The 72,089-nt window shown below is 38.7% G+C and overlaps 2 protein-coding genes, 1 long non-coding RNA gene and 4 pseudogenes across 3 annotated transcripts; 3 read left to right on the forward strand and 4 right to left on the reverse strand.

The window, feature by feature from the left end:
• Window positions 1-1,657: 1,657 nt before the first annotated feature.
• Window positions 1,658-8,817, forward strand: LOC145770205 (proteasome subunit alpha type-6-like). Its single transcript, XM_082581794.1, has 3 exons — window positions 1,658-2,080; window positions 7,137-7,242; window positions 7,875-8,817. The coding sequence occupies exons 1-3, from the start codon at window positions 1,712-1,714 to the stop codon at window positions 8,147-8,149; spliced, it is 750 nt and encodes a 249-aa protein (XP_082437920.1). The 5' UTR covers window positions 1,658-1,711; the 3' UTR covers window positions 8,150-8,817.
• Window positions 8,818-15,448: 6,631 nt separating this feature from the next.
• Window positions 15,449-17,509, reverse strand: LOC145770160 (N-acetylated-alpha-linked acidic dipeptidase 2 pseudogene; annotated as a pseudogene).
• Window positions 17,510-25,841: 8,332 nt separating this feature from the next.
• On the reverse strand, window positions 25,842-28,160 carry LOC145770161 (N-acetylated-alpha-linked acidic dipeptidase 2 pseudogene; annotated as a pseudogene).
• Window positions 28,161-39,879: 11,719 nt separating this feature from the next.
• On the forward strand, window positions 39,880-45,927 carry LOC145770162 (uncharacterized). The gene is made up of 4 exons (XM_082581748.1): window positions 39,880-39,993; window positions 40,420-40,606; window positions 40,805-44,239; window positions 45,806-45,927. Exons 1-4 carry the CDS (start codon window positions 39,880-39,882, stop codon window positions 45,925-45,927), a joined length of 3,858 nt encoding a protein of 1,285 aa, XP_082437874.1.
• A 5,636-nt stretch (window positions 45,928-51,563) lies between these two features.
• Window positions 51,564-56,441, forward strand: LOC145770806 (uncharacterized). Its single transcript, XR_014289176.1, has 4 exons — window positions 51,564-51,783; window positions 54,518-54,702; window positions 55,625-55,751; window positions 56,262-56,441. It is a non-coding gene; the product is annotated as an uncharacterized LOC145770806 (long non-coding RNA).
• A 6,444-nt stretch (window positions 56,442-62,885) lies between these two features.
• LOC145770163 (general transcription factor II-I repeat domain-containing protein 2 pseudogene) lies at window positions 62,886-64,676 on the reverse strand (annotated as a pseudogene).
• A 3,629-nt stretch (window positions 64,677-68,305) lies between these two features.
• LOC145770165 (putative N-acetylated-alpha-linked acidic dipeptidase pseudogene) lies at window positions 68,306-71,054 on the reverse strand (annotated as a pseudogene).
• Between the last annotated feature and the right edge of the window lie 1,035 nt (window positions 71,055-72,089).

Below are 72,089 nucleotides of genomic sequence, written 5' to 3' on the forward strand. Positions count from 1 at the left end.
ATATTACTGCATGAAGTAGATAACAAAGTAGAAATTAAAGCATGAAGTAGATGAGAGTACACTCCAATTGAAATCGGAAAATAATTTAAAATGCAAAATGTTGAGTAATTGAAAAAGGTTGCTTTTATTATTGGGAATTGGCAGGGGGTGTAGCTTTCCTCGAATAGAATCATGTAAACGTGTAAATTTGCAGAACGTTAAAACTGGTACTTTACTAAGTGCACTTTTTAAATAAAACTCAAAAAGTTTCGAAAATTGCATTTTTTTAATGAAATTTGAAAATTGATATTTATTTAGGGGGTGGAGCTATCAATCATCGAGATAATTTTATTTCCAAGTATTTTACAGCTGGCATAATTTATAGCGATATTATGAGCAGTTTAAAATTTTCAAAAAAGATTTTTGAGGGAGGCAAGGGAAAGATCGTATTTTATTGATTAATAAATCCCATTGTAAACCTAACAAGTGTAACAATGACTTATGACAAGTAACAAATAAAACGATCGCAACAACAAGGAAAAAACTCGTAGCCACGTGTTGCGTAACCTTCACGTAGCCTGCTTGATGTTACGCGAGTATCATGCTTGCGACAAAACAATCATTTTCTTCGCAATACTGTATTGGTTCACCTCTTCTTTACGTTGATTTGAAGCGAAAACCAATGATCAAAAAAAGATTTAAACGTCCGTTCAAATTACATTTATTAGCAGTAAGTAATGTAACCTAAACGGGGCGGCTGCCACCCCGCCACAGCGGTTACGGGGTGGCGTGGCCACCCCGTAACCCTGTAAGTCGGCGCCAGTGTTGTTTTGTATGAGAAGCTTTGATTTGATACAACAGTTTGCATTTCATCAAGCAATGTGTATGCACAATTCGTTTAGTTCAAACAATTAAAAGAATTCTCTATAGATTCAATAGTTTTTTTTGGCAGGTATTATATCACTTTATCAACTATTAATTAAAATTCAAGCTAAAATTCAGATTGCAAAATGAATTCAGATTGCAAAATGAAGAAAGAAGTACTTTAAAACACTGATACACTTGAAACATTTTAGGCAAATGTAGAACCCAAGTACACTTTTATTTGCAACCTACTCCAGCCTTCACTTCTAAAACCTTGTGCATGGTGTCTAGACCATCTATTTTCTTGGGCCATGGAATCAGTGCAAGAGGCTAAAAAATTAAAAGTGTTTAATTTTAAACATGTCTAATCTGTGGCACATTTATGTGCCCCTGGTCCTTTAAAGGCTATTATGTAATGACTGCAGTGAAAATAAAAACAGATTTAATACAGGAAAACAGACTTTATTTTTGGATCAGGATTAGGACCTCAAAATTCCTGTTACATTTGTTGCACCAAAAATTATGTTGACCGGTATTGTTGATTCCAGGCCGGCCTGGCATACATTGAATCGGTGTAAAAGAAGCTGTTTTACATTCTGAAGTTGTTTCACATGAGTTTACAGGCACATGACAAAGCCTTACAGTAAGCATTTATTATTTATTTTTTTATACGTCATGATAGCATAGCTCTAATTCAGTAAGGAAGTGGCTTGGCTTGCGATGTTTACTTGATTACTCAGACTGAACCTTCAGATAAAGGTTCAAGCTAACTTCCATATCGATTATAATCTTAATGGCTTAACATCTTTATCATTATTTGAATGGATTCATTCAGTTTAAGGATAGGTTGTTATATCTAATTGTCATCATGTCAAGAGGAAGCAGTGCAGGCTTTGACCATCACATCACCATCTTTTCACCTGAAGGTAGGCTTTACCAGGTTGAATATGCCTTCAAAGCTATCAACCAAGCTGGTTTAACGTCGGTTGGAGTTCGAGGTGATGATTGTGCTGTCGTTGTTACTCAGAAGAAAGTGCCAGATAAACTTCTAGACACAAGCACCATCACGCATATGTTCTATCTGACCCCAAACGTAGGATGTGTAATGACTGGCATGACTGCAGATGGTCGCTCTCAGGTTCAACGAGCAAGACATGAAGCAATTAACTGGAAATATCAAAATGGATATGAAATGCCTGTTGATGCTTTATGCAAAAGAATGGCTGACATATCACAGGTTGTGTATGAATTTGCAATATTATGTACATATTATATACTGCCTTTTTCCGTTATTTGCTTAAGAATGCCCTGTGATAAGTTTGCTGGCATATTATATGGGGGTCTGCTACTATTCGGTGAGTCCGATTCGGTGAGTCTGATTCGGTGAGTTCCTAACCTCTAACCCTAACTCCAAACCCCTAACCCTAAAACGGCAATAATAATTAAGCTACGGTACCCGATAATTTAAAAAAAAATTGAAAAAATCCCCCGTTAAGGGATCGGACTCACCGAATCGGACTCACCGAAACGGGCCATTCCGATTATATGGAGGGCAGATTTTAAATAATTTGGTTATATTATACTGTATATATGGGTCATTCCATGTCAACTGATCCAGGACCTGTCACCCACCCTCTCAGATTTTGTTCATACTTACCATATTTGTAGAACTTTCTTTCCTGATCACAAAAAAATAAATATTTTGAAAATCGGTCAACCAGAACATAAGTTGCAGCCATTTGAACATGGCCACTTTTGTGATCATTCAAGCGGAACAATCAGCTTCTGATTCAAATGTGAAACTTTGAGTTAACGTATCTTTGCTTGTATGCATCTGCAACCAATGTTGTTTTCAGACATTGTTGTTCATACAACAACTAAATCATAGCAACAATCACCAACCACATCAATTGTGACCTTTGACCTTTAACCCTCAGTTGATTAGGAGTAATCTTTGTGTTCAGTGATGCGGAACACAATTTTTGATCTTGCATAGCTCGATGCGGGTACCACCGACATAGACAAGTGATATATCATTGGCAAGGTCTTTTCAAGGAGATTTAGAATCAGAAATAAAATTAATGGCTTATTGAGTATTCAACTTCTAAAACTGGTAGAAAGTTTTACTCTTCTTAACTTAAAAATAACAACATTATGCATGAAGACCTACCAATTTTTTCCTTGCATTTCAAACCATTTTGGACAAAAAGATTCCTTGTAACAGAAGAACTACAATAATAATAATGCTCGTGTTTTTATTTGTGCCTATTGCGATATCATACAGTACACTGCGATCACAGATGCGATACAACAGATGACAGGAAGCAGCGAAGGGACATATAGTCTTCGAGTCAGCTGTTCCCATTATTTTGGCTGTATATTGTTAGTATATGATATAAATATACAAAAAATATACAGTTCTTCTGTTACAATGAATCTTTTTATTCAAAATGGTTTGACAGATAAACAAGCTTAGACAGACCCAACGCATACTATATATTATGTAGTATGCGTTGGGTCTGTCAAAGCTTGTTTATTTGTCAAGGATTGGATGTAGTTTTATTACATATAATGTATGCAAATAACTCTAAAGTCTGCGTTATTGTTTTGTAGGCATTATATTATATAATGGATCAATGTAGCATAGGCTTATTGTTGAACAGTTTATGTACTAAAAAGCAACACTAAAAAGGTACCGTTCATCTCAAAAGCACGGTCTGCTTTGCATAAGGAGTAGGGTGTCTCTTATTTGGCAAAAAAAAGAAATTTTATTGAATTTTGCTTAGGACACCTTTTTAAATGGTGAGGTTGTCAGAAAAAATAACTCTTGAAAAATTTTTGGAATTTGAAATTGATTTAGGAGTGGCCCTCCCCCCTAAAGTTTTGCGCCCTCATCCAAAATACTAAATCTGCATATCATAAAAACTGCTTGAGCTAGAGATGTGTCAAAAGATGCAAAAAAGATGATTTCCTATCTGCTTTCTGAACAATGATTGTGCCTATCTTGAGTAGAAAAGCAGCAATTTAGAAAACCCTGTTTTGGGTATTCTAGCACAAAAGAGCGCTGAACAAGTATTGTGGCCCAAGCTATTCAATAAACAAAGTTCATAAACTAACCTGTAAAACTGGTAAAGCAATAAACAAAAGAAGTGTTCCTAAAATTTTTTGCATTCATACGTAGCTAAAATGCCCCTGTTTTTGTCATATTCCTTGGAGAAACTCCTGAGCGTGGAATCCGCTTTCAAGCTCCAGGTACCATGCATCGCGCTCGCTGGATGGCGAAGGCGATTAATGCCAACAAAATTTGGATGTTTTGTCATCAGTTTAATATGTTAAAGAAAGAAGCACAAGGCATTTGAGAATTAGCCACCTTTTCTGTGCGATTCATCTGAAAGCATGGATATTGGATAACATCACCCAATGTTATATAGAAGAACCACTAAATGATTTCGGACTCATGGATCAACTTCTTAATTATCCGCATACAACTATTTCTGCTGCAACTAGTAAAAAACTTGGTCTGCATTTATGGTATCTGTCTGAAGAGATGGTTGGACTAGCCTTGTTTAACTCTATATTGTCTGTGGAAAGTAAAAAGCTAATAACCATGTTAGATGAAACAGCAGAACGTCCACCAAGGTGACTAAGCGTCAAAGTAGATTTCTTGACAATAAGGGTGTAGACTCTAGAACAGTTTTGCGCCTCCAATTCAAAACGGCTTCTTCAGCTGCAGGGTGTAGATTAAGCCATACTTTCAAAGGATCCTGCTCATTGGACTGAAGATGGTGCATTTATACAAGCTTTACACATAGTGAAGGGACTTTCAGCAGATAGAGGAGTTGCTGTAATCCAGGATTTTAACAAACTCTTAATTAAAGATGAGGACCAACTTCAGTTTCTTTTGCAAGTTGTTACTGAACACAAGAAGCTGTTTCCATATTGCAACAAGAACAATATTGTCGATTCTTCTTCTTCGTTAGAACCTTCTTCGCTACTCCAGGGGCTCTGCCTTTACCACTGTTGGGCAGTGGCGGCGACACGGTCTAGATGCTTGGGCAGGTGTCAAGCAGCCATTGAATTGATTCGTCATTCAGTTCACGCAGACCACGCACACCATTTGGCGCGTGGTAGATTGCGCAGTTTCAGATGGTGTAGTCTGCAGATTGTTCCAATGTTCCTCCTTACCACACTCACAGATCACGGATGGAGCCATCCCCCATTTGCGCATGTTGGAGCGGAATAGTCCGACGCCAGTACGCAGGCGGTTGAGCCTCACCCAGGCCTTCCTTGGCAAATGCATTTGGGTTGGGTGGGGAGTGGTGTCAGAGATGAAACTTTGGATTCTTGAGGAGTTCTTCTTCCACTCCGAGCTCCATTGGTGGTCTTCCCAGGTAGCCGCACTGATGGATTGGTCTTCAGCGGTTTTCATCAGGAGTTGTGCAGCACAAACAAATAGGTGTCTCAATTTCAGTCGCCGAGGTTGCTCGCTCACAGACTCGTAGAGACTTGAGTGGAGCAAGTGGTTGGGGTTCATAGCTCGGCGAGAAAGAGACAGGATGGCTTCTTTGTGACGAAGCTCAGCTGGTTGGATGCCTGCAAGGACAGGAAGATTGTCTGATGGTGTAGGTCGCAGGCATCCTGTCACGATACGCAAGACAATATGTAAAATATTGTCGATAATATCGCTTTTCGCAGTACCGACCAGAATTACATTTTAGTTTGAATATCACCAGTGTTCCCTCAAAGGTGCAAAAACAGAGAGAAAAAAAGCATTTCTGTAGACTGATTCGTCGTCACAAAAAAAATTGTGAAACCAAGATTTGGACAGATATCACGAGTGCTGATTTCTTGGAGGGAACAGTGATCGTCACATATTTTTTATAGAGCTACCGTACCATACATTTTGTGTTGAGATGTGTTTTTTCTAAATATAATAACTGCTTTTCTACATAAGATAGATGCATTCAATGTTCAGAAAGCAGATAGGAAATCATATTTTCTGCATATTTTGACACAAAAACCGTATCTCTAGCTCAAGTGGTTTTTGAGATACGTACATTTAGTATTTCGAGGGAAGGCACAGAACTTTAGGGGGGAGGGCCACCCCTAAATCAACTTCAAATTAAAAAAATTTTGCAGGAGCTATTTTTTCTGACAACATGTTTGCACACCTGCAAATTTGTGATTATTGCAAAATGAGAATATATCAAAATTTTCATGAATAGGAAAAATATGTGGAAAATTTGGTATTTAGAAAAAATGTTTAGATAGTTTCAGATGTCAAATTCATATCTAAAATTTTAGTAGCAATAGTCAATAAGCCATTAATTTTATTTCTGATTCTAAATCTCCTTGAAAAGACCTTTCCAATGATATATCACTTGTCTATGTCGGTGGTACCCGCATCGAGCTATGCAAGATCAAAAATTGTGTTCCGCATCACTGAACACAAAGACTACTCCTAATCAACTGAGGGTTAAAGGTCAAAGGTCACAATTGATGTGGTTGGTGATTGTTGCTATGATTTAGTTATTGTACGAACAACAATGTCTGAAAACAACATTGGTTGCAGATGCATACAAGCAAAGATACGTTAACTCAAAGTTTCACATTTGAACCAGAAGCTGATTGTTCCGCTTGAATGATCACAAAAGTGGCCATGTTCAAATGGCTGTAACTTATGTTCTGGTTGACCGATTTTCAAAATATTTAGTTTTTTGTGATCAGGAAAGAAAGTTCTACAAATATGGTAAGTATGAACAAAATCTGAGAGGGTGGGTGACGAAATCACTTTTTTTTGGATCAGTTGACATGGAATGACCCATATGCAAACAAAGCTTAAAAAGTTGATTGTGCAATTAACTGGAGTCGTCTCTTCTACCACTTGCAGCATAAATTCTAGCCTGAATAGGTTGAACACTAACTCCATCAAGACGCTTATAACTGGGTGATGTTTTTTGATATTAAACAATATTACTTGTATTTTGTCAGCATCACTGTAGAGAGTGTAGATACTATTTTGAAATAGCTTTTCACTGCGATTGTCAAACAAACATTTGCGATTGTCAGTTAATTTGTGTAGTTATATGATTTGGATATTATTAACTTAGTAATTTATTTCGCACCACTTGGGTGCAAAATAGCGGCAATTAAAAGTCTCCATAACTGGCGATTTTCAGCCAACTGTCCCAGTTTGTCGGGCTGTGCTTTGAAAGAGATTGAATTCTTCGCATAAATGTTTCTGCTGGATTAATTTAATGCAATCACTAACCTGCTCTCATTTATTGGCGAAGGTTTACACCCAAAACGCTGAGATGCGTCCATTGGGTTGCTCCATGATTGTCGCCGGTTGGGATCACGAGTTTGACAAGCCTATGCTGTACAAGACTGATCCAGCTGGTATGTGCCGTGTGTTTTCGTAACCAAACGCTTAAGTTGCAACTAAAACGAGCTTACTCGAACCTACCGGCTTTTGTGAGGCTACGCCACTCGGTGTGTGTTTGGGCAACCAACGTCACGAACAGCGCCCCACTCAATCGAATAATCCTCATCCAACAAGAGGCAAAACGTACCCACTATCAACCTTGGTGGCCGAAACAGCCTCAGTGGTTCGAATGAATTACATGTGAAATTTACAAGATTAAACTTTTCTCTATCAAGTATTTCTGATGTTTTTTGCAAACTAATTTGTAAGACTGTGCAAATGACATTGCAACTGTTACGTTTCATCCAACTTTGAATAAATTTGAGACATGCGCTTATGTTAAAAATAGAAAAATATGATTCGGGACATTCTTAAATGCTTAAAATTTAAATTAAAGTTTAAATCTTCAGTGGATATACATAAAATGGGATATAATAATGGATATAAAAAGTAGATATACTGAAGCATTGATACGAGAAAAAGTAACCAGAGCACCAAGTTGTTAAGTGATGCCGTGCTGCTTAACATGTGCGGTTGTTGGGGGGGGGGGGGGGTTATTGAATGCAATGTTTTATGGCTGAGATTTAATTTGAGCTTTATTGTTCAGGTTACTACTGTGGCTTCCGGGCAACCAGTGCTGGGGTAAAGCAAACTGAAGCAAACACGTTTTTGGAAAAGAAACTCAAGAAAAAGAAGGAAGGTGTCTGGGATCTTGAACGAGTCATCGATGTAGCGTTATCTTGTCTTACTCATGTTCTTTCCGCTGACTTTAAGCCGTCCGAGCTGGAGATCGCTGTGGTGACAAGAGACAACCCCAAGTTTAAGATCCTATCGGAAAACGAGATAGATGAATATCTTACGGTCCTCGCCGAGAAAGATTAATGGATGCTGCATTCGAACTGTCTTGGGATATTCCTTGGTTAGTTTGACGTCATCCAAACGTTGATTGATATTAGAATTATTTGAGACTGTTCTCCCTGCACGTGATTTCAAAACAAGCCCGCCCTCTTGCGGGTCGGCGTGGAAGTTGTGCAACATCTTCCTCAGAGCTCGTGCTTACCGATCAGTTAAGGGGGAAGCAGTTGATTCGCATTTGAAACCACCCTAGCCATCTCTACAATAGCAAATACTTCCTGGTAGCGTTTTCCTATCTAACCAAGAATTCTCGTGTAAATTTATTGGCAATTTTTGACATCTCCCTGATTGGCATATAATAATCCATGTCGTTGGTAGCAATATCTTACTTCTTGGACGCCATATGATCCGGTTGTATGCGCCTAAACATTTCAATCAGCGCCCGAGCAAACTGAATGTTTCAAATTTGTTTACGAGTTATCTCGTTTCCTAATTAATAATCATCATCGACATGTCAAATGAGTTAAACATCCGGGATAGTTTCAGCTGCTGAATGACATAACCGATACGTTATTTTCCTCTGCTGTGGAAATCGAGTCGTGTTTGCTAGTAGCGTCTTTTAAGACTCCTCGCGGTGTTTTGAATGAGTTTTATGTTTGGTTTCACCAAATAATATCAAAGCTTGGTCTATTATGTTTTATGAAGTCGTTTGATAGTTTGTATCGCACCCACCGCGCATATTGTGAGTTATGTCGGTCCAGCGGCCACCCCAGATGCATGCTGCGTAGTCGTTATCAATTCATCTACATTGAGGCAATATTGCCTTCCAGTTCGTGTGATTTTTTACATCTGTATCGTCGAGAAACCGTTTGTTCGTTTTGTCAGGTTCGACTCAAGTGGCCGTGGCGCGTGCACTATCACAAACAAGTGTGATTCATCAAACACTTCTCCCACAAGCAACCCTGGTGTTCTGCATACTTCTCGTGCCTCATCTTGATTGTAATTTGGTAATCTTTATCCGCAGGTTGTAAAAGCTACTTTGGAACTTTCATCTTGGCAGATTCGCATCTTGTTGTATGTCAATTATTCCATCCACTAGTTGCCGCTAAATCCATAAAGGGCTCACGCGCACACCCCTAGAATCAAACCTTTTTTTAGCTTGGTCGAGCCGTTTTTCATTTGGAAAGGAAATCTTCATTGTTTGGTTGCGGCTGGTGGCAGTAGAGTTGTGATAGGCGTAGTGAGTGAGTAGATAGTGTGATAGGATATAGCGTAGAGTTGTGATTCATCAAATATTTGGCCCCCCCCAAAAAAATTTCTGGCTACGCCACTGACGTCATCGCCATGACGCTATAAACCTGGCGCGGGATGGTAGGCTGCCCTCAGTCAGTCCTTATTTCTAGTGCAGACTCGCTCTGTTTCTCCGAAATCCTTTCTCAGCTGCGCAAGATTCTCTCGTAAGTGCGACAATGTCTGTTGCGTCTCGAAGTGGGAAAACAAGCGACGGCCCTATCAGGGGCGGGTGTCCGCAAGCAGCTTTAAGGAGGGGTTGCAGTGATTTCAACAAAGCACAATGATTAGTCGGTCTACGTTAATCCGAAGATACACAGTAAATGAAGTTGTTGCATTCCAATAAAAATTCCCTCTTGCATATAATTACAACATACTTGAACAATTATATTACTTTGTGCATGAAAACGATACAAAGGTAACAATCAACAGTATGATAGAGGGAAAAAAAACTTGACCTGGTTGGAAAAAATGATTGCATTTGTGAATTCAGAGCAAAAAATTGATTCGGAATCAATTAAAACATCTTTAATTTCTTTATACTTTTCAAAAAATTTCAAACGCATCTTAATTAAAGCTGTACCGTCCACCAATTTAAGAACAATAAGATATGCTTGCCTTGGGCGGTAAGACTAAAGAAGCTGTTCTACAGCGATGTTGATTATAGTTATGGGTAGAGACTTGATCCTAGGCTGGGGTTAGAAAGCTTTACTTTACACAGGCTTGCCTCTGAGTCTATCACACAGTGGAAACAAAATACATAGCGATGCAACATTTCTCAAATGCCCGTCCTGTTTTATACAAGAACGTTTTGTTTGACACTTCGCATGCTAGATCACGCCGACGTCATACATGTGCTTAAAAGGGGTTGGGTAATCCCCTTTGAAACAACTAAGGAAAATATTTACAAACTATAAGCCAATAACTAACATCTCACAATTAGCTTCTAGCTATAGCCTATCCTATAACCTTCTACTGAGTAGGAATGCAATGTGTTTCAAAATAATCATGCCAATCACATAAAATTCTAAATGGAATTGAAAGGAAAGTCAGCGTTGCCAAATCCGCAACTCGATTGGGAAACAATGAAAGTCTCATAGGCTATAATCTTTGTGCATAATACAATTTTTATATGGTAGGGGAGAGTGGGGTTGGTTGAATCACGGTCGACTGCGCCGAGACTAAAATCATTGAACCGAATCAGATGACTTGTTTCGCAAGGCATGGCCAAATTGGCCATCATTTCAGTATACTGCAACGCAGGGTTACCAGATTGGCCTTTTTAAGGCCAAATTTCTCGAATTTGGCTTTTTTTAGAGCCTTTTGGCCTTAGAATTATACGTTTGGCCTTTTTCTAGATTTGGCCTTAAATTTGGATTTTTTTAAAATTTAATCTTCAAAATGCATAATAATCAATATTTCTCATATATCGTAACTTTACCAGATGAAAACCGTATTCTCCATTGTTCAATACATGTTCTATACTTGTTAAATAAAATGTGACGCCGAGTCAGACTGCGCTCCCCTCTAAGCCAGCCAGTGGTGCCAGATGTCATTACTGTAGCGGATTAAAACTCATCTGCTACAGTCCTTTTATTATATATATACTTGCTACTTTCAGAATTATTTTTGCTATAATTTATTAAGATCCAAAATATCGATAAATATGAATGTTATAGAAATTATTTTGGAATTATAATGTCAACACTCAAAAGTATAGGTAGCTTATACAGAAACGTAACGTGTTCACTTTTCGAACGATCGGTATAGTCCAACACAACCGCTAGCTTGCCAGCAAAGCATGCTTTCAGAAATTCAGTTGTTGAGCAATAGGCCTACAAGTGATTCGTGGTTGTGCAATTGAGTGCTTTTCAAATTACCGTTAAATTGTAATGCTTTGTGATGAGTAAATAAATTATTGATCATAGACTTGTTACAAAAGAATCTCTTTTTAATAATTATATACTGTAGTAATGTTCACTTAAATGATAGGTTGCATCATTTATTTATTTATTTTTCGTCATTAACGCATCCCGGACAAAAAAGATACTACTAAGTACCAGTGGCGGCTCGTGGTATTTATAGCAGGGGGTGCTGCAACCGGAGGTAGCCTATACGTGAAAGAGCGAGCGCCAAAGGCGCGATGCCAAGGGGTCTAGGGACATGACCCCCATAGATTTTACCTTATTTTAGTGGTATTTCATGAATTCTGAGGCTATTTGAGCAATTAATTTCCTGATGTTCATCAAGTTTAAATAGGCTGTTTTAGCATGTGACCTTTGGCCTTAACTTATTATCGTAAGTTAACAATGAACCTAGGTTACATTTAATTTATAAAAAATCAACCAGGTTTGGTGACCACAAAAATTTATTGGTAGAGCTTTTCTTAAATTTAATTTAACAACACTAATGAAAACCTAGTCTAAGCTTTATCTTTTTGTGGAGAAAGCAAAGCACATTAGTCTAACCATGTAACAGCATCAGTCGCAGCCACCTAATATCGTGCTTGAAAACAACAGTATTTGCAACAGTAGCTAGCCTGACCACGTGACCAGCAACTGCAAAATTTGCAGTTCGAAATTGTGGGATTTGAAGCAACCTGAGCCAAAATATGACGTCACAATTTCTCTTTGTTCTTCTTTTATAAGATCGCAACTGCAGGGCTTGCAGTTCAGAGCTGCCAAATACAAAACTTAAAAAATCATCATATTTTTTAAGAACCAGAAATTATGAAACTTCTAGTCGGTAGGATCTATAGAGAACACGAGAAAAAACGTGAAATTAATAAAAAAAATAAAATACTGAAATGTGCAGGGGGTGCTGCAGTTTTGCAGTTTCTATGGACGAGCCGCCACTGCTAAGTACAGTAACTACAATAGTCGATATAGGCCTACCAGCACGTTAATGAACGGGAAAAGGTGGCAACACCTTCAAAGGTTTAAAACGTGCCTGAATAGTAAATCATGTAGTAGCCTGTATGTCTGTAGCCTAATTGACACGCCACAAAACCCAAAAAACAAACAGAAGCACACATGTAGCAATAAATGATAGAGAAAGAAAACTGGACATAAAAGAAACCCATCCTCAGACAAAAGCCCGTTTCGATGTGGCCCAGGAGAGCAAAGTGTTGAGTTCTTTCTATGGTCAGACCGCACATCACGCAGTAGCATACGACGATTGAGGAAGTTAGACGACATGAATTTGACGATATGAACATGGATTATTTAATTATGACGACATGAATTTAGCTTTATTTGCTGACGACGTTTTAATATTGATTGCTTTCATATTTGACGTTCTTATGAAAAGTGTTCAGCTCTATTCGACACTAAGACTCTTTCCTGTTGGACCATTCCTTTCAGACCTTGCATTGCCTCCTAAGAAAATTTTCCACCAGATTTTTCTTGTATTATTTTGGCATTAAGACCTTTTCACAGTCTGACAACCCTGATTACAATGCTTATTTTATCTTGTTTGAGTTTGGCTTATTTTTGGCCTTTTTTCTACCTATTTGGCTTCAATTTGGCCTTTTTTCTTGTTGAGTTTGGCCTTTTTTGCAAATTTCAGTCTGGCAACCTTGCTGCAACGTACGAGTTTCGAAGTTGGCGTTTTTGAGTTGCCTATCCCCATATTTTAAAGCTGTTTGTAACATTTCAGTGTTGTTTGTATTTTTCGTTTAGCGTTAGTTAGATAGTGTGCAGATGAGAAGGTGGAAGTTATTTTTGTAGCCAGTTAGCTAAGTGTTAAAATCAGTAATGGCGGCCAAGTTCAAACTCAGTTTAAGATAGCTTTGACTCTTGTTTTCTGTGATACCTTGGTGGGGTTGGTTGAATCAGGTGATTCAATCAACCCCGTTATATTTTCACTTGTGGTGTTCACTATTAGCTTCAACATATAGCTTTTTTTTTATTCAGTAGGCTATAAGCAAGCCTAGCCTAGCAATTGATAACTTCGGTTTTTATTTCATTTCAATTTGCAGTGTAGCCTACCATAGATTATTTTATTGTGTTTTTACACAAGTAGGTGTTGTAAAACTTATATAGGCCTAAGTCAGTAGGCTACAGCAATTGATTGACTACTTAGTTCAAAATGATGAGAAGTTTCAAAGCTAAAACAAGCAGAAACAAAGATTCAAGTCTTGTAAGACGAGCTGCACGCATTGTGTTGGAAGATAATACCATCTAGGCCAGAGAATGACCATTTATGATACACCCGGAATTGTCAACTATAGCATTGACAAAAGCAAACACACCAACAAAAATCATAAATGGCTTCAAAAAGTGTGGTATTTCACCTTACAAAGGACATTTTTGAGAACCATAAATTTGCTCCAGCTCAACCGACTAATCAGCCCGATGAAATCATTAATCAGCAGGATGAGTCAAATAATTTGCCAAATGAATCCACTAACCAAATTTGTGATCATGTTCAAACGTCTGTGATGTCACAGGGCATTGGCGTTGCTGATGAGCCACCAGCCTCGAAGGAAAGCTCAATTTCTGAGGTGCAAGGTCTGTTGGCCGCCACAAGCGATGAGGAATCGGTCAATAGGCTACACCTTCAAGCTCTCGTTCATCTAGGAAAAGACTCGCATTGACAAGTCCCGGAGTTAATTCAATGCCATTCAGCCCTGAAATGGTGCGTGCATTCCCCCAAGGCCCCTGTCAAAACAGGTAAAAGAAATGAACGAAGAAAACGCCTCAAGAGTGCGATACTGCCGGACACGCCAGAAAACAATTAATTGAGCATAGGACTGCTAACAAGCCTCAAAAGTAGAGCAAGATTCAACCACAAGAAAAAAGAAAAAAAAAAGTTCAACAGATGGAAGAGCATATGGCTATGCAACCAATGTGGAGAAAATAACAATAACAGTGTTGACAGAGAAGCTTGGGTTTGGGTGGAATTATAGGCTATCGTAATTGATTGCAGTGAACGGGCTCATGAGCTCCGTACCAGGGCCCGATTAACCATGAGGCATACGAGGCACAGGCCTCAGGCCCCCTGGTTTTAAGGGCCCCCTTTTTTTTTACATTAGTAGTCTACCGTAGGCGTAAGTTAAGTAGTGAAAGTTGTTGTGTCAGTGTGTGCACAGTTGTTATTTTTAGGAAACGATTTCAAATTGTGTAACGATTGCTAAATAGAATAACGATTCCGAATCATCACGCTTTGGCGAAGTTACTGGCTTTGCTAGGCAAAAGTTGAGCACTGCTGCTCTGCATCGAAAGCGATTGCCAATAGGGGCCCCTACACTTAGCTGTGCCTCGGGCCCCCGTGAGCCTTAATCAGGTCCTGCTCCGTACAGATTGTATATTTGCACAAAATGTTGTTAAACTATTTTGCTTGTTTTTGTAGAATGCTATAGGTTTGTAGTTTTTCAAAATAATGTGTTATGTTATACAACACAACAAGGAATTCTTTAAAATGATTTTATGAATGATTCAACTAACTCTACCATGTGATTCAACCAACCCCGTTGTCTAAAAAAAAATACCTTTTTAAAAATTTGCATCAATTTTAACTGCTTTGTAGCATCTATATGAAACCATTTTCCTCTGGTAGAGTGTATGTCCAAGTATTAGCAGACCAATTTTCACTATGATTCGTAGTCTGTGGCGCCCACAAGCGGAATAAAACATTAAAATGATTCAACCAACCCACTCTCCCCTACTGAAGAAAATATTCGAAATATTATTAAAAATAATAAATGTTTTGCTTGTCGTATCCAGGCTTACACCCGGTGGTTGAAGATTTAAATTAAGTGGACAGGAAGGCAAGGAAGCCAATCTTCATGTCCACCTTCAAACATGCCTTTTAAGTGTCCTGCCAGAGACACAGCCGCATGCTCTTGAGCGGTGTCGAACCGGCGCCCTTTCGATTGCTGTTTCAGGGCGCCCTTACGATTGCTGAAATAATTCAAAGTATACTGAGTTACATTTTAGAGTAAAACAATACAAAATAAAACTTTGTGAATTCCGGGATTTACCTTTATGGGTTGCTGGAGTGGTTATCAAATCAAAACCAACTTTTTTTGTGCAGCTAAACCATTAGTTCTGCTGCTGACAAAATTTGTAGACACAAAACCGATAACTCTTTCCTCACCATTTCCCATAAAGCTCCCTTATACTCTATGTTATGAATTGCATCAGTCACTCCTGGAAATCCCCCACCACTATAGCAATTGTGAGAACTCGGGGCAAACACAACATGGCGATAGTCATGTCTTCCTGGAAGACCGTTGAAGTCAATAAAACCTCTTTCGAGGTAAAATAGTTTGTCATTAATTCTCCTTATCTCCATATCACTCGATGAACTATTCAAGGCCATTGCAGCTTTTAATAATTTCACAGCAGAAGCTTCAAAAACACTGATAGTTCTGTTCAGTTCATTGAGTGTAATGTTTTGCTCAGCGAGGTGGCGACCATGTTCATTCTGCAAACTTCCAGCCATAAATTTAAGCTTTGTAGCATAATCAACTGGATTTAACTTGAGCGTGATGGAAGAACTCAGTTGAAGCAGACTTTCAGCTGATAATGCTCCAATGGCTAATGACAAGTTGAAATCAGGATCAATAAAAGACTTGAAATATTCAAAAGTGTCATGAATTGAATGGTAAACTGGGTACAGAAATATATCTTGACTTTCATACGTGTATCGAAAATCCATTGAACTAACACCAACTTTTTGTACAAAGTAAGTGTAGTCACTTCCAGACCCAATGTTTCGAATTAGGGGTTGATTGGGAAAGTTATGATCTGGAAATACTTTCAGCCAAGTGTCATACACGGTAGGACGGCCTTGTTTTACTTCTTTATACAATGGATTGGGAATTACCTTGGTTACATTAAAAATTAGTTGATTTAAACTGGGAGTAGATTTAACTCGTAAACTTCCATTTCCTTCAACTGCAATATCTATATTAATATATGCGACTGCTTGCAACAATAAACGCTTTTCCATTTGTTCCAACCATTCAGCAGAACCAAGCAAACCATATTCCTCTGCAGCCCAACTGCAGAACACAATCGTTCTTCTTGGACGCCACTCCTTGTCTTTCATCACATTTGATAATGCTCTGGAAACTTCCAAAAGAACAGCAGTTCCACTTGAAGGATCAGCTCCTCCAAACGTCCATGCATCTCTGTGGTTGCCGAAGAGGACATATCTATCTGGCTCTAACCATCCTCGAATGAAACCAATTACATTATGAATGGTCTTTCGTTTCATGTAGTTGGCAACGTGAAGCACTGCTTTGCAGTGTTGATGAGATGGCTTGAATGAACCACCAAATCTATATGTGAGGTTAAGCCCTCCCTGCCATTCAGGAGGAGCTTCTTTACCTCCAAGAATTGATAAATGACGAAAAGCATCTTGATAACTAATGGGCTGGACAGGGATTTTAAGTAAGTTTGTCTTATCCAAGGGCAATCTGTAAGTGAGGTTCAATGCTGGGTAACCCGGTGTAAGAGGGTCACCATGTAACCTAAGTGTGCCGCGTTGAATTCCATCTGGGGGTAGCCACCAAGATTCGGGATAGCCACTTGGTTTGCTTTCCAAGTTCCAACTATGTTTAGAAGTTCCTGCAGAATCAAACGGATCTGTAAACATAACTAATCCTGAACAGTTGTATTGTTGAGCATGTTTGGCTTTATCTCCTCGAAATACTTTGCCATATCTTGCAATACAAATTCCTCCACTGACATTGACTTTATATTTTACTAAGTATTGAAAGTCTTCAATTCTTCCATAGTTCACATAATACAAATTCCCTTCAACATGACCTGCAGGTGAATAGGCATTAAATGCAGAAATCACATTCGGATTCTTTTCATGTTCTGTCAATGGCTTTTCAGCTGCACTGGATTTATCTGAGATAGTTCCATTTTCATAAATTATTCCAACATAATTTTTATTAGTTGAGTTTGGAAAGGAAAGCAAAACATCATAAGGATAAACTTTCACTTCATCGAGATAACTTTCCCATCTTTGCCTAATGAAATCCACCAACTGATTTTCATCTTCATGGGAGCCTCCGATGTGTGGTTTGCTTGTGAGTCTTCTCAAGTTATTCTCAATGTTTTCCCGACTTAGTTCTGACATGACAGCGTCGCGTATTTCAATATTGTAACTCCATTTTTTATTTTGTATTGAATCAGTATTTGCAATTTTGTTGTGAAAAATTCCGGCTCCTATTGCAAGTACTATTGCTATGGTTATGTACCACACAAATGGATGCTTTGCAAACTTGTAAGATGGTTTGTGTACAAAACAGTTTTCATGATAGACTTTACAATCTTTGCTTGCATTAAATCTTCCGTTGCCTGTTGTTGCATTTGATGATCTTTTATTGCAACTTTGCATTTCCACTAATAGCCTGCAGAGTATTCTAAACCTACTAACAGTTGTTTGGTTGGTAGTTACTTCAATCTGAAAAACAAAACAAATACGTTTAAGCCTATCCATTTTACCGGATTAGGATGGTTCTTAGAAAACGATTTGCAGAATTAAATTTGCAAATAATCTTTTAGCTTCATCATAAGTATTACTATAAGGAATATTTGAACCAAGATGAGGTTTGCGGGTAGTCAATGGTCTGTTCTTTTGTTAGTTAAAGGTAACATATTTGTCTACAGGGTACAAACATGTGATTTGATTACACGTATAGCGCTTCAATTAAGTTAACGCTTTTGTACTCTTCATCTCAATTACATACTTGCGTTCTGTTCTCATTATAAATTGTGTGGCATTTAACATCACTTTAGATGAACCTACAACTGCATTGCAATCGACTACAATATTACACTTCGACTTATTTTGCATGTTTTTGCCTTATTCTATCTGTCAAATACAAATCTAGTAAAAATGCAAGAATCAAGACCAGCATTTTGCAAATAATTTCATGGACTATAAGAATGTATAACTTGATAATATGCCATGGACTTTTTTATGTGAGATTATGTGAAAGATGTTAACTAGGCCCCAATACACAAAGAAACGGAACGCTAATGGCTTTACACAAAAGATTGGCAATGACATTGATGTGGCTACTCTATAGCAAACATGGCAACGAGTATAGTGTTGTATTGGTGCAACATATGGTGCCCATGTAAAACTATATTGATGCATCCTATGGTACCCATGTAAAAGGTGTATTGATGCGATGTATTGTGCGCATGTAGAGGTGCACTTATGCAACTTATGTTGCCCATATAAAGGTGTATTGATGCAATGTGTAGCGGACAGTATATAATCTAGCTTATCCGCCCATACCAGCTGTGGAAGCATAAGCTATAGCGACATTCCGAGCGCAGTGATCGCAGGGAATGATCGAGAACAAAGTCTAGACTTCTTAGTTATAAGTATGCTTTTATTGTAGAAAGGAACTTCACGTCACCATATAACTTAGGAGGTTGCAACCATCTTGATTATAATCGAACACAACCAAATCACTACAACCAAACCGGGCCATGGCTTAGATCCCAGCAAAAAGAACTTGATTACAAATTGAACATACTAGAAATTATATCACAACTGGTCTTCCAATCGCACCCAAATAACATCCATTCTGCACCAAAAATTATACGGTTACTCGACCAAGCATGGTTTTTCAATCGTACCAAAAATTATACTATTACTGTCTGGTGGATTGAAGACCAGAACGCGATATACATAGTCGCTGAGGAATCAAGCATCTGTAGGCTAAAACGTTGAAGAGACGATAAACTACGCATATGTGATTGAAACTGCCGGTTGCAAGAATGCGTTTAGCTTATTGGCATGCGATTTCTTGAGAGGCATGCAAATTCTTAATCACGTTTCAAAATCCCGAAGCACAACTGCAAAATTACTTGAATTACTAGGTAACGTTACATACTGTATATGCAAAAAAACGACAATTTCACGATGGTAACAAACGTTGAAAAGACCTAAGGTGAAACGTAGGGCGCTGCAGACATCCCCCGCAAGAAGGCACACGGGGGGAGCCGTTTGACATCTTATGAGTATGTAGGCTAAGGCGGACGAAACGTACAAGTACAAGACACTGTATATATATCACGGTAATGTCTACAGTAAATTAAAACGATAAACACGTGAGCAGAACGGGGTCGGATCTCCTCCGCACGGCGCAAAAGCTAACAATTCCTCTTTTACATGGGAGCGGCTGGTCGGCTCCGCCAGTCGGGCAAAGCAGAGGTTTCGTGCGGTGGACATCCGGCCACCAAGAAGGCTATAATTCTCTATAACAAAAAATGGAAGGTCATAATTAATTAAAGGGGTGCTATGATAACATACTAAACTTTACGGTTGTTATTGTAAAAACTGCAAAAGCAGACTGTTGTCTACATACAATGTACAAAATCCAATGTCTATGAAATGGCAAAGCATGTCAGGGGACACCGAGCGTCCTCTCTCTGCGACACGGGGAAGCAAATCGCACAGCGGCCGAACTAAGCAACTGCACGAACTGACGAGAGTAAAGGGTGATGACAGCTGGATGGGAGTTCTAGCTAACCGGGGGAAGGTGACAAAACCGACAAAACGTTTTAATTGAACCAGACCAGGACTGTAGTGCAGTGGCGTATCCTGGTTGGTTGAGCAAGGGAAGCAATAAAACTCGTGGGGAATCAGAGCGTGCCGAAGGCACGTGTTTTCTAGGGGGTCCGGGGGCATACCCCCCGGAAATTTTTTTGCAAAATTACATTCAAATAATGGATTATAGTGCTTTCTGGAAACACTTTAGGGTAATATTTGTATAAAATTTATAAGCAGATAAACAGCTACTAACTTATGAAAGGTCGCTCTTACACACGAACGGGCAAAAAATGCGGCTAAAATTGGAAAGCACCAAAAATTCAGCTACAGCTACCTACTGATAGTAGCTTAAGCCAGAATTCACTTCAGTCAAGTTTAGCCTAGACCTCACATATCCGGTCTTATGCCAAAGTCTATCCAGCCAGGATAGCAGTGTAAAGCCAACATTTGGCTCAAACTTTTGGTTACTCTTGCTTTACCTGGTATTATAACCATAACAGCGCTTTAAATTTTTTCATTTTTAGCCCACGGGCGCAATATCCAACAGAGCAGAGTTGCCAGACTATGATAAAGTCTAAAATCTAAAATAATACAAAAAAAAGGCCAAAAACAAGGAAAATAAATTAGACAAAAAGGCCAAATGGATATATTTACCTGTTTCTATCAAAAATAATAAAATGTACATACATTTTATGACTTGTAGCGGATTTCAAGAAATTTTATCAAAAATAATTCTGCAAGTATAGCACGAAAAATAGCAAGTATAAAAGGACTGTAGTGGATGAGTTTTAATCCGCCACATTACGAGTATTAAACAAGTATAGAACATATATTGAACAATGGTGAACATGGTTTCATGTGGTAAGGTTACAATATTTGAGAAATATTGATTATTATGCATTTTAAAGAATTAATTTATAAAAAGCCTAATTTGTGGAATTTGGCCAATCTGGTAACACTGCGACGGGGAAGCGATTGAAAAATTGCTTCCGTGGATTAGTTAAAAGAAACGTAACTCGCGCAAACTTTGCTCTGCTTTTTTTCCTTAGTCTCTCACTTGTTTCTTAGTATAGCAAAAACGAGAGCAAGGGAAGCGATACGAATCTTAGCTTCCGTACGCTTCCAACTTTTTTAAAATTAAAACCGAGCTGAAATTATACGGGGACATGAGTTAGAAACCGTTCTAATTTGTATTCAGGTAAAGAAATTACGAAACCGTTTTACTAAAAAACATAACTTTATCTTTTTTCAATTTTGACAGGGGAAGCAATGCTTCCCTTGCTTCCATTGAGGATACACCCCTGCTGTAGTGCCAGCAGACACACCAGGCGAGAGCGACTAAGCTAGAAGTGCCCAGCCTCAGGACAACCTACAAGGTACTGAATTCGCATGATAGCTATATGAAGCAACTACATTGGGAACCGGTCCAACAGGGCAGGAAGCGGTGGACAAGTGAAGGCGAGTAGCTATAAACAAGACAAAGCCAATAGGGCAGAAAGAGGCGGGCAAGCTAGTTGCAAGCAACATGTCGGCTGATATCTATGACATGTCCGTGAAGATCATGACTACTCGGTAACGTTGACGTAATGGGGAAGACTGATTATGTGTAGTGCGCTGATGAGGAAGTGGGGCACCAGCGAGAGTGAATTAAACTGTAAACCCTATCTTAAAATTTATACAAGTCGTGGTTTACAAAAAGACAACAAGGTAACTCGTGAACAAACGACGCCTACGAATGACCGTGGTCAGACTAAGATAAAGCAGGATACTACGTGAGGGGAAAGCAACCCCGACAGCCCCAAAAAGGCGACTACTAAACAAAGAAGTAACTCACAATAAAAGACTACTTTGGTGAACTGAATGCATGGATGCAGTTTCAAGTCTTGCCCAGGACGGAGAGCTAAGTGGGGGAAGGTAAGCTGCATTGCTAAACACCAAGCCAATGTTCGGACCAGGATGAACACGGACTATGATCTAAAAAATGCACTAAGTGTGATGCTAAGTCGGACACCATGATAATTGTAATTGAAGGATGTACAATCGACTAGAGTCTAGACCAAGTACAACAAGAATGAAGGGATGTAAGGCACATGTCGGTTACTAAGGGAAACCAAAACAGCAGGGCAGGGGTGAAAGGGCGATTACGCGACAAAGCGCCAATAGGGCAGAATGCGACGAACAAGCGAATTGCAAGCAGCATGTCGACTTACATCAGACCAACGTCGGTAAAGCCCAAAGTCAGTGGACGTCTATGGTAGAACAATATCTACAGTGACCGCAATGGTCGGGCACAAAGGCCACAGGTAAGTGTGCAATTAGACATGATACCTACAGATAACTACAGTATAACACTTAATCTAAGTCCAAGGGAAGCAGTAGTTGAAATCTGATGAAGTCCGATTCAGCAAACTAACAAAAGTAATGACGAAAACGTTTAAGGGAAAGATTGGAAGGATGGATGCAGTTTCAAGTCATTCCCAGGACGTTGAACTAACTAAAGAAAGATAGAATGAATGGATGCAGTTTCACGTCGTGCCCAGGACGAAGGCTAGTTGAAGAAAGATTGGTTAAATGGATGCAGTTTTACGTCTTGCCCATGACGGAACAAAACAGAGAACGTGCGGAAAAGACTAGGGCATAAGCCGGAAAAGCCTCACAGTCCAGTGTCTGGAGAGAGTCATCCAGACGGGGATGGAACACTCTGTCATCTTCGCTGTCCTGACGCCCCGGTCGCGAGCCACGTATGAGGCGACAACCAAGGACTGCTATAGCGAAGGCCACGAAGAAGCTTATAGCCATTACAATAACATAAAAATAGTATACAGATATTATAAATTAACACTTAACTTGAGTCCAGGGGTCCAACTCGAACAGGATGCAACAGTGTTCCCGACAATTATTCACCAAATCAAACGTCATATAAAACCGTTATGGTCTACTTAACCTAGCTGGCATCTTACGTCATGGAAATTGCTAGAAAATGTCCAAATATTGCACCATCGTTCGTAAGACCTGATGAAACATTGCATCACCAACTTTCAACACCTGTTTGAATTGCGTGACAATGTCTTTCATTATTGCGTCACAGTTACTGTGTACGTGAGTTTGAGATATCGCAAATTATTCTAGTCATTCGTAAAATGGTTGCTTGAAAGTTGGAGGCATGTTTAACTGTTTGCATAGTGCTTGCCAGCTGGACAAAAATTCCGTCTTTCATCTAAGTAATCTGTTCTGTAGTGACAATGTTTTAGTGGTGTATCGCGTTGCACCTCCATTTTCGACAGCCAGGTGGCTAATTTTACAGAAATACAATTTTGAATAAACGTTTCAAAGGAGTGTTTCTTTTTCGGTCATTACATACAGACGAACGGATCCGGGAATCTTACGTTACACTTTTCTCACGAAGAGATTATGGTTTACCGCTGTGACCAAACAGTGATGACAATTGTCGCGGTCGTTGTGGAAGCATCCGGTGAAGAGAAGCCTACAGTACTTCACAGGAAGTAATCCAATATAATCCAATGTAAGTTTCACGCCAATCCAAAACCACGTCGGGGTGACCATTTTATGTAGCGGACAGTATAAAATTTATTTATCCGCCCATACCAGCTGTGGAAGCTTAAGCTACAGCGACATTCCGAGCGCAGTGATCGCAGGGAATGATCGAGAACAACGTCTAGACTTCTTAGTTATAAGTATGCTTTTATTGTAGAAAGAAACTTCAAATGACTATATAACTGAGGAGGTTGCAACCATCTTGATGATAATCGAACACAATTCAAATCACCACAACCAAACCGGGCCATGGCTTAGATCCCAGCAAAAAGAACTTGATTACAAATTAGAACATACTAGAAATTATATCACAACTGGTCTTCCAATCGCACTCAAATAACATCCCTTCTGCACCAAAACTTATACGGTTACTCGACCAAGCATGGTCTTCCAAAAGTACCAAAAATTACACTATTAGGCCTACTGTCTGGTGAATTGAAGGCCAGAACGCGATATACATAGTCGCTGAGGAATCAAGCATCTGTAGGCTAAAACGTTGAAGAGACGAAAAACTACGCATATGTGATTGAAACTGCCAGTTGCAAGAATGCTTTTACCTTATTGGCATGCGATTTTTTGAGAAGCATGCAAATTCTTAATCACGCTTCAAAATCCCAAAGCACAACTGCAAAATTACTTGAATTACTGGGTAACGTTACATTATATGCAAAAAACGACAATTTCACGACGGTAACAAACGTTGAAAAGACCTAAGATGAAACGAAGGGAGCTGCACAATGCATTGTGCGCAGGTAAAGGTGCATTTATGCAATTTATGTTTCCCATATGCAGGTATATCAAACGAGCTAAATGTTTCAGTTAGCATTACAAACACATTTAGTCAAAACACTTCATTTAATTCAATTTAGTTTTCATTGTTGGAATGCAAAAGAAACAACATTGTTAAAATGAAATGCAATAACAAAACCAACAACCAAAAAAAGAGGTGGTAAAACGTTAATGGTTTAAGACGTGCCTGTACAAGATCGTTTATGGTGCATGTGTCGATGAAGATAATTAGGCACGACCACCAAACCTGATAGCCTAGTATTATCGTTTCCTCGTTCTTAAAACAACTGGAGTGTCAACTGTTGAAACAATGCGGGAACCATTAAATATAACAGCTCTTACAAAAACAAACTACTGTACGTACAGTACACATAGGCTATATATTGAAGTTAAGAAATAAATGGATTTATTCAAGGTCTATTTACAGATTTTGTACAGAAATAAAGTGTTTACAGCAACGACAATGAGTAGCCTACAAATTGCAGAGGATAAATAAACAACATAGCAGCTTCATTAAATAGCTTAATAGCAATAAATCACTACAAGAAGTTGTTTGCACAGGTAGGAGCATGTTTTCATAATGTTTCACCTGTTTCCATAATAAACTTTATAAAAATTGTAAAAATAACAGCATATTTCGCAATTTCATTGAAGGTTGACATGACTTCCAACGTTAAGACATTTATTCCACGTTATGATGCATAAACGAAATGTGCTTTATGTTGCAAAATAACTATGTTTACATAAAGCAACTTAATTGCTGCTCTCAGGGTGTACGCTTAAGCAACGCACGATAAGGATTGCTCTTCATTCAGCGCACCTAGTGGATAGAAAAATTGCCTTACAACAAAACTTTAACAATCGGAAACTTCACTCTGTCAATCTCGATAACCAGCCATGCGTCAAAAGAATCTACAAGCATGCGAAACTACCAGGAATAACGAATCAAAGGGTTTGTCAGTCTGCGGAAAACAATTCATAACCAACCAACCAAGTTACCCCATAGGTAGCCCACACACGAAGTATTCCAAATATTTTTATGCGTGACGTTTTTCTCAGAATTGGGAATTTTTGGAAAGGTTTGCAAGTAGAATCACAATAAGCCATAAAACAATTGTAGGCTACTGCACGTGAGAAGGAACATTTTGCTATAAAACAATACATAGCTACAAGCCAGACCAATAATGAGGAAACAAATAAGTTAATTCATTCAGAGCAACATTTCAAATCTCCAAAATAAACTTATCCATGAAATTTAAATAAGCTAGAAAAAAGGTTTAACTTATATATTTCTTATATCACGCAACTTTGAAAGGAATGATATTTATTTCGAAAAGTACCTACTAGGCTATATAGATGATACTGACTACATACAAATTCTTCGTTATACAAGAGGACCTTGATCCTAACTTAAAAGAAGTTAACTTGACAATTGAAACAAAACCAAATCTGAATTCTTCGTTCTTGCTTCACAACCGCCTGATCTGTCATCACAACATCTTGTTTTTTTTTTGTCTCAATTTGGCATAGCCGATAACGATCAAAACATATCATTTTAAAAGTTAGACATTAATTCTGCTGCTGACAAAATTTGTAAACACAAAATTGACAGCTCATTTTTTACTGTTTCTAATGAACCACCATCGTGATCTAAATTGAAAAGAGCATCAGAAACGCCAGGGAATCCCCCACCACTGTAACTATTGTGTAAACTCGGGGCAAACACAACATGGCGATAGTCATGTCTTCCTGGAAGACCGTTGAAGTCAATAAAACCTCTTTCGAGGTAAAATAGTTTATCATTGATTCTCCTTATTTCCGTATCACTCGATGAACTATTCAAGGCCATTGCAGCTTTTAATAATTTCACAGCAGAAGCTTCAAAAACACTGATAGTTCTGTTCAGTTCCTTGAGTGTAATGTTTTGCTCAGCGAGGTGGCTACCATGTTCATTCTGCAAACTTTCAGCCATAAATTTAAGCTTTGTAGCATAATCAACTGGATTTAACTTGAGCGTGATGGAAGAACTCAGTTGAAGCAGACTTTCAGCTGTTATTGCTCCAATGGCTAATGACAAGTTGAAATCAGGATCCAAAAAAGTATCAAAGTATTCAAAAGTGTCATGAAGAGAATGATACACAGGAAGAGAAGAAAGATTTTTATTGTCATACGTGTATCGAAAATCCATTGAACTAACACCAACTTTTTGTACAAAGTAAGTGTAATCACTTCCAGACCCAATATTACGCACAAAAGGTTGATTGGGCATAGCATGATCTGGAAATACTTTCATCCAAGTGTCATACACGGTAGGACGGCCTTGTTTTACTTCTTTATACATTGGATTGGGAATTGACTTGGTTACATTGAAAATTAGCTGCTGTAAACTCGGAGTCGCAAAAGCACGGAAAGTAGCATTTCCTTCAACTGCAATATCTATATTAATGTATACGACTGCTTGCAACAATAAACGCTTTTCCATTTGTTCCAACCATTCAGTAGACCCAAGTAAACCATATTCTTCTGCAGCCCAACTACAGAACACAATTGTTCTTCTTGGACGCCACTCTTTATCTTTCATCACATTTGATATTGCTCTGGAAACTTCCAAAAGAACAGCAGTTCCACTTGAAGGATCAGCTCCTCCAAACGTCCATGCATCTCTGTGGTTACCGAAGAGGACATATCGATCTGGTTCCAACCATCCTCGGATGAAACCAATTACATTATTAATGGTCTTTCGTTTCATGTAGTTGGCAACGTGAAGCACTGCTTTGCAGTGTTGATGAGATGGTTTGAATGAACCACCAAATCTATACGTCAGGTTCAGCCCTCCCTGCCATTCAGGAGGAGCTTCTTCACCTCCAAGAATTGATAAATAACGAAAAGCATCTTGATAACTAATGGGCTGGACTGGGATTTTAAGTAAATTTGTCTTATCCAAGGGCAATCTGTAAGTGAGGTTTAATGCTGGGTAATCCTGGGTGAGGGGATCACCATTTACTGCAAATGTACCTCGTTGAATTCCATCTGGGGGTAGCCACCAAGATTCGGGATAGCCACTTGGTTTGCTTTCCAAATCCCAACTATGTTTAGAAGTTCCTGCATAATTAAACGGATCTGTAAACATAACTAATCCTGAACAGTTGTATTGTTGAGCATGTTTGGCTTTATCTCCTCGAAATACTTTGCCATATCTTGCAATGCAAATTCCTCCACTGACATTGATTTTAGATTTTATTAAGTATTCAAAGTCTTCAATTCTTCCATAGTTCACATAATACAAATTCCCTTCAACATGACCTGCAGGTGAATAGGCATTGAATGCAGAGATCACATTCGGATTATTTTCATGTTCTGTCGATGGCTTTTCAGCTGAATTGAATTTATCTGAGATGGTTATATTTTCATAAATTATTCCAACATAATTTTTATCAGTTGAGTTTGGAAAGGAAAGCAAAACATCGTAAGGATAAACTTTGACTTCATCGAGATAACTTTCCCATCTTTGCCTAATGAAATCAAGCAAATGATGCTCGTCCTGTTCAGAACCTGCCAGATGTGGTTTGCTTGTGAGTCTTCTCAAGTTATTCTCAATGTTTTCCCGACTTAGTTCTGCCATGACAGCGTCGCGTATTTCAATATTGTAACTCCATTTTTTATTTTGTGTTGAATCAGTATTTGCAATTTTGCTTTGGCAAGGCTCCAATTTTGTTGCAAATGTTATTGCTATAGTTAAGTACCAACAAAAAGCATGCTTTGTAAGTTTGTAAGATGGTTTGTGTAGAAAGTAGTTTTCATTATAGACTTTGCTCCCATCAAATCTTCCGTTGCCTGTTGTTCCTTTTGATGATCCTTTATTGTAATCATGCATTTCTACCAATACAGAGTATTATACACCGATTAATGGTTTATAAAAGATTAATAGTTTTCTTAAATCTGAAAAGCAAAACAAATAAGTTTCAACCTATCCACTTTCAACCAGAGGTAGTTTGCGGAATTACATATAGGCTAAAGTATTTCCTTGGTGTTGAAACACATTTTCTATGCATAAATTGGAAAAAAAAATTTAGCTGTTCTACTTTCCTTTGTTCTTGTTCAGTTTTTTTTTGTTTGTTTCTGCACTTTTCAAGATATATCATATTTATTTACTACTTTGTAATAACCTCTGCAACCTGTTTCATTCTTTACTGTAAATCATCTGAAAATCCTTATTCAAATAGAATTCAAAGTAGATTTAAATGATTTTTCAAGTTATAAATATCTTACAAAACAAGTTCTTGTTGAGTTTTTGCTGTCTGGTAGGCTTAACATTTACAGTACATCAACACTTTTTATTCCGCATTTTTCAAACCAAGTTTTTGCTGTCTGATAACATTTACATGTAAACTTTTCAAGGTTTCAATATTTTGCAAACCAAGTTCAGTGATACCGGACTGGGGGATTTTCGACTAAATAGCAAAAATGACGTCACCTGCCAACAAAAGTCTCGTCTGCTTTGAGGCTATTTTTTTACTGATTTTTGAGTTAGAAGACGGAGAAACGAAGGCAAAGCGTGGAATGCACTGCACAAGCAATGTTGAATAATAACTGTTTAACAGAAGTCAGTTTTATGAGTGTGACAGCTTAAAATCATCTTTATGAAAACTATAAATGGCTCGCCAATCATAGATTTAAGTCAGAAGCTGTTAGGCCAACTGTCAGTTTTACCATGCTTTAACTTATTAGCTACTGAAAGTGAATTATTCTTCAAAAGTTTATCATTGGTGTTATTTTAACTGTTGTAAAGCTGCAAGACATTAATGATTGCTGTTTTCCACAATTTTGGTGATGTTGCATAAACAGTTATATCAGATTGGCTACTATGTCTTATTTCCAGTAGTATAGGCCTATACATCACTGTTGCAGATGATAATTTGAATAAAAGTTGCGATGATAGTGAATGCATGTTCTGTAGGCTACCAGGATGCAAACGAATATAAATCTTCTTAGGAATATACTGGAAAATTGATTTTGAAGTTTCCTAAAAATGAAACTTTAAAGCAAAGAATATAGGCTATTTGAATAAGCTGAAGATGCTATTACTATAGCGAAGTCGATTCTTAATAAATTGCACTAGGAGGTTAGATTGTTTTGCAAATGCCACCATTTGATGACTGAAAAATAAAAGTAGGCTACCAAGCAAAAATAAGTTTGAGAAATTCCTCGTGAAGTTTGGACAGTTAATGTTATTGTGAAAGTGATTTTCATGCAAATGACATGCAATTAGTTTCTAGTGACAAATAAGGTGACATGAAACACTTCAATCTGAGCAGAGACGATTATTGCCAAGTGCTTTTTCTATCATATTTTTAACTTTACCCAAATAGATAGCCTACTGGCCAAAATCTTTTACTGTTTGGATTACGTTAAAAGCACTGTTTCTTTTTCAACGGAAAAAAATCAAAAAAAATCATTGAAAAACAAACTCTTGAGCTACTTTTGGTTCTTTAATATCAAAGTTAACAATTTGTTTGCTTACTGGTTGGCGTCTTCAAAGTTGTCAAAACCCAGCAGACTGCAGATTGTATTTCACTTCATTAAATATCTTGAAGATTATAATGCTGCTGCACCGAAACTGTTTTCATCTGTTATGGTAACGTGTGATTTGCGAATCTTAGATTATTTTTCTTGTGGTTTGGTTCCTTCAAAATAATATGATCATCTGTGATGGCCTTCTATATTGGTGTTCTCCCAGCTATCTCCGAATTGACAAACATAGGCCTACTTGCTTTTTTAAAATTGTCAAAGTATCATTTTTGAAAAGTTATGTATCAAAGTGAAAATATCTAAAAGATTTCATCAATAAACAATCCAAATTACCTGTGAACAGTTGAAATTGCTTCAGTTTTCCAAGTAGGCTATGACCGTCATTACTCTGTGAAAAGATTGACAACAACATTCTTTTTGCAGTTTACGAGCAACTCCTTGTAAGTTACAAGAAATTTCACACTTTTTTCCCTTTGCTATCTATCAGTAGGCTACATTGCACATACTTTGGTGGAGAGGTTGATTTGCAAGAACAAACGTGTAACTTAATCGATGAAGTTTATATGCACAAAGAATCGAATAACCCACTCTAAGAGAGTGTTCATTGGCCTTACAGAAGATAATTAATGCTTCTGTTGGGGTAGCCTATTATCTTGTAGCCTGTTGTTGTGTTCATACAACAAAATAAATAAAGCTACGATAAGCTTTCTCAGTTCAAAAACTGTAATTAGAATGACCAGGATTTGTTTCACTTGCATTCAATCAGACGGTAGGATGATGCTGAGCTTGCTTGCCGTAATATCCTCGTTGTTCAGCTGCAGTACGGTGGGTCTCGTCGGTACTTTTCGACAGAGGAGCTGCCTCATCTGAGAAGGGCGTTGCCTTATCCACCCTGCGGTGAATCCAGGCCAGGTTTGCTCGGGTGTGACAAGCTTCGCTTCGCATACCTCTTTTCTGTTTTGAAGATATGATAGTCTAACGACGTGAGAGACCACGTAAAGGAGAAGGTAGCTACTTGTTCTTCCCCCCAGCCACTGGCTTAACCGCCTGAGAACTGGCGTCGGCCGCTTTCGTTCGAACATGCACAAGTGGGGCCTGGCTTCTTAATCAGAATGCGAGTGTGGTGCCACTGAACAGACCCCAGACTATGTCATCCACCACTGCCTAACCCACCGGCCTCCACAGTCCACACGGTGCGCATGGTCTGAGGGTCCTGGACGACGAGACTGCTGAGTGGCTGATGATTTCCTGCCTTCCAATCTAGCCTGGAAAGATCTGCTCATACGCCGACGATGATGATAAGACGGTACGATACGGCAGGCAGCTTAGCATGCAGAATTGCAGATATCCAATTCAACCACAAACCATCGCCGAATCAAAAGATACGCTGTTCATTATGTCATTAAGGTTTTGTTTCTAAGAACAAAGGAAAAACGCAACTTCCCACCACTGCTACTGTTCTTTTTTCTTCTGTAACCTAATTCCCAAAAAAATTCAAAGTAATAATCAAGTCTCTGGCTGAATGCTGGAAGGGTCACAATTGGACGGTAGCCACCTAAAACATGTTCTGATTCACATATCACGGACAACATAACTGGTTGAATTAGATATCTGTAGCCTTTGTTAAAGTGCCTAGCCTACCATACGATAAAGGATAAAGCAATATGCGGATGAATATCAATCCTACTCGTGCAGGCGAGCAGGGTTTCTAACTGGGTTTCGTAAACACTTAACAGTACGACTTCGGTCATCAAAGAATGGATTGGTTCAAATCGACCTTTCTGAACGAAAATGAATTTGATCTCTTAAACAGAGGAGAGCTGTTACAATAGGTTCGAAGCCAGTGCCAAATTTAGAACGTTTGGTACCAACTATTAGGCCTACTCATTTTTTTAATTTTTTGTTTTTTAACAAACAATTTTTTGACTATAATTGCTGTTACAAAAAAAAATATGTAGGCTATTCATAAACTACTCACTAGGTGTATCTGCCCAAAGCAGAAAGCATGGCGTTGCCACGTTTGTCAATGAGAGCTTGAACTGGATGCTTGCAAACTCCTCCGTCAATGAGGAAATAGAATGGGTTTGTGTGAGCATTGTAAATTGCAACATCATGAATAAATACAAGCCACCATCTTCACGCCTGAATCCGTCATCTATACCCGCATTCCCCTCACACAGTAGGCCCTATCTACGCTAGTGACTTTAACTGCCAGCACACCGACTGGGGTTACAAGCACATCAACAACGACAGAGAATGCCTGACTGCTTGGGCTGCAAACAACAACCTCGCCCTCCTTTACTATCCAAAAGACCTAACCAGTTTATGGTCCGGACGCTGGGAAACGGGCACAAACCCTGACCTGGCCTTTGCAAGCATGGACACAGACCGCTCTCTTCCTGACAGACATGTGCTGGAGAAGTTCCCACGTTCTCAACTCCAGAGATGTAGGCTACGTATACACCGCATACTTGCGATGTCGATTTTTTGTTTACGCTAACGCTTGCGGCCACATTTTTTGGAGAGTTTGCGCTTGAGGCTACGCCGTAAAGTTTTCGCAGTTTTTTTAGCGCATTGCGTCAACGCATACTTTTTAATGTATTTTTTTTTTTCGCTACAACACGCCAATACCTTCCAGCGCTGCAGTTGAAAGAATGTTTTCAATGGGCAAAGACATATTGGAACCAAAACACAGCAAAATGTCAGATGAACACTTTCAGATGCTTGTGTTTCTTCGTGGAAATTCAAAATAAAACTTGTTTGTTTCAAGTGGTTTATACCGTGTGAATGTTTGGCACCTAGCAAACAAAATGTGTTTACGCTAGTGTATGCGCTGACGCCACCAACTTTTTTATACAAGTTAGCCTACGTTGACGCATACGGCGTATGGTTTTTCGAACGTTTGCGTTTACACTGACGGCGTCAATATTTTTTGTATGCGCGTACATCACTGCTCAACTCCAACCTTCGCTTATCACTGCCCCTATAAGCTTTGTCTCTCTCATATCAAATGCCCAGTGAAGCGATGGAACTTCAGAAAAGCCAATTGGAATTGCCACAGCCTCATAACCAACCAAACCGCGGAGGAACTACCATCACCTTCTACCGTCATCGTGGATGCCTATAAAGACTTCTGCCGTGCCATTAAATCCGCAGCAAAAAAGTTATTCCTCGTGGCCGCCGCACGAACTATCGTAGCCTACAGGTCGTGCTGGGATTTAGAGTGCGAAAATTTATACCGCTCCTACCTACGTATTTTCGGCTATAGCGATGGAAAGACACTGTCAAAACTATCGACTTGACACACTAGACTAGGGAACCGGAGTTGGCACCCTGCGCTAGTTCACGCTCCAGAAGAATACTGTGCACCTGTCTGGAGTCGCAGTGTTCACTACCATCAAATTGACATTGCCATAAACGACGCTTTGCGCATTGTGACTGGATATCTGAGACTTAGGCCTACACCATCGGACAATCTCCCTGTCCTTGCAGGCATCCAACCAGTGCTGTATTCGAGGGTATACGCAGTATACCCTCTGCTTTTTCGAGCAACTATAGTAGGTATCTATACCCTCTGGTTTTGCAAAGAGAGTGCCTACGCTATCCTTACCGATTCTTGACAATTAACTTGGCTTAAATTAACTTGACTTAAATTAACTTGCAATTAAATTAACTTGGCTTGACAACTAGCCTACTATACAAAGCTCTAAAATGATGCCAATTACCGCGAATCAATTCATTCAGAGCATTGTTAGCAGAATGCAAATGAGACTTTACGCTAATGCCGACACTGACAATGGTCAGCTACTGGTTGATATTGCTATCTCGCAGTGTGAAAAAATGCACGGATATCTATAACTACGGATTGGAAACTCTGTGGAACTGAAACAACTTTTATACAACAGTAGGGTTACTATTCTTTATGAACCGCTGTCATAAAGGTTTACTTCGTTTACATAAATTGAACTCAAAAAGCAGCAAGTAGTAAACAGACAGGTAGTAAACAGACAGGTAGTAAACAGACAGGTAGTAAACAGACAGGTAGTAAACAGACAGGGAAAAGTGTAATAAATAATCAATTCACCTTCAGGTTCACCTTCAAGCAGGTTGGACAATCTTTAAAAACTCATAGGGCAATATTCCTTTAGCACTGCAGATTTCCTCTAGTGCTTTGATGAAAGCCAAGTCATTTGAGGGAGCTTTGGAAGCAAACATGCATGTTAGCCACGCTTTGGCATAGTAAACGCTGTAGAATGTTGTCAAACTCCGGAGTCTATGTCATGGGCAAAATATGGCTTAAGCATTGCTAACTTCATAACGTAGAGAACTTTAGACATTCATCTTGCATGATGGTACCGTAAGCAGACGGTGCCCGCAGCTTAAATAGCATATATTTTTGTGGAAGAATACCACCAAGATACACGTAGCAAAGTTGGGCCATTTCTAAATAATCATGCCTTAACACTGTATCATTTTCCAACCAACTTTTCAAAAATTGTTTAGCTTCTTCAATGTGGCGGAATAAAGTGCGTGAAAGTTTCTTCTTATCCAAGAGTTCGAGATTTTGTGTATCTGTATTAATATCATTCCAAGCAGAACCCAGCTTTTTAAAAAGTGGTTCATAAGGTGATGTGGTCTTCTTCTTATCTCCAGTTGTATACAATTTTTCGAGGACGGATTCACTTGCTGCACCACAAAGCAACTCGTAAACATGATCCCGGCAGCTAATTCCAACAGTGCATGGGATAAGGAAGTTTCCAAGCGTTTTACAATGCCAAATTTTACACCAGTATTAACTGCGGTAGTGTCAAATAACTTACGCATGCGATTATTTTGTTTAGTTCTATGCCCTTTTCTATTAGCAGATTAAGAATTTTGGAGTGCTCTTCAGCTGCAGATCCATTTTTCACAGGTATTATTCCGAGTAATATCTCGTCTCCCTCAGAAGTGGTTGGTAGCTCGGCCACTCGCTCCTCCTTGTCAGCACAGTGAGTGAGAGCTGTGAATATTTTCCCGTCCCAGTGAAGTGTCAAAAAATCAGTAGCTGCAGCAAGTTCATTAGCTAAGAGATTTCTTTCTGCTTCAGTAGAAAATTTTATCTGCTTTCAGCGTAGGCCTACAGTATTTACAGAGAGAATTTTGTTATTAAGACTATTTTCTGCAGTCGCGGCACCTACCATTTCAAACATTTGCCTGTTCGACAAAGAATATTTGGCTGCCAGGCTGCAAACTTGGGGTGTAAGAACTTTCTTTTTCTTGGTTTCCGTTGTCTTGCTTGTTTTTGCCGACAAATCCCCCACATAGGTTTGATCCAGATCTTCTCCACTTTCTTCTGTAGAAGTACTGGATTGCAACAAATCTTGCGGAAGTGGTATATCTAAAGCATCTTTAAGTTTACGTTTTATACCTTAATCTTGTCTCGTTTTCTTTCTTTTCATTTTTATTTGCTCTTGAATATCTAAAGAACCCAAAGTGGCTTTTCGATTTTTACCCCGAATTGCTTTAAGATAATTCCAGTCCTCCATTTTCTTAGGGTTGGTAGACGTTCTCAAATCGTCTTCTACGTTTTTCTTAACAACCCATAGCGTCTTGCAGATCATCTAAAAATTTCTTTCTGTTTCTCTTTCTTTTCCTTCTCTGTGTTTGCATTTTTTCAAATTTTTATACCGGTCTGTCAACTTCTTGACCATGTAAGTTATAGCATCTGTGGTTTTAAGACCGATTCCTGTTTTCTTCCACCATTGTTTAATATCTTCGACAACTAGAATTATTGCTTCTCGTTTCGGGGAAGTACCTTTCGATTCTTCTTGCTTAATTGTGTGATAACCAAGGAAGTGAAGCAACACTTCCTTCCCACATGGAGGATACTTTCCAATAAATCCAAGTTTATGGACACCAGCGTTGAGATTTAGCAAAGGTGATTCGTCAATTAGCCATAGTTTTTTTTTTGAATACATTTTATTTGATTAATTGCAGAAAGGCAATTTTAAATAGTATGACGTCATAGTGACGTCATTAAATATTAGTTTGGCCAAGTTTAATACATGATCGCTTAGCCTTGCTAATTACCTTTCCATTGATACCTTGAATGTGTCGCTAGCTTCAGTGTGTCACCAGTTACTAAAGTAAATATAAAACTACAGCGCCACCATGTGGTTAAAATTTTCAATATTCAAACATCTTCTCCACATGAATATCTCACAAGGTACTTGAGCCATATTCATCAAATTTGTTTAATATGCTGCGCATCCAGTTGCTTCATACGCGTATCAGATATGAGGAAGATTGGTGGTAATTTAGAAGGACTTATTGGCGTTTTATGTCGTTTTTTTGCAAAATTTGACAAAACTGGAACACTTTGGGGCGTTTGCGGGACCCTTAAAAGTTTTTTAATCAAAAAATTGTTTTTGCCATCGCTAATCATATAGAAAATGGCAACTTTTTCCAATTTATTGGAACGAAATTCCAAAGTCGTTTTTTTTGGCCCACCCTACTGAACACTTTTCATTTACTTTTTATTCGGTTTGCACTACACACAATGTTCAAGAACAACAGTAGGCGATATTTGGATTCGTTGCATTCATTTATTCTTCGATTCATTTAATTTTTTCTACTAAATTAAATATACTTTCATACATCAAGTAAGTTTTAATGAGAGGGTACATTTTATATTATTATTGTAAAATCTAGTTTTATATATTGTTAGTTGATACAAACAGTATTTTATTCTGTTGATCTTTTTGTAGTCGTAGTAATATGATGACCCTACTTATGTATAGCACTGAATACAGTTTCCAATCCCGTAGTTATAGCCTAGATATCCCTGAGAGGACCCTTTTCACTCGCAAAAAATAATAGCCTATATGTTTTGAGTTTACAAAATTGTGAACCACATATAGGCTATAGCCAAAACAGTTCTATGCATCGTAAAAACCAACAGCGAAATATTACCGGGAAAAGCAATGCATACAATTGCATTCCTCTAAATCTAACGTGTTCGGACGTTGATAGGCCTACTTTGTAAAATCAAAAGCTTTTTTCTGATGGTGTGGGCTGCTGGTGAAAACATCAGCAAGAAAAACGGAAAACACTGAAATCTTAAAATCATTGTCAGCTTTCAATCTCCAGAGCATAGAAAACCGGAAAAGCTGTTGACGTAAGAAAGTGAGAAAAAACGAACAGAACAGTGTTCCTTTATTTTCAAGAAGCTGAAAAAAGCCTTGTTAGTGCATTGATTCAAGGTAAAAGTTTTTCTTATGCAATTAAATGACAATTTTCACAACCCCAGATAAATGTCCTATATTTTGCCAAACGATGACAATGATGCGACTTATGAGTTATAAGCACCTAAACTTGATGCTGAATTAGCACCACCTGGGAAATCGGTTGAAATAAAAACCTAGGGAAATTAGGGTTAAGCAGTAGGCTGCTAAGACCTTGGTGAATCGTCTACTTTTAGATGGAACAGAATAATATCGAAAAATAGTTTCACTGCTATGTTGATGTCCAAAAATGTAAATAGCAAAGCTGATATCGGTTTAGTTTTAAGGATCTTTCAAATAACAATTCTCAAAATCATATCTCGCCCAAAGGGCACCACTGTGCGGATGTAAAATCCAAGACAACTCGCTCCACAAGGTGTCCTCACCATTGTGGGTTATAATCAAACAACGATGACGCTTTTCAGCATTGTATTCCAAGCAAGTCTTACAAAATATCGAGCAGACACGCAAACCCAGCAAATATCACATGGTTTAACTTTATTGAAATAGACAATCTCAAATAATGTGGGTACTCAGTGTGTTTATGACAAACCGAAAGAAAACAACTTCACACGGCAATATTAGAATAGAATCGCTTTGCAAATCGCATCTCAGAAAAAAAGCAGCCAATAACAAACTCGATTCTCGAAATATCATTCATAACCAATATACACTGAAGCGACTTATAAGCCCATCGATGACGTAGTATCCACATGATTTAGTTACTCACATTGACCGGTTTAGAATGAACTTCTTCCAAGCAGTAGCTATACAAAATGCACACTGCACAGTCATTTGAAAAAGATCAACACAAACACTGGACAAGCAACATACTGTAAGTTCCGCATGTGGTCAAGTTGCTTGTCGGCAGTGAAAGTGAAGATGATAATGTACAGAGATTTTCAACGTTAAAATTGTCAAGTGAATAACAAAATACTATGTTGCATAAGCGCGAATAAAAATAATTTGGTCAGAAGATGCACGATCTTCTATATCTGCTGCGCATTTCCTGCTACAAACTGTAGAGGAAATGTGCCAACATATCGCTGCTAGCAGTTGTTGCTAAAACACAAAAGCTATAGATACTTGAAAGAGTTTATGTAGCCTACTCACTATTACATTGCTGCAATGCGACTGAGAAGCTACGAGTTGGTGTGATGTGGTCAGTGGGGTCCACAATATTAACCGATGATGAATGAAGCTCAAATAAAGTCAAATTGCGAAAAAATTTGCTCATGACAGAATATGTTGAACTAACACTAATATGTAGTGGGAGATTTGAACAAGTTCTACGCAGAAAAATCCGTCCCTTTTACATCGATTTAACGTATACGAATGAATTACGAACGTCTATACATTGTAACCTTGTGAATACCTTGTTACATCGATTCAATGTCTGTTGACAAATGTTGCAAGGTGGGTCAGTATTGCACGTATGCTGCAACACTCCAATGTTGCCACTGATATAAACTGGGGACACAAAAACATTATTTTTGTGATCACATTGCCCAAACAGACTGAAAAATAGTTTATTGAATGTAAACATGTTAAATGATTACGTAATAACGTAACATTTCAACAACATTATGGGATATCCAACAGAATTACAGTGATACATTTAAATTAGTTGATTGAGAAACTTACAAAAGTATTCGGCTACAGATAAGTGATACAGGTAGTGAAGTTTCAAATGAAACATTTTTAAGTTTCACTGTTACGAAACAAATCCCACTCAGTTTTATATTTGTGTCGCAAAAAGCAAAAGTAGAATCCACAATGTTCACGAACTATACACAAACATTTGCAATGCAAGGAGCAATAACTTGAACAGAACAAACAAGGCACCTGGTAATGGTGAACATACCAGATCACTGCAGTGCCAGACGATGGAGATGTTGAGTGCCAGGAAAGCGAGTTTTAAAAGACAGTACACAGTAGTAGTAAAGGCACATAGATAGAAGCGGAAAGTTAGCCCGTGTTAACATTACAAGATGCACAGTAGGGTGGAGTGAAAATAACTTTTTCGCGAAATTCAAAAACATAGCTCCCTAAAAAGTTGCTTTTGTTCATGAAAAACACATTTGTGAAAAAAAAAAATAAAAAAAATAATGTCTTGATGAATCTCAATCCACAAATCAAAGATGGCCGCCAACTTTGTTTGAAAATACAGTAAATTCACCATAACTTTGCCAATACTAGCCCAATTTTCATCATATTTTAACAAGCTTTCCTCATTCATGTCATAAAACACTACAAATACATATGATGACAGCGTGAGCAAATTATGACGTCACCAAATCCAACATGGCCGCCAAATTATGATTTTTTGCATTTTTTTCATTTCTATTATTTCTTCTTTCATTTTTTTATAGATATATAGTCTACGTTCTCTACGTATGACTATGATTGCGTATTGCAGACTTGTTCAAAAGTGTTCATCTTATACCAGAAATAGTTACAGTCGTGTCCATATTAATTGACTCAAGCCATGTTTTTCAGTTAGCCTATATTGCAATGTGTCGTAGAATTTCTGAAAAATCAAAGAAATACCAGGCAAATGATTATTGGTAGTATTGATAAAGCAGAAACACAAAAGCTAGAAAAAAGAAACAAAAGAAGAACATTGTTAAAGCATTGTGAAATGACCACAAGAAGTTGTGCAACTTAGTCGTCTGCATCATCTCAGGTTTATCACAGTGACAGTAACAGTGACACAGAATGTCCTAACAATAGTGGTACATACAGTATATAGATGCTTCCTGTCCAAAGAAGAGAAAGGTCTTTCCCAAATCTTTGCAAACAATGGCAACCATTTGTGACAGATATGGAGTCTCAGATAGGGCAGCAGAAGCCATAGCGAGTTCTGTTCATGCTGATGTTCAAGGCGGCAACTCCTTCGTGATCGACAGAAGCAAAGTTCGCTGGAAAGGATGAAGAAACGCGCAGCTTTGTCAGGTGAGGCCAGCACAAAGATTACAGGTTTATATTTTGATAAAAGATAAGACAATGTTGCAAAAGAGATTGATGGCAAATTTCATCGTAAAATAATATCAGAGGAACACATGACAATTATAGCAGAACCAGGATCATTTTACTTCGGGCATGTTTTTGCAAGTAACGGGACAGGGGCTGAAATAACTTCAAAATTGTTAGATTATTTAGAAAAAAGGGGGTAGATACAAATGAACTCAGTGTAATTGGTAGCCTACTGATTGAACAGGCGTCAATACTGGTGTAAAGAAGGGTGTCATTCGATTAATTGAAGAGTCACTAGGTAAACCATAATGGTGTATCTGCCTGTTGCATGCCAATGAGATTCTTCTCAGGTATCTTTTTCAAAAGATAAATGGTACAATTACTGGCCCCCATGGATTTGCTGGACCAATCGGCAAAGCCGTTCATACCTGTGACCGTCAACCACTGGTAAATTTTGACAAAATACCTTGTGATTTAGAGCACATACTGCAACCCAAAGACTTAAGCACCGATCAGAAGTATCTGTTTGAAATCTATCTGGCTATTAGCAAAGGTTGTTGCTCCTTTGACCTTTCACTCAAATGCCCTGGTACAATTAATCAAGCAAGATGGCTGACTTTAACAAATCGCATATTGCGGTTGCATATTTCAACAGAAGCACCGTCCATACAATTGAAGACTGTTGTCACCTTTATTTTGAAAGTGTATGCACCGATGTGGTAATGTAATGATGAGGAATGTTTGTCCCAAGTCTTGACTGTTGACAAGGTACCAGTCAGAGCAAAACCTGTCCCGGATATTGAAGCAATTGAGGAGCTTAGCCACCTGAAAGGGATAAGATTTCCCGAATTGGAAGACAAGTCGGTTGGCCTTCTAATCGGTGCCGATGCGCCATTTTTACTGTCTGTGTTAGATAGTCGCTACGGCAAAAGAGGCTCTCCTGCTGCTATGAAGACTCCACTTGGCTGGGTGTTGTATGGCCCATCCATTTGTAAAGCATCGGGCGCATTAGAGAAAACGTGTGACTATTCTTGCATGTTCTTGTCGGCTTCTCGTGATGATGAGATCTTGTTGCCGCCTCATGAACACGTTTACCCTGGAAAGTTGGACTGTCCTAACTCTAGAGAGGATAGAGTGTCTTTGGATATGATGGAAACTTCTGTTGAGTTAATTGATGGACATTTCCAACTTCCTTTACTGTGGAGAAATAAAGATATTCAGTTACCAAACAATCGCTCCATGGCAGAAGGCAGGTTGAAGACATTGAAAAAACGTTTGATAAATGATGACACTTATCATAAGAAATACGTTTCTGTGATGCAAGGTTACGTCGAGCGAGGCTATGCGGAAAGAGTTCCTGAACACGAAATATTGAACGATTTGTCTTGGTACCTTCCCCACCATGGCGTTGTTAATCCTAAAAAGCCTGAAAAATTGCGAATCGTTTTCGATTGCGCAGCAAAGTACAGAGGAGATTCGCTTAATCAAAACCTTATGCAGGGACCTGACTTAATCAATAGCTTGGTTGGTGTGCTGAATAGATTCAGAAAGGAGCCCATAGCCATTACTGCTGATATTGAAGCGATGTTCCATCAGGTCAAGGTCAAGCCTGATGACAGAGACGCACTTCGTTTTCTATGGTGGCCTGACGGTGATGTCGCGAAGCCTGCTGTCCCGTATAGGATGACTGTGCATTTATTTGGTGCAACGTCATCGCCTAGTTGTTGCTCGTTTTGTCTGAAGCATGCCGCGCATCTGTTTGGCAATGAGTTTTCTGCAAAAACTTCAGAGGTTGTGAACAATAATTTCTATGTTGATGACTGTCTGTTGTCAGTGGCAACCGTAGATGAGGCTAAGTGTTTAATAAAGGAACTCCGATCGATTGTAAGCATGGCCGGTTTCAATTTGACCAAGTGGCTGTCTAACAATGAAGACGTGCTTGATGAGGTTCCCAACGACCAACATTCTCAGTTTCACAAAGGTTTAGCTATGGATAGTTGCGCTAACGAGCGTGTTCTTGGGGTCCACTGGGACGTTCGAAGAGACGAGTTTTTAGTGAAAGTGGAAATTCCTGAGAAACCATATACGAGGAGGGGGATTTTGTCTATGTCTCACTCCTTGTTTGATCCACTTGGATTTGTAGCCCCGGTGTCGCTTGAAGCCAAACTGATCTTGAGAAATTTGAATGAATACGACTGGGATGAGCCGATTGCTGAAGAGCATGCTAACCGCTGGAGGGCGTGGCTCGCCAGTCTTCCCTTGTTAGAGAACATGCGTGTAGAAAGATGTCTGAAACCCCCCGGCGATAGAGTCATCACAAAATATAAGCTGCACCATTTTGCTGATGCTTCTAGTGTAGCATATGGTGCCGTATCATATCTTCGGATGGTCGATCAAAACTCAAACGCGTACTGTACGTTTTTAATGTCCAAGTGTCATCTCTCTCCTTCCAATGCCACTACAATTCCAAGATTGGAACTGCTTGCCGCAGTTGCTGCTGTGAGGTTGGATGTATTACTTCGGGAGGAGCTGAGGTTGAAAGATTGCGAATCAGTGTTCTGGTCTGATTCTACCGCGGTGTTACAGAGTATTTACAACAGCCGCAAGAGATTTCCTGTATTCGTAGCAAACCGACTGGCGGAAATTGAGCGACACAGTGAGATTGCGAACTGGAGGTATGTGCCTACAAAGCTCAACCCGGCAGACGATGTGTCTCGTGGTATGTCTGCTGGTGCACTTGTCGAATCTTCTCGGTGGTTGAAAGGTCCACAATTCCTGGTCGAGTCTCCTGAACATTGGCCGTATCAGCTGGAGAAACTATCTGAACTGTCGGATGAATTTCCTATGTTTGAAAGACGAGTTGTTCCTACCAGTCAGGTCTTTTCATGTTTCAATGCAGAAACGTCTACCGACCGTTTGATTAGTAGTTTTTCATCGCTATATCGATTGAAAAAGGCAACTGCCTGGTGGCTGAGATACTTTGAGTTTCTTAAGTCGAAAAGTTCAAGGCCTTCTGGAAAGGTAAATGCATCTCCGCGGCTATCTGTAGATGAGTTGAAGGTAGCCGAAAAACGTTTGCTACAACATGAGCAAAGGAAATGTTTCCCAGCACTGTTTCGACTTTTGTCCAAAGGTAAAGATGCATCGAAACAAAATTGTCCTAATGCTATGCTTAAGTTGAACCCTTTTTTGCACGAAGAAACCCTTAGAGTTCGCGGACGTCTGTCTGAGGCACCAGTAGACTTCAATTTGAGGCATCCAGTCATTTTGCCTCATAATTCATGGCTAACTAAACTGGTAATTCAACATTTTCACGTGACTGCTGGTCATTCCAGTATAAACCATACTTTCACAGCGCTACGGACTGCATACTGGGTGGAGAAAGGTAGCTCTGCCATTCGAGGAGTGATAAAGGACTGTACAGTATGCAGGAAACAGAATGCGACACCTGGTGAGCAACTGATGGCTGATTTACCAACGTGTCGTATGCAAACAAATCAACCCCCCTTTTTTGCCACGGGTGTTGATTACTTCGGTCCTATCAATGTGAAACAGGGTAGGAGTTTAGTTAAGAGATATGGATGTATCTTTACCTGCCTAACAACAAGAGCAGTTCATTTGGAAATTGCACATTCCTTGACTATTGATTCCTTCATAAACGCCTTGAGACGATTCATCGCCAGAAGAGGCGAGGTAGCTCACATTTATTCGGACAATGGAACGAATTTTGTTGGAGCGGAAAAGGTTATAAGAAGTGCTATGCGCACCTGGAATCAGCAAAAGATTGAAAACTTCCTTCTTCAAAAGGAAATAGACTGGCATTTCAATCCCCCTTCAGCCAGTCACCACGGAGGAGCGTGGGAAAGGTTGATACGCTCAGTACGAAAAATCCTGTTGTCTTTGTCTCCACACAGTACATATACGGACGAGAATTTGAGCACACTGTTTGTGGAAGTAGAAGCAATTGTAAACTCTCGGCCCTTGACTCCAATTACCTTTGTAGAAAAAAACGATAAACCGTTATCACCAAACGATTTGCTAATGGTAAAACCAAGTAACAATTTGCCCTTGACTGAGACCACGGAAAGGGATGTAAACTGGTCTAATCGTTGGAGACAGGTACAATACCTCGCTGACGTCTTTTGGAAAAGATGGATCAAGGAGTATTTGCCAACAATTGCCCATCGTCAGAAGTGGAAAAAGTTAAGACAAAATTTGGTGCAAAATGACATCGTCTTGATCAGGCGCGGATCTAGGAGTTTTTTTCGGGGGGGGCCAGAAAATTTGAAAATCAATAAAAAAGAAAAAAAAAGATAAAACACATATAAACAATGATACTACGTCATATAGCCTAGATATGATATAAAATAGACATTAAAACAGCCATTTTCATCAATTGTGAATGTTTAAAAAATAAAATTTTGCTTCAATAAAAATCGGTAAGCATGCAAAGTAAACTTGAAGTGTGGTTTAAAACCCTGCATGCAGTGTCCATGACCAATTGGATATATTTTATGTTTGCAAGTGTATACGGAGATTGATTGAAATTATAATGAAGACTAAACACTATAAATCAGCTTTCCAGTGGCGTAGCCAGAAATTTTGAAATTTTTTTTTTTTTGACGTCTTAGGCGAAGTCCACCGGCGTGTTCGCCTGAGACGACACCCAGCAGCGGAGGGTCTGGGGGCTTCCCCCAGAAATTTTTGAAAATTTACTTTGAATTTGGTGCATTCTGAGAGCATTTTCAACAAAAATGTGGGTATGAATATTCCTATAAAATGGTGCTGTCCGGTAGAATAGCAAAAGGATATGATCATGTTTTCTTCGGCATTTTTCGGAAATAAAGCTAAGTCTTCATGTTTTCTTGTTGCTAATTCTTGGCTGAGATATTTGAATGTTTGGTATTGGCAAAAGTCGCTCTTTTAATGCAGTTTCGTTTAAAGTTAAGTAAACTTTGTTTTAGTGACATAAAGAGACTGAAAGCATCATTCTCAATATCGTGACGTTACACGCGTGCCAAAGGGGGGTTGAAACCCCCAAACCCACCCCCGCTGGCTACGCCATTCAAGGTTTCAAATTCGTTCAACTGAGGCCATTTGGTTCAGCGTTGGTTTCATCTCCCACAAATGTTGCTATTAAAATGTATTAGAAGTTGTATGAAAGAAAATAACGGAGTCTGATCGATGGATAATTTCAACCATAATAACAAAAAAACTATTCCCCCCCCGGGATAAGTTAAGTCCGCTGTGGGACTAACATCAGCTGTTTAGAAGCATATCAAACCATTTGATGCGGAAACATACAATTTCAACAATTCCTCACAAAATTTCGGGGGGGGCCCGGGCCCCCTGGGCCCCCCCCATAAATCCGCGCCTGGTCTTGATAGTTGATCAATCTGTTCCGAGGTCGCAATGGCTGTTAGGGCGTGTAATAGAGACATATCCAGACAAAAATGAAGTGGTTCGGTCGGTTTTGGTTAAAACAAAAAACAACGAAATTAAACGTCCCATCACCAAATTGTGTTTAATCATACCTGCTGACGAACAACTTAGAGGCGCGCCACCCATGTGGTTGTGTAGAAATGAAGAAAATGATTGTTAAAATATTTTGCTTGTAAAATATGTTGTTTAGATGTAGTAGCATATTTTGGGTGGAGTGTAGAATATTTTATATCTTTTTGTTTGTGCCGTAAGTTGTGTACGACGCCATCACGCTGGTCAGTTAAATGAAGCGTAAATTGGATTGCTAAAGGTTTTCGCTTCGGCGACGAAGAGACGATGACCTCATTTTATTGGTATCTCTGGGCAGTCGAGTATAGCGAAGAAGATTGGCAGATGGACAACACCAACGAAAGCGTCGTTTCTATGATGTAAATTCTTTCACTGACCGAGTTTTATGTACAGTATTTGATTTGTTGAGTATGGTTGCAATGTCAGAGCTAGAGGTAGGCCTAGTAGTCATAATGCAGAGAAAAGAAATAGTTGAAATGTAGTTACCGTATGTTATTTGTTTTACTTCACAGCAAAACTTTGTATTAGACCTTTGCAGTGGTATTGTTTTGTTTGTTGCTGTATATTGGAATCATCCGCTTAATTGCGTCACTTTGGATTATCTGCACCGTGGACACAAAATAGTTTGGTAAATAACATTGTGAATTTATTATAGTACCGTACCATAGATCCATAATTGTCAAACTAACTAAACCAAAATTATTAGCGTTCTGTCTATTTAGTATTCTGTGCCAATAGCCTATTCATATGTGTTTCGTTCTTTAATAGAAAACCGCTAAAACTCCGAACAATTGGTCTGCTGTTGGACAGTGAGGAGAAAGACGCGCGTTGACACAAGTGGAGGTTGCAGATATTGTCGGACGCAGCTAGGTGTATCCTGACTTTACTGAAATAAGGAGAACGCTTAGCCAAGCCGAGCTGTACACGGCTTGTAAAATATTACGTACAGTAACCTAATTCCCAAAAAAATTCAAAGTAATAATCAAGTCTCTGGCTGAATGCTGGAAGGGTCACAATTGGACGGTAGCCACCTAAAACATGTTCTGATTCACATATCACGGACAACATAACTGGTTGAATTAGATATCTGTAGCCTTTGTTAAAGTGCCTAGCCTACCATACGATAAAGGATAAAGCAATATGCGGATGAATATCAATCCTACTCGTGCAGGCGAGCAGGGTTTCTAACTGGGTTTCGTAAACACTTAACAGTACGACTTCGGTCATCAAAGAATGGATTGGTTCAAATCGACCTTTCTGAACGAAAATCAATTTGATCTCTTAAACAGAGGAGAGCTTTTACAATAGGTTCGAAGCCAGTGCCAAATTTAGAACGTTTGGTACCAACTATTAGGCCTACTCATTTTTTTAATTTTTTGTTTTTTAACAAACAATTTTTTGACTATAATTGCTGTTACAAAAAAAAATATGTAGGCTATTCATAAACTACTCACTAGGTGTATCTGCCCAAAGCAGAAAGCATGGCGTTGCCACGTTTGTCAATGAGAGCTTGAACTGGATGCTTGCAAACTCCTCCGTCAATGAGGAAATAGAATGGGTTTGTGTGAGCATTGTAAATTGCAACATCATGAATAAATACAAGCCACCATCTTCACGCCTGAATCCGTCATCTATACCCGCATTCCCCTCACACAGTAGGCCCTATCTACGCTAGTGACTTTAACTGCCAGCACACCGACTGGGGTTACAAGCACATCAACAACGACAGAGAATGCCTGACTGCTTGGGCTGCAAACAACAACCTCGCCCTCCTTTACTATCCAAAAGACCTAACCAGTTTATGGTCCGGACGCTGGGAAACGGGCACAAACCCTGACCTGGCCTTTGCAAGCATGGACACAGACCGCTCTCTTCCTGACAGACATGTGCTGGAGAAGTTCCCACGTTCTCAACTCCAGAGATGTAGGCTACGTATACACCGCATACTTGCGATGTCGATTTTTTGTTTACGCTAACGCTTGCGGCCACATTTTTTGGAGAGTTTGCGCTTGAGGCTACGCCGTAAAGTTTTCGCAGTTTTTTTAGCGCATTGCGTCAACGCATACTTTTTAATGTATTTTTTTTTTTCGCTACAACACGCCAATACCTTCCAGCGCTGCAGTTGAAAGAATGTTTTCAATGGGCAAAGACATATTGGAACCAAAACACAGCAAAATGTCAGATGAACACTTTCAGATGCTTGTGTTTCTTCGTGGAAATTCAAAATAAAACTTGTTTGTTTCAAGTGGTTTATACCGTGTGAATGTTTGGCACCTAGCAAACAAAATGTGTTTACGCTAGTGTATGCGCTGACGCCACCAACTTTTTTATACAAGTTAGCCTACGTTGACGCATACGGCGTATGGTTTTTCGAACGTTTGCGTTTACACTGACGGCGTCAATATTTTTTGTATGCGCGTACATCACTGCTCAACTCCAACCTTCGCTTATCACTGCCCCTATAAGCTTTGTCTCTCTCATATCAAATGCCCAGTGAAGCGATGGAACTTCAGAAAAGCCAATTGGAATTGCCACAGCCTCATAACCAACCAAACCGCGGAGGAACTACCATCACCTTCTACCGTCATCGTGGATGCCTATAAAGACTTCTGCCGTGCCATTAAATCCGCAGCAAAAAAGTTATTCCTCGTGGCCGCCGCACGAACTATCGTAGCCTACAGCCTACAGGTCGTGCTGGGATTTAGAGTGCGAAAATTTATACCGCTCCTACCTACGTATTTTCGGCTATAGCGATGGAAAGACACTGTCAAAACTATCGACTTGACACACTAGACTAGGGAACCGGAGTTGGCACCCTGCGCTAGTTCACGCTCCAGAAGAATACTGTGCACCTGTCTGGAGTCGCAGTGTTCACTACCATCAAATTGACATTGCCATAAACGACGCTTTGCGCATTGTGACTGGATATCTGAGACTTAGGCCTACACCATCGGACAATCTCCCTGTCCTTGCAGGCATCCAACCAGTGCTGTATTCGAGGGTATACGCAGTATACCCTCTGCTTTTTCGAGCAACTATAGTAGGTATCTATACCCTCTGGTTTTGCAAAGAGAGTGCCTACGCTATCCTTACCGATTCTTGACAATTAACTTGGCTTAAATTAACTTGACTTAAATTAACTTGCAATTAAATTAACTTGGCTTGACAACTAGCCTACTATACAAAGCTCTAAAATGATGCCAATTACCGCGAATCAATTCATTCAGAGCATTGTTAGCAGAATGCAAATGAGACTTTACGCTAATGCCGACACTGACAATGGTCAGCTACTGGTTGATATTGCTATCTCGCAGTGTGAAAAAATGCACGGATATCTATAACTACGGATTGGAAACTCTGTGGAACTGAAACAACTTTTATACAACAGTAGGGTTACTATTCTTTATGAACCGCTGTCATAAAGGTTTACTTCGTTTACATAAATTGAACTCAAAAAGCAGCAAGTAGTAAACAGACAGGGAAAAGTGTAATAAATAATCAATTCACCTTCAGGTTCACCTTCAAGCAGGTTGGACAATCTTTAAAAACTCATAGGGCAATATTTCTTTAGCACTGCAGATTTCCTCTAGTGCTTTGATGAAAGCCAAGTCATTTGAGGGAGCTTTGGAAGCAAACATGCATGTTAGCCACGCTTTGGCATAGTAAACGCTGTAGAATGTTGTCAAACTCCGGAGTCTATGTCATGGGCAAAATATGGCTTAAGCATTGCTAACTTCATAACGTAGAGAACTTTAGACATTCATCTTGCATGATGGTACCGTAAGCAGACGGTGCCCGCAGCTTAAATAGCATATATTTTTGTGGAAGAATACCACCAAGATACACGTAGCAAAGTTGGGCCATTTCTAAATAATCATGCCTTAACACTGTATCATTTTCCAACCAACTTTTCAAAAATTGTTTAGCTTCTTCAATGTGGCGGAATAAAGTGCGTGAAAGTTTCTTCTTATCCAAGAGTTCGAGATTTTGTGTATCTGTATTAATATCATTCCAAGCAGAACCCAGCTTTTTAAAAAGTGGTTCATAAGGTGATGTGGTCTTCTTCTTATCTCCAGTTGTAGACAATTTTTCGAGGACGGATTCACTTGCTGCACCACAAAGCAACTCGTAAACATGATCCCGGCAGCTAATTCCAACAGTGCATGGGATAAGGAAGTTTCCAAGCGTTTTACAATGCCAAATTTTACACCAGTATTAACTGCGGTAGTGTCAAATAACCCAGTAAACATTTTTCCTTGGCCCAACGTTGGCTGACGGTTGTTCGGGTTGGCTGAGGGTAGTGTAGTTTTACCAACTTTGCCAACTTTTGAAATATTTTAATTAAAGATACCTTCGAAGAATTGTTTAAGTTTGCTTCATCGTATTCCTTTTACAATTGTAATGGGACAATAAAAATGCAAAAAAACTTAGAATTAGAAAGTCGGTTTTTCCAATGTTGGTGTGCAGTTGTACAGAACGTTGGGCCAACGTCATTATTTGCGGGCGAACTACGGTAACCCCTCAATTTTTTCACGTTATTGCTATAAGTAAAAAAAAAATTTGAAATGTTTTTCTAAATCATGCATCACTATGAGGATCACTAATTCTGAAAAAAAAACACTAATTTGCAAATTTAGCTGCAGTTTTTCAAGTTTGTTAGCAGCAGCTAGTTTTTTTAGTGTTCTACTATGGCTCTATATAACTATACTCTGCCTTCTTAAAATTGATCAGGGCTGTAGTTTCATCTCGCAATTTTTACGTGCTCCGTTCATTTTTGTTTTCGAAGTTTTCATTTTATTTTCGAAAAAAATTATGACAACACTGAGCTGAATAATTGGACACAGTTTCCCGTACACCATGTGTTTCAGGCAAGCACTTTAAAAAAACCATAAACATCTTATAACAACTAGACAGCGCATCTCGATTGAAGAAATTAAAAAAAGGCATTCGCCATTGTTACTGTCTCAAATTTGCGTGAAAGCTGCGCTGTTACAGCCAAGCCATACAACAAAATCTGTCATTTTTACACTGATTCAACGTCTACAGACGTTTGTTAAGACAGAATTTTTGTTAAGCGTTTTACGAACCAATTTAGCTTGTATTTGCTTGCAAGTTTTCTTACCAATGCGGTAAAACCTAATTTTTAAACAACATTTGTACACAGTTTTGACTAGTGTAAAAATATGATTATTGGTAACGGTGCATTCAAACACATGATCCGAGAGATTGGTAAATATCTTGGAATAATATTTACTCCTTTTATCATCTGAATTGTATTTTCTTCGTTTTCTACATCCATATGCACAGCACACCATATCTAAAGCATTGACAAACGCGAGTAATTGGTACATTGTAAAAAATGGCGGACATCTGAACGTGCTTTTTCAAAATTTGCTAAAACAAGATGACAATGCGCATGCGCAGTCAGAAACTACAATTGTCTGTGACGTGAATCGTAAAAAACGCGCGAAAACCCAAATGGAGTTGGACGCCGCCATTTGCATTTGCAGTTTTGTCTTGTTCGCTTGCAGAATCAATGGAAGTTTATTTGTCAAGTTTTCTTCCGTATTTGAGTTCATAGCAAAGTAGTCACTTGCCTAATGTCCCTACCATGTTTAAATGCCCCAGTTGAATGACTTTTTAGTACGGATAGCTTGAAGAACATTAAAACTGACTACAGGAACAGTTTAAAGTCAGAAAGTTTAGTTGGTTTGCTACACACCCAAGGTATGAAGTCAGCTGACAAACTGGGATTAAGGGATCGAGCTAAATTGTTGCAGTTGGCAAGGGCTCATGAAGAGTTCAGCTACAGATGCTGAAGCACATGAACTAATCAACTAATTACTAGTCGAATTAGCTCTCATGAATAAGTTGATAGTCGTGCACAGTTTATGTCATTTTTAGCATGTGATAAGCATTGGGAAATCTTCACTGTATCCCTGTAATGTTAAACATCACTGTAATTTAACATACCGTACTGCTTTTTGCTGTGAGACTTTGCCCACTAATACAACAAAGTTATGTAGAATGGTTTTTGCTAGTGTTGTTGTTTAAACCGCTTAACTCTTGCTTTTTGTTTCAGAACGTGAAACTGTTTGAATGTAATAATGATTTAGGGAACTTTGATGTAATCTAGGAATTTTTAGACGTAGCTTTGGGGACTTTCAGGTTTTCATTTATGAGAGCACTGCCCAAATGAATGATCATCATGAAACTCAGGTAAGGTTTATTGCAGTTGACTCTAATCTATTCTTCAGGGTAAACTATTTAATACTTTTTACGGCAATTACGTGACCTGTTTATTGGTTTTGAAGTAACATTTTTAGAAGTAGCCTACTCGATTTTTTCAAAAAGTGGTATCTTCACTTTCAAGTGGCATAAAAGTGACTATTATGTCAACGAGAAGTTTTTTATCAGGATTCGAATGTTGCTACTATCACCGCATTATGTATATACCACAACTTTTTTGCAGATTGTTTTATGAAGTAGATTGCGCAGCATCGGATGCAACCTAATTAGTACCACCATGAACAATTCGTACCGTCAGTTCGTACCTTGAAAAGATCGAAAAAAAAATTAAAAAAAGCCGAAGTCGCTGATCACAGTTTCTGCAAATATTTTAAAATTTTTCCGCAAACAAACAAAAACTCTTAGGGTCATTTAAAGAAATTTTTAAATGTTTGCGGAAACTTTGATCAACCCTAATCCCGAACCCTTTTAAAATGTTTGCGGAAACTCTAATCAAGCCTAACCCTTTTAAAACGGTAGGCCTACCTCTAAATACCCATTGTCAGGCATAGTAGGCTTTTTGGGGGTTTGTGGAGCATTTTCAGGGGTTGTCAGGTATTGTGGAGTAGGCTAACTACTTTCAGGCATTGTTGGGAATTTCCAGGCATTGTCGATCATTATCAGTGGTTGACGGGTTTGTTAGGCATTATAGCATTTTCAGGGGTTGTCATGCATTGTAGAGTAGCTACTTTCAGGCATTGTCGGTAATTTCAAGGCATTGTCTAGGATTTGTCTAATGCCTGACAATGGGTATTTAGAGGTACCCCTTTTTAAATGTTTGCGGAAACTGCGAGTGCGATCGGCGACTTCAGCAAGCTCTTAGGATCATTACCAGAAATTTTAAAATGTTTGCGGAAACTGTGGAAAAATGGAAACTGCGATCAGCAACTTCGGCTTTGTTCTATTTTTTTTCACTCGATCTTTTCAGTTTGTTTGTTTGCGGAAACACCCTAAACCTTAACCCTTTTAAAATGTTTGCAGAAACTGCGTTCAGCGACTTCGGCAAACTCTTAGAATCATTACCGGAAATTTTAAAATGTTTGCATTACCGGAAATTTTAAAATGTTTGCATTACCGGAAATTTTAAAATGTTTGCGGAAAAACGGAAACTGCGATCAGCAATGTTCTATTTTTTTCTCTCGATCTTTTCAGTTTGTTTGTTTGCGGATACCGATGCCTAGCTAATCGATATCTAATCCTTTTAAAATGTTTGCGGAAACTACGATCAGCGACTACAATCAGCGACTGCTTTTTTAATTTTTTCTCTTGATCTTTTCAAGGTAACTGAGGGTACGAATTGTTCATTAGGGTGGAGTGAAAAATAAAAAAAATTGAATTTCAAAAAGTGGTCTTGATATATGGCCCCAAATATCAAATGAAATACTTCTATCATAATTTTGGGTTCTTGCACCCTCTAGTGGCCGTGCAATTTCACCAAACGAGCTGAAAATAGCTAATTTTGCCATATCTTGATAACTGCTTATACTAGAAAGTTAGTTTTTGGCTTAAATGCTGCAGAAGTAACATGTTTCTATCTTATTTCCAAAGAACTTTCTCTTAAAAATGTACAGAAAAAAGTTACAAGCAAATTACTGATTTTTTAAAGTAAAATCAAGCACTGATGCAGTGGGTGCGATGTCAAAAGTGTATAATGATTGATCTTATGACTGTGAAACATACCCCATCAAGTAGAACTACTTTTAAAAACTTACTCAAACAAATGAAGTCCTCTTCTAGTATAAATACACTTGATCTTAGCAATCAAAGAATCAATAAAACAGTCTAGTTTCAAAGTGGACTTCGTGTAACCCACTATTTTTATGGCTGATTCACACTGTCACAGTTCGGCTTCAATGAGGCAGAATATAGTTTTGTTTTAGAAATTCTTAAATAAACTGAATTCATTGTGTGCATATTTAATTTGTATTTCAAGTGTCATATTGGAGTCAAAACGCTTAGTGTGAATCAGTCCTTCACATTCTTACAGACATGCTGTTGTATGGTTTGTATCACACAACTCCATATTGAAAACACAAAAATTTCAAAGCTGGTTTCAGCATCACACAGTATTAGTCTGCACAAACATTAAAATCGTGTTTGGTATTGAAGAATTTCGTCAGCTTTCGGGACTTTAGTTTTTGTCTGATAGTGATGAGGCCATCTCTACGTTTTAATCCAAATACATGAGCAGATGCTTGATATCTTTGAGGTTTAAGTTGACAACTTGGTGAAAATATTTAGCCTTGATGTTAATAACTGGAATTTGGAACAATCTGATGTTGGTATCAATGTTACTGTTTGGAGGTTTGGGTTCATTTACATACCCACCTTCAAAGTTGTCAATTGGAATGTGGTATTGTGCGTTTGATTTACGCATATCTGTGATCTTGTTTATTGCAAGTCTTCAGAGGTTACACTGCAGTTGGTTGGATAATTAAGCTAAAAACAAAAACGGAAATAATTGTAACGAACACTTCATAGGTGTCATGAAAACAGGGTGGGCAAAACATATTTTGTTAAAATAAAGCCCACCCGGCCCACCCTATTTCGACACCTATGTACGCTGGTAGCCTGGTACGCACCACGACTGTTTGACGGGACTGCTTTCTATGCTGTTTTAACGATCTCGGCTTATGCATTTCAACATCCATCTGTTCTATTGCAGTTCAAACAACTGTGTCGTATCTAGGAGGAAAAAGCCTATACGACACGGTTAATCGATTGATGCCTCAGGTGATGTTAAACGAAGTCGCAAGTTACGTCTCGCGGACCGGGAAGGGGAAAATACATTAAGTGGAGAGAAAAAGTTTTCTTTTGATTCCATGCAAAACTTAAAGAACATGGTCGTAGGTAAGTGTTTGTTTAAGTTTTGTATTCACCTCTTGTTGGTATGATATCGTCTCCAGAAAGAATACTTACTGTTCATGATTAATTTTCAATGAAATAACAACCTTGGATATATCATAAGTTTTGCAGCATCTGAAGTTTACCTTTTTCGTAATCTTTTTTGTCAATTTGCTGTTTACTATCCCTGATTAATGCCTCAGTCTAGATCTAGTTGAAAAACACCTGCTGTTTACTCGTGTGCAGTAAAAAAGATGAGATTAGAAAGTTGATCTGGCCGATTTCGCAGGGAAGGGTGGCCTTCTCTGCAAAAAGGTCAGGAAGGCCGACCTTCCTGGGTTCGGCGGCTATGCTTATGGTGATGTCCTCGCTTTTATTTTTATTACAGCTCTCCTGATGATCGTGCCACGCACGTGAAACAGACTGTAGACTCTGTAGAGCAACATTCTTAACCTTTTCTGACCCGTTACCCCACTTTAAGCAATTAAGCATGTTGGGCATCTTAAATCTATTATTTGTCTATTAAATCCCATAACCTTGTCCATTTGCCCTGCAAGCAGTTCAAGGCGTTTATGTCAGAGAAAAAGTCGCACAAATAAGCAACCTTCGACAAGAACACGTTGTTCTGCATCTTCTCGTGAAGACTTCCAAACAGCAGCATAAAATTAATTCCATTCGTACCAATTTTATTAGTCTTTGGCAATCAATTGAATGGAATAGCCAAAGCCAAACCCAACAATGATTTAAGTTTGATTAAAAATTGGTAATAATTTGCACTGTCCTGCTCATTGCCCTCTGGAAGACCTCAAACTTCCCCAGATTGAGTAATTACCCACAGGTTAAGAGCCGCTGGCCACTGCTGTAGATGATTGTGTAAAAATAAAAATCGATGTAACATTATTTGTTTACAAAACTGCTTTACTTATAGATGTTGTCCAGAGCAATACGAAATCATGCACTACAAGAAATCGACCACAAACTGGGCGACTGGTTTAAGACGTGGGAAGACCGCGATGGGGGCCGGCTTAAACGTCTTGCTACAAAAAGTACTGCGGGTATGTTCATTTGTTCTCTCCGTCACTTGACAAATTGTTACTATTCTCTCAATAAGGGCAATAAAAGCATTTTTATTTACTTAACCAGCGATTAGTTTATTGCTGGAGCAGAACTTCAAGAAATATACACACATTTTAAGACTTGACTTCGAAGATCTATCAAACGATAACAATAATAATTTGCACTGGTTAGAGAAGGCAAACCGCATTAACACGATTAACGAATGTGCATTAATGTTAGAGGTTGATAGAACATAACGGTATACCCATTCCCCACCCCATCGTATAGGCTACGAATTACAGAATTAAAACATACTGAGGAATGTTAGGATCTATTAAAAAAATGCTTGTTATTGTAACATAACCGGGTGTTGCATACACATATCCATGGGATATGTAGCAATTAGAGTCTGTTCTTTCACGGTGCTGTAAACACGACCTAATTTGCACCTTACAGTATATTTTCTTTCATCCCTGCTTTCTTTACAAATGTTGCATATTGTTTTATAGGTACTTGCGTTTGAGCCGCCACAGATCACGTTGTTACATCCAGGCGCAGTCTTCTGATGAGGCATGAAGTACCTCAGTCCACTGTGTTTTTAGACTTTTATGCATGTCTTGTCGTAGCTGTGAATTGTGCATGGGTGGTGCATTTTACCATTCGAATAAATGTATTTTTCAACAACTTTACGTTTGTTTACATCATTGACTTAAATTTGCTCAGTATAAGAAGATGGTCATCGTATTGGCATATTGGATCATCAGGACAGTGTCAACTTGAAATTGCAGGTTAAGTTTAACCAACGTTGCTCAACTACAACGATTAGTGCAAAATATGTATGGCCAACTGCGACGAAAAGTGCAAAGTGCGTTTGGCCAGCGTAGGTACCAACGATGAACTACGTTGGCAGTAGAGTTGGGATTACGTAGGCCCAAAGATTTTAAAATAAGTCGGCTCAACTGCGACGAATGGTGCAAAATACGTTGGGCCATCGTAGGGTACCAACGATGAACTACGTTGGGTGCAGAGTTGGGATAACGTTGGTCCAAACATTTTAAAGAAGTTGTCCCAACTGCGATGAATGGTGCAAAATACGTTGGGCCATCGTAGGGTACCAACGATGAACTACGTTGGGTGCAGAGTTGGGATAACGTTGGTCCAAACATTTTAAAGAAGTTGTCCCAACTGCGATGAATGGTGCAAAATACGTTGGGCCATCGTAGGGTACCAACGATGAACTACGTTGGGTGCAGAGTTGGGATAACGTTGGCCCAAACATTTTGAAGAAGTTGTCCCAACTGCGACGAATGGTGCAAGATACGTTGGGTCAACTTCGGCCACAACGTAGTGCCAACGGAGGAGCATTATTTTACCAACTGTCACACTACGTTGGGCCGAAGTACAATGTTTGCTGGGAACTTACGCATGCGATTATTTTGTTTAGTTCTATGCCCTTTTCTATTAGCAGATTAAGAATTTTGGAGTGCTCTTCAGCTGCAGATCCATTTTTCACAGGTATTATTCCGAGTAATATCTCGTCTCCCTCAGAAGTGGTTGGTAGCTCGGCCACTCGCTCCTCCTTGTCAGCACAGTGAGTGAGAGCTGTGAATATTTTCCCGTCCCAGTGAAGTGTCAAAAAATCAGTAGCTGCAGCAAGTTCATTAGCTAAGAGATTTCTTTCTGCTTCAGTAGAAAATTTTATCTGCTTTCAGCGTAGGCCTACAGTATTTACAGAGAGAATTTTGTTATTAAGACTATTTTCTGCAGTCGCGGCACCTACCATTTCAAACATTTGCCTGTTCGACAAAGAATATTTGGCTGCCAGGCTGCAAACTTGGGGTGTAAGAACTTTCTTTTTCTTGGTTTCCGTTGTCTTGCTTGTTTTTGCCGACAAATCCCCCACATAGGTTTGATCCAGATCTTCTCCACTTTCTTCTGTAGAAGTACTGGATTGCAACAAATCTTGCGGAAGTGGTGTATCTAAAGCATCTTTAAGTTTACGTTTTATACCTTAATCTTGTCTCGTTTTCTTTCTTTTCATTTTTATTTGCTCTTGAATATCTAAAGAACCCAAAGTGGCTTTTCGATTTTTACCCCGAATTGCTTTAAGATAATTCCAGTCCTCCATTTTCTTAGGGTTGGTAGACGTTCTCAAATCGTCTTCTACGTTTTTCTTAACAACCCATAGCGTCTTGCAGATCATCTAAAAATTTCTTTCTGTTTCTCTTTCTTTTCCTTCTCTGTGTTTGCATTTTTTCAAATTTTTATACCGGTCTGTCAACTTCTTGACCATGTAAGTTATAGCATCTGTGGTTTTAAGACCGATTCCTGTTTTCTTCCACCATTGTTTAATATCTTCGACAACTAGAATTATTGCTTCTCGTTTCGGGGAAGTACCTTTCGATTCTTCTTGCGTAATTGTGTGATAACCAAGGAAGTGAAGCAACACTTCCTTCCCACATGGAGGATACTTTCCAATAAATCCAAGTTTATGGACACCAGCGTTGAGATTTAGCAAAGGTGATTCGTCAATTAGCCATAGTTTTTTTTTTGAATACATTTTATTTGATTAATTGCAGAAAGGCAATTTTAAATAGTATGACGTCATAGTGACGTCATTAAATATTAGTTTGGCCAAGTTTAATACATGATCGCTTAGCCTTGCTAATTACCTTTCCATTGATACCTTGAATGTGTCGCTAGCTTCAGTGTGTCACCAGTTACTAAAGTAAATATAAAACTACAGCGCCACCATGTGGTTAAAATTTTCAATATTCAAACATCTTCTCCACATGAATATCTCACAAGGTACTTGAGCCATATTCATCAAATTTTTTTAATATGCTGCGCATCCAGTTGCTTCATACGCGTATCAAATATGAGGAAGATTGGTGGTAATTTAGAAGGTCTTATTGGCGTTTTATGTCGTTTTTTTTGCAAAATTTGACAAAACTGGAACACTTTGGGGCGTTTGCGGGACCCTTAAAAGTTTTTTAATCAAAAAATTTACTTTGCCATCGCTAATCATATAGAAAATGGCAACTTTTTCCAATTTATTGGAACGAAATTCCAAAGTCGTTTTTTTTGGCCCACCCTACTGAACACTTTTCATTTACTTTTGATTCGGTTTGCACTACACACAATGTTCAAGAACAACAGTAGGCGATATTTGGATTCGTTGCATTCATTTATTCTTCGATTCATTTAATTTTTTCTACTAAATTAAATATACTTTCATACATCAAGTAAGTTTTAATGAGAGGGTACATTTTATATTATTATTGTAAAATCTAGTTTTATATATTGTTAGTTGATACAAACAGTATTTTATTCTGTTGATCTTTTTGTAGTCGTAGTAATATGATGACCCTACTTATGTATAGCACTGAATACAGTTTCCAATCCCGTAGTTATAGCCTAGATATCCCTGAGAGGACCCTTTTCACTCGCAAAAAATAATAGCCTATATGTTTTGAGTTTACAAAATTGTGAACCACATATAGGCTATAGCCAAAACAGTTCTATGCATCGTAAAAACCAACAGCGAAATATTACCGGGAAAAGCAATGCATACAATTGCATTCCTCTAAATCTAACGTGTTCGGACGTTGATAGGCCTACTTTGTAAAATCAAAAGCTTTTTTCTGATGGTGTGGGCTGCTGGTGAAAACATCAGCAAGAAAAACGGAAAACACTGAAATCTTAAAATCATTGTCAGCTTTCAATCTCCAGAGCATAGAAAACCGGAAAGCTGTTGACGTAAGAAAGTGAGAAAAAACGAACAGAACAGTGTTCCTTTATTTTCAAGAAGCTGAAAAAAGCCTTGTTAGTGCATTGATTCAAGGTAAAAGTTTTTCTTATGCAATTAAATGACAATTTTCACAACCCCAGATAAATGTCCTATATTTTGCCAAACGATGACAATGATGCGACTTATGAGTTATAAGCACCTAAACTTGATGCTGAATTAGCACCACCTGGGAAATCGGTTGAAATAAAAACCTAGGGAAATTAGGGTTAAGCAGTAGGCTGCTAAGACCTTGGTGAAACGTCTACTTTTAGATGGAACAGAATAATATCGAAAAATAGTTTCACTGCTATGTTGATGTCCAAAAATGTAAATAGCAAAGCTGATATCGGTTTAGTTTTAAGGATCTTTCAAATAACAATTCTCAAAATCATATCTCGCCCAAAGGGCACCACTGTGCGGATGTAAAATCCAAGACAACTCGCTCCACAAGGTGTCCTCACCATTGTGGGTTATAATCAAATAACGATGACGCTTTTCAGCATTGTATTCCAAGCAAGTCTTACAAAATATCGAGCAGACACGCAAACCCAGCAAATATCACATGGTTTAACTTTATTGAAATAGACAATCTCAAATAATGTGGGTACTCAGTGTGTTTATGACAAACCGAAAGAAAACAACTTCACACGGCAATATTAGAATAGAATCGCTTTGCAAATCGCATCTCAGAAAAAAAGCAGCCAATAACAAACTCGATTCTCGAAATATCATTCATAACCAATATACACTGAAGCGACTTATAAGGCCATCGATGACGTAGTATCCACATGATTTAGTTACTCACATTGACCGGTTTAGAATGAACTTCTTCCAAGCAGTAGCTATACAAAATGCACACTGCACAGTCATTTGAAAAAGATCAACACAAACACTGGACAAGCAACATACTGTAAGTTCCGCATGTGGTCAAGTTGCTTGTCGGCAGTGAAAGTGAAGATGATAATGTACAGAGATTTTCAACGTTAAAATTGTCAAGTGAATAACAAAATACTATGTTGCATAAGCGCGAATAAAAATAATTTGGTCAGAAGATGCACGATCTTCTATATCTGCTGCGCATTTCCTGCTACAAACTGTAGAGGAAATATGCCAACATATCGCTGCTAGCAGTTGTTGCTAAAACACAAAAGCTATAGATACTTGAAAGAGTTTATGTAGCCTACTCACTATTACATTGCTGCAATGCGACTGAGAAGCTACGAGTTGGTGTGATGAGGTCAGTGGGGTCCACAATATTAACCGATGATGAATGAAGCTCAAATAAAGTCAAATTGCGAAAAAATTTGCTCATGACAGAATATGTTGAACTAACACTAATATGTAGTGGGAGATTTGAACAAGTTCTACGCAGAAAAATCCGTCCCTTTTACATCGATTTAACGTATACGAATGAATTACGAACGTCTATACATTGTAACCTTGTGAATACCTTGTTACATCGATTCAATGTCTGTTGACAAATGTTGCAAGGTGGGTCAGTATTGCACGTATGCTGCAACACTCCAATGTTGCCACTGATATAAACTGGGGACACAAAAACATTATTTTTGTGATCACATTACCCAAACAGACTGAAAAATAGTTTATTGAATGTAAACATGTTAAATGATTACGTAATAACGTAACATTTCAACAACATTATGGGATATCCAACAAAATTGCAGTGATACATTTAAATTAGTTGATTGAGAAACTTACAAAAGTATTCGGCTACAGATAAGTGATACAGGTAGTGAAGTTTCAAATGAAACATTTTTAAGTTTCACTGTTACGAAACAAATCCCACTCAGTTTTATATTTGTGTCGCAAAAAGCAAAAGTAGAATCCACAATGTTCACGAACTATACACAAACATTTGCAATGCAAGGAGCAATAACTTGAACAGAACAAACAAGGCACCTGGTAATGGTGAACATACCAGATCACTGCAGTGCCAGACGATGGAGATGTTGAGTGCCAGGAAAGCGAGTTTTAAAAGACAGTACACAGTAGTAGTAAAGGCACATAGATAGAAGCGGAAAGTTAGCCCGTGTTAACATTACAAGATGCACAGTAGGGTGGAGTGAAAATAACTTTTTCGCGAAATTCAAAAACATAGCTCCCTAAAAAGTTGCTTTTGTTCATGAAAAACACATTTGTGAAAAAAAAAAATAAAAAAAATAATGTCTTGATGAATCTCAATCCACAAATCAAAGATGGCCGCCAACTTTGTTTGAAAATACAGTAAATTCACCATAACTTTGCCAATACTTGCCCAATTTTCATCATATTTTAACAAGTCCGCCCCGATAGCTCAGTGGTTACGCGCCGGGCTCAAGATCACACGGCGCTGGTTCGACTCTCGGGGTGTGCGCTTGAGCAACGCATTTCAGGACTGCTCTCCATTCAGCGGCACCTAGTGAATGGAATAATTTCTCGGCAACAAGACTTCAACAATCGGAAAACTTCACTCTGCCAATCTCGGTAACCGGCCCTGCGTCAAGTGCCTCTACAAGTATGCGAACAAGTACCAGGAATAACCTATCAAGGCTTTGTCAGTCCGAGGATAAAGATTCAAAAACCAAACCAACCAAAACCAAACCAAACCAAGCTTTCCTCATTCATGTCATAAAACACTACAAATACATATGATGACAGCGTGAGCAAATTATGACGTCACCAAATCCAATATGGCCGCCAAATTATGATTTTTTGCATTTTTTTCATTTCTATTATTTCTTCTTTCATTTTTTTATAGATATATAGTCTACGTTCTCTACGTATGACTATGATTGCGTATTGCAGACCTGTTCAAAAGTGTTCATCTTATACCAGAAATAGTTACAGTCGTGTCCATATTAATTGACTCAAGCCATGTTTTTCAGTTAGCCTATATTGCAATGTGTCGTAGAATTTCTGAAAAATCAAAGAAATACCAGGCAAATGATTATTGGTAGTATTGATAAAGCAGAAACACAAAAGCTAGAAAAAAGAAACAAAAGAAGAACATTGTTAAAGCATTGTGAAATGACCACAAGAAGTTGTGCAACTTAGTCGTCTGCATCATCTCAGGTTTATCACAGTGACAGTAACAGTGACACAGAATGTCCTAACAATAGTGGTACATACAGTATATAGATCAGGGGTGGGCACACTTTTTGAATTAGGGGCCAAAATTATTTTGTTCTTAGACTGGCGGGCCAAGTGATCGAGCCGCCACTTACATATAGTTTGTCACACGAATAACAAAGGGACAAAAAAAACGGAAGATTAAATTAACAAATAACTGAAAAATACAACCAAAAAACAAAATCGAATTTAAATACGACGTCTGACAGGATTGTCAAGCTTTATTTTTTGCCAAAGCATCGAAATTTGGCATCATTTTGGTTGTGGCGATAGTCAGGATAGATTTGAGGTGCGCATCACTCAGCTGAGACCTGTGGCTAGATTTGTTAAAATTCATCAAGCTGAACGTCTGTTCACAAATATATGTGGAACCAAACAATACCAGCATTTTTTGTGCCACCTTTCGAATTTCTGGAAATCTGGTGTTGCTTAGCGATGCGTAAAACTCATTTAGCTTCAGGGCTTCGAATTTCTCCTTTAAAACGTAGTCACTCTGAAGATCGATCAATTCCAACTGCAGTTCTTGTGGTGCTGTTGCAGCGACTTGTGAAAGTGGAGCCGAAATAATCTGAAATGGTTTTTGGAGTTTTTCGAAATCAAGAAATCTACGGCAAAATTCGTGGTGCAAATCATTTAGTGATTTGCTGTATTTATTTGCATGTTTAGGGGCTTCTTTCATCGTCAGTAATGTGGGGAAATGAACAAAAGAATTGTTGGACATTTGTGCTGAGAATAAAGCCAATTTTGATTTGAAAGCCGTAACGCTTGTGTACATATCGTGAGCGAAGAGTTCTTTCCCTTGCAGCTTTGCATTCAGCTCATTCATATGTGTTAATATATCGACAGAAAAAGCAAAATCACAGAGCCAATCTCTGTCCTCCAGCTCAGGAAATTCATCAGCTTTCCCGATTGACTTCAAAAATGAGGTAATTGCCTCTTCAAGGTTCCAGACTCGTTTACATGCTTTACCCAAGCTTAACCAGCGCACATGAGAATGATAAAGCAAGTCCTGGTGATCAGAATCAATTTCCTCAAGAAACTTGATAAATTGGCGATGGTGAAGTCCTCTCCCTTTTATGTAGTTGATCAGTTTTACTACTGCCTTCACTACATGATTGAGCTGCAGTACAGATTTACACAGGGCTTCCTGATGGATAATGCAGTGCAAAAAAGTTATATCCACCCCAGCATTTTCCTCATTCATCTTATCTTGAAGTCTTTTTAGCAGTCCAACATTTTTTCCTGTCAAATTTGGTGATCCATCAGTGGTGACATTCGTAAGTTTGTTCCATGGTAATTTAAACCTGTCGATCACACTAGTGACTTTAAGAAAAAGGTCCTCTCCTCGAGTAGTCCCTTTTAACGACTCCATTGCTAAAAGTTCTTCTATTATCTCAAACTTGTCATTAATTCCTCTGACGAAAATCAAAAGCTGTGCCGTGTCTCTTACGTCATTACTTTCGTCCAGCGCTAACGAATAAAATACAAAAGAATCTGCTTTTCCTTTCAACTCGTTAGCTAAGTGCTCATCAATTTGTTCTATACGGCGAGTTACAGTTCTGCGTGATAAACTGATTTGTTCATATTTGCTTTTTGCATCTGGACACAAGAGACTTGCTGTCTCTACCATGCACTGCTTGATAAATTCTCCATCGGAAAATGGTTTGCTTGCTTGTGCTATTTTGAAAGCCAGTAAAAAACTTGCCTTGGTGATTGACTCAGAAACTGCACTCTGCTGAAAAAGAGTGCTTTGCTGAATCCGAAAATTTGCCACTAATCTCTGAGAAACGTCCTTTCTTTGCTGAGTTGACAGGCTGCTATGATGGTTTGCATGATTGGTGTCAAAATGGCGGCGGATGTTGTATTCTTTCAAAACAGCAACGTTTTTTTGGCAAATAAGGCATACCGCAGTTGATCCCACTTCGGTAAAAAAGTATTTCGTCGTCCACTCCTTTTTGAACACTCTGCGCTCACTATCGACTTTACGCTTCTTCGCTGCACTCATTTTAACAATATAATTTATTAACAACTTAGCAATGTCTATTTCGCTTAGCATTCCACACTGACGAAACTGTTGATAAAAACACTAAACTAAGAAATATGGTACATTACTGGTTAAATTGACTAATAAAACTTTCTGTTTTTAGTGAACCTCCCAGCAAACTGTCCACTTGAAGCGGTTGACTGTCTCTTATCTATAGTCTCGTTCTGTTGCTCAACACAACAAACAGTTTACCAGCCTCATTTTTTTTAAAAAAATGAGGCTGGTAAACTGTTTGTTGTGTTGAGCAACAGAACGAGACATTACTGGTTAAAAGCAGAAAGCACTGTTGCGTCAAGCGACGCACAAATGTACCTGTGACATCATAATGCTCTACATTCTACATTGTATCGCTATTTAGAGACAAGAGGTATCTAATCCTCCTATTGAAACTTCACAATAATAAAACTTGCAACATGTCGATAACATCCGGCGGGCCAGAATACAAGAGCCGGCGGGCCGGATTTGGCCCGCGGGCCGTAGTTTGCCCATGTCTGATATAGATGCTTCCTGTCCAAAGAAGAGAAAGGTCTTTCCCAAATCTTTGCAAACAATGGCAACCATTTGTGACAGATATGGAGTCTCAGATAGGGCAGCAGAAGCCATAGCGAGTTCTGTTCATGCTGATGTTCAAGGCGGCAACTCCTTCGTGATCGACAGAAGCAAAGTTCGCTGGAAAGGATGAAGAAACGCGCAGCTTTGTCAGGTGAGGCCAGCACAAAGATTACAGGTTTATATTTTGATGGCCGAAAAGATAAGACAATGTTGCAAAAGAGATTGATGGCAAATTTCATCGTAAAATAATATCAGAGGAACACATGACAATTATAGCAGAACCAGGATCATTTTACTTCGGGCATGTTTTTGCAAGTAACGGGACAGGGGCTGAAATAACTTCAAAATTGTTAGATTATTTAGAAAAAAGGGGGTAGATACAAATGAACTCAGTGTAATTGGTAGCCTACTGATTGAACAGGCGTCAATACTGGTGTAAAGAAGGGAGTCATTCGATTAATTGAAGAGTCACTAGGTAAACCATAATGGTGTATCTGCCTGTTGCATGCCAATGAGATTCTTCTCAGGTATCTTTTTCAAAAGATAAATGGTACAATTACTGGCCCCCATGGATTTGCTGGACCAATCGGCAAAGCCGTTCATACCTGTGACCGTCAACCACTGGTAAATTTTGACAAAATACCTTGTGATTTAGAGCACATACTGCAACCCAAAGACTTAAGCACCGATCAGAAGTATCTGTTTGAAATCTATCTAGCTATTAGCAAAGGTTGTTGCTCCTTTGACCTTTCACTCAAATGCCCTGGTACAATTAATCAAGCAAGATGGCTGACTTTAACAAATCGCATATTGCGGTTGCATATTTCAACAGAAGCACCGTCCATACAATTGAAGACTGTTGTCACCTTTATTTTGAAAGTGTATGCACCGATGTGGTTCTCTATTAAAAAGGCATCTTTGTGTACAGATGGAAAAAAACATGTCCACAACATGGTAGACAAGGCCAGATATCTTGAGGATGAGCTTAAGGAAGTTGTTATGAATGCTATCCAGAAAAATGCCTTTTTTTGCGCACCCTGAAAACTTTCTGCTGGCAATGTTGGCAGATGACAACATCAGTATCAGAGAACTGGCTCTCAGGCGAATACTGAAGTCCAGAGAACGCAAGAGCAGCAGTACAGTGCGAGTTTTTAGAGTGCCAACCTTGAGCCTTCACGCTAGGAATTATATAGAAATAATTGACTGGCACTGAACTGGCACGAAAATATCACTGAACCTCCCCACACCAAGAACGTTAGCAATGAAGATTTGATTAATATGATCAAAACAAATCCATTCACGATGAGTCCTCTCACAGTTGAAAGTTTCCCCTGTCATAACCAGGCTGTGGAACGCCATGTTAAGCTTATGACAGAGGCTTCAGGCTCCGCTTGGAGGAGATAACAGAGATGGTTTCATCAGGGCTTGATTAGAGAGCAGGCGAAAAATGCCAAAGTTTGACAGCAAGGCTGATTTCAAAGTTTAGAATTTCAGTGAAGGTTACATTGAACAGGTCATTCTGGGGTGAAATTCATATCCCTTGGACTTCCCAGAATGCCCTTGAGCGACAAACGCATTCCATCCCCGGTTTGTTCCCTAAAAGGTTCACATGATTGTAGCCTGTAGGACTACCTCCACGTGGCGTGAACTGGAAACGTTAATTCTACGGGCTTAACGGCTAAACGTCCTATCCTACTCTGTTGCAATTATTAAAGGTATTTTTAATTTCTAGATGAATACCATACTAAATAAAGCTTCCATCTGTATTTGTTATTATCAAGAGGAACAATCGTACCTATGACAGAAAACAGCATAACCATATAACTGTCAAACGTTAGAGCAAATCGAAAAAGTGTGTAACATGGATAGGACATGTAAAAAACTAAATTTGACGGCCATATTGGATTTGGTGACGTCATAATTTGCTCACGCTGTCATCATATGTATTTCTAGTGTTTTATGACATGAATGAGGAAAGCTTGTTGAAATATGATGAAAATTGGGCAAGTATTGGCAAAGTTATGGTGAATTTACTGTATTTTCAAGCAAAGTTGGCGGCCATCTTTGATTTGTGGATTGAGATTCATCAAGACATTATTTTTTTTTTCACAAATGTGTTTTTCATGAACAAAAGCAACTTTTTAGGGGGCTATGTTTTTGAATTTCGTGAAAAAGTTATTTTCACACCACCCTAATGCACAGTAAGATGCACATGCTCAGCCTTTCTCGAGGAACACGTCTATTCGACGCATACTAGGTAGGTGTCCGCACTGCGGCGTACCGGACGATTTAGGTAGACTCTTTAATTAATGATAAGTAGGTGGACACTTTATAAGGCGGAATGGCCCGTTTCGGTGAGTCCGATCCCTATTCGGTGGTTTTTTTAAATTTTTTTTTTTTAATTATCGGGTACCGTAGCCTAATTATCATTGCCGTTTTACGGTTAGGGGTTCGGGTTAGAGGTTAGGAACTCACCGAATAGTAGCAAACCCTTATAAGGTGCCACGATTTTGCGATAACACGGGATATGCTTTTAATAAACAGGTAACGAGCACATGTAATCAGGTAGGTAACGTAAAATATTGTTTTTCGTTGCGATGGTCAGAAATAAAAACAAACTGAACTGATGCATCATTACGATTGATTTACAACTATCATTGATCGTTTATTAACGAAAGATTGTCGCTATGCCGAGGGCGTAATAAACCATAACAACTGTTACCTTGCGCACAACGAATTGCACTACTTTTAGTAAAGTCAAATCGCCGGCACCGAAGTGAAACGTTTACCTAGCATGCGTCTAAACCTCATTTAAGATTTCTATCACAGATCAAATCGTTGAAAAAAGCGCGGATCAATTCCAGAAAACCGATGCAAAAATGCTGTCGTTGATGCAAACACTGCCAGCGAGCCAACTAGGAAAACATGCGATATAGTTTGACAAAAACTGCATTCAAACGCAACGGGAACTTGAAGCCTATGATATCACTGAATTCATTGAAAATACTCAAACTGCGAACCGACCAGTTACTGCCATTTCCTAGTTCTTGTAATTGTCAAGATATTACCATCCAGTGGTTGATACATAAGCAAATGATGTTTTTGATGCACTACAGCAGTGGAAAATTACAGAAAAGTTAGTTACCCCATCAGTAGACACTAGACAAGCCCCTAAGCTCCTTACGGCCATTGCCGCTGAGAAGTCGTTAAACGCAATATACATATTCGAGGTTGAATAGTTGATACATTATAATAGTTCTCATACAACTCTTCTCTTGTTAAAGCGTGAGTTTGGGTAGTCTGGTATGAGTCTAAAAATTTTATTGTTTTTAGAAAACCATCTGGCTTGCAGACAGACCATCCTGTTTCAATTATTACATTTTAACATAAATAAACCAAATAAGGCTTGAAAATATAGTTTTAGATGCTAGACATTAATTCTGCTGCTGACAAAATTTGTAAACACAAAATTGACAACTCATTTTTTACTGTTTCTAATGAACCACCATCGTGATCTAAATTGAAAAGAGCATCAGAAACGCCAGGGAATCCCCCACCACTGTAACTATTGTGTAAACTCGGGGCAAACACAACATGGCGATAGTCATGTCTTCCTGGAAGACCGTTGAAGTCAATAAAACCTCTTTCGAGGTAAAATAATTTGTCATTAATTCTCCTTATCTCCGTATCACTCGATGAACTATTCAAGGCCATTGCAGCTTTTAATAATTTCACAGCAGAAGCTTCAAAAACGCTGATAGTTCTGTTCAGTTCATTGAGTGAAATGTTTTGCTCAGCGAGGTGGCTACCATGTTCATTCTGCAAACTTCCAGCCATAAACTTAAGCTTTGTAGCATAATCAACTGGATTTAACTTGAGCGTGATGGAAGAACTCAGTTGAAGCAAACTTTCAGCTGATATTGCTCCAATGGCTAATGACAGGTTGAAATCAGGATCCAAAAAAGTATCAAAGTACTCAAAAGTGTCATGAAGAGAATGGTATACAGGGTAAGAAGAACGATTTTTATTGTCATACGTGTATCGAAAATCCATTGAACTAACACCAACTTTTTGTACAAAGTAAGTGTAATCACTTCCTGACCCAATATTACGCACAAAAGGTTGATTGGGAAAGTTATAATCAGGAAATACTTTCAGCCAAGTGTCAAACACGGTAGGACGGCCTTGTTTTACTTCGTCATACAATGGATTAGAAACTGATTTGGTTACATTGAAAAGTAGTTCATGTAAACTCGGTGTAGCCAAAGCACGGAAAGTAGCATTTCCTTCAACAGCAATATCTATATTAATGTATGCGACTGCTTGCAACAATAAACGCTTTTCCATTTGTTCCAACCATTCAGTAGACCCAAGCAAACCATATTCTTCTGCAGCCCAACTACAGAACACAATCGTTCTTCTTGGACGCCACTCTTTGTCTCTCATCACATTTGATATTGCTCTGGAAACTTCCAAAAGAACAGCAGTTCCACTTGAAGGATCAGCTCCTCCAAACGTCCATGCATCTCTGTGGTTGCCGAAGAGGACATATCGATCTGGTTCCAACCAACCTCGGATGAAACCAATTACATTATGAATGGTCTTTCGTTTCATGTAGTTGGCAACATGAAGCACTGCTTTGCAGTGTTGATGAGATGGTTTGAATGAACCACCAAATCTATATGTGAGGTTAAGTCCTCCCTGCCATTCAAGAGGAGCTTCTTCACCTCCAAGAATTGATAAATAACGAAAAGCATCTTGATAACTAATGGGCTGGACTGGGATTTTAAGTAAGTTTGTCTTATCCAAGGGCAATCTGTAAGTGAGGTTTAATGCTGGGTAATCGGGGGTGAGAGGGTCACCATGGATCCCAAGTGTGCCGCGTTGAATTCCATCTGAGGGTAGCCACCAAGATTCGGGATAGCCACTTGGTTTGCTTTCCAAACTCCAACTATGTTTAGAAGTTCCTGCATAATCAAACGGATCTGTAAACATAACTAATCCTGAACAGTTGTATTGTTGAGCATGTTTGGCTTTATCTCCTCGAAATGTATTGCCATATCTTGCAACGCAAATTCCTCCACTGACATTGACTTCAGATTTAACTAAGTATTCAAAGTCTTCAATTCTTCCATAGTTCACATAATACAAATTCCCTTCAACATGACCTGCAGGTGAGTAGGCATTGAATGCAGAAATCACATTCGGATTCTTTTCATGTTTTGTCAATGGCTTTTCAGCTGGATTGGATTTATCTGAGATGGTTCCATTTTCATAAATTATTCCGACATAATTTTTATCAGTTGAGTTTGGAAAGGAAAGCAAAACATCGTAAGGATAAACTTTCACTTCATCGAGATAACTTTCCCATCTTTGCTTAATGAAATCAAGCAAATGATGCTCGTCCTGTTCAGAACCTGCCAGATGTGGTTTGTTTGTAAGTGTTTTTAAATTGTCTCTGATGTTAGTGGAGTTGAGTTCTGCCATGACAGCATCCCGTATTTCAACGTCATAACTCATTTCTTTTACTGGAGTTGATTTAGTATTCGTCACAGTACTTCGCCCAATAAAAATTCCAATTACAACTGCAATTACAACTCCAAATACAACATAACACAAAAAAGATTGTTTTTGAAAAGTAACAGTTTTTTTCTTTTTAGGATATCGCTCATATCGGAAGCCCAAGTCTTCATCATCATAGAACATGTCGTTGCCTGTTTCATTTAAGATTCGTACATCTTCAGCTTCATCATGTAGTTCTAGTAATGCAGTGTTTCGCACAGGCATTATTTAATAAATCTGATATAATATATAAAGAAACACTGTGTCATCTGTGAAATTCCAGTAAAAATTTCATTATGACTGACAAATATGATACTTTTATTTTTCGTTGAACAAATTTCACAAGCTATTGTTGAATCTAATGAAGTTAAATAGAAGACAAATCATGCAATAAGGCAAAAAACTATATTATACAAGGGTTGATGCCACAAAACCGATAAATTGAAAAGGATTGCGATGTACATAAGTTTACTTTTTACGGCTTATCTGTCCAACATAGTCTATCTAGGTCAGGGGTGACGAACCTTTTTGCAGTCGCGGGCACTTTGTCAAGTACACATGAGTTATCGGGCCACACAACTTTTTAATTGTAACCTATACTTTGAAATATTTTAGAAGCGACTCAAGGAATTATTCATGAAAAGTAACAAACGGCAGATAAAAGTAATAAAACCCACACAGTTGAAATTATCTGACGCAGAATCGAAACATACAACAGTAAAAGATAAAAACAAATCCACTTGAGCAAAAAGGATAGAGCAACAGTACTTGCACTGATTTGATGACAGTTTAATTTTTGAAGCGTTTGCTTTCATATGAGTATGATTTCTTCTTTTTTTGGCACTATCCTTTTTGCTCAAGTTAACTAAATGTTTCGACCATTAAGCTCCGAAACAACAAATCAGTTAATGAAATTTTTTTTTTCAAACAACAGACAAAAGCCCATGCGAATCATACAGCTGAAGCTATTTAATGCAGTATTGAAGCATAAAATATTAAAAAATAACATTGAAGCATTAAACCCCGAACGTTAGTGTTTATGGCAAGAAAATAGCAAAGGAAAGGCGTACCAGTGAAGGCATGAAACAGCTTTGAGATGTCTTTTGTCTTGCATGAGCGATTGTCAATATGTTTTGCGGGCCGCACAAAATTCTTTGACGAGCCGCATGTGGCCCGCAGGTTCGTCACCTCTGATCCTGGTGCACTTTGGACACATCATGAATTGTACCAGAAATATCAATGACAAAATTGATGAACAGA

This window comes from Aplidium turbinatum, chromosome 5 (assembly GCF_918807975.1).
Source record: "Aplidium turbinatum chromosome 5, kaAplTurb1.1, whole genome shotgun sequence".
In the NCBI taxonomy this organism is placed as follows: domain Eukaryota; kingdom Metazoa; phylum Chordata; class Ascidiacea; order Aplousobranchia; family Polyclinidae; genus Aplidium; species Aplidium turbinatum.

What these genes read in the sequence shown, in the direction of transcription:
- LOC145770162 (XM_082581748.1), top strand. Translation starts at nt 39,880, where the DNA reads ATGGCAACCATTTGTGACAGATATGGAGTCTCAGATAGGGCAGCAGAA. An exon ending in TCGTGATCGACAGAAGCAAA is followed by an intron (nt 39,994 to 40,419) that starts GTTCGCTGGAAA and finishes CTTTTTCAAAAG; the next exon opens with ATAAATGGTACAATTACTGG. An exon ending in CTATCTGGCTATTAGCAAAG is followed by an intron (nt 40,607 to 40,804) that starts GTTGTTGCTCCT and finishes GTTTGTCCCAAG; the next exon opens with TCTTGACTGTTGACAAGGTA.
- LOC145770205 (XM_082581794.1), top strand. Translation starts at nt 1,712, where the DNA reads ATGTCAAGAGGAAGCAGTGCAGGCTTTGACCATCACATCACCATCTTT. An exon ending in GAATGGCTGACATATCACAG is followed by an intron (nt 2,081 to 7,136) that starts GTTGTGTATGAA and finishes TTATTGGCGAAG; the next exon opens with GTTTACACCCAAAACGCTGA. An exon ending in GTACAAGACTGATCCAGCTG is followed by an intron (nt 7,243 to 7,874) that starts GTATGTGCCGTG and finishes TTTATTGTTCAG; the next exon opens with GTTACTACTGTGGCTTCCGG.